Source organism: Typopeltis vanoorti, chromosome 4, assembly GCF_054136105.1.
Source record: "Typopeltis vanoorti isolate ZY-2024b chromosome 4, IOZ_Tvanoo_1.0, whole genome shotgun sequence".
Taxonomy (NCBI): Eukaryota; Metazoa; Arthropoda; class Arachnida; order Uropygi; family Thelyphonidae; genus Typopeltis; species Typopeltis vanoorti.
Window position 1 is genome coordinate 36,687,029 of NC_143552.1, and position 72,089 is coordinate 36,759,117.

The following is a 72,089-nucleotide window of genomic DNA, read 5'->3' on the forward strand; positions in this document are numbered from 1 at the left end:
AATGTAGCTGAGCTGGGTGTTTTTCTATTATTATTTCATTTTTATTATTATTTTTAATTATCTCAGATAAACACCTTTAATATTATTAGTTTCTGGTGTCACTGACAGAATAATTTCAGGAACAAATTTAAGTATGAATTTCGCTGAAGAAAATATATATTAAAACATCACTTTGCTCTGAATTTTTTAATCTTTAAATGCACTTATTTTTTTCTCTAAAATTAGTCTTCACATAAGTGGAATTGTTCATTCACTATTCCCAGCAGATCGGCTATTGGTTTCTCATTAAAAGAAACATAACCCGTCAAATCATTTGATCTCTTGATATTTTCAATCAGTGGGTTAACACCCATGGAGGGCGCGGCGATTTTTGTAATGTCTGACCTTGAAACAAATTGGCGGTTAGAAAATAAAACTTCAAATGAATTTTGTTGTCGCTTCTCCATATCTTTGATTATAATACTAAATTATTAATTAGTCATAATTTCATATGAAATTTTAAGAGTGGCTTTATTACCTTTTGTAGTTGAAAGTTCACATGTAACGTATTCGCAATTCGGTGTTATATTTAACGAAGTTAATAAGATGCAACTTTAATCGCAAATACAGAATAGTCATGTAAATTCATATGATTGAATTTACGGAATTCTGAATTATTCCAAATTATATCTCTGTATTTCATGACCCCATATAACTTGCTAGGGAATTGGACCGTTATTGAGGAGGAATGTGAATAGCATACGACCTTATCTTGAATGTATGAGGTCTATTTGCATCTTTATACACTTTCCAATGCATCCTTAGGTTGCAAGTTAACGTGCTAGGTATTATGTACTGCTTACGGTTATGCCAACGAATTGTGCTGTTTTTTTAACAGATGCAAACAAGTTTTCCACGAGTGAAAAACAATATTGAAGCAAAACGTTCACCTGAGATAATGGTTCTAAAAAAAATTCCGCAACATTAATATCACGAGACTTGCTCCTGGCTATTTACATTTTAAAAATGTAAGATGAATCCTTACATTGCAATGATATTACATAAAGTAAAGTTATGCGGGTTATATCCGCTTTGCTTTGTCTATTTGTTTGCTTATATTTTATGCCGGCCTGGTTGACGGAGTGGCTAGTTAGCGTATCCGTTCTCCAGCCAAAAGGCTGCGAGTTTGAATCCCGCCGTGGGCATGGGTGCCTTTGATTGTTTGTGAAAATACTAGTGGTGGTGGTGGTGGACAGTAGATGGCATTGGTGTAGATGATGCGGTTGTTGGATGAGGTTGAGTTGCGGAGACGAAGAGTTGTAGAGTAGGTGCCCTACCTCAATGATTCTTTGTACTCCTTAGAGGTGTCAAATAATATTTCTCTACCTTACCTTTAAACTTTGGATAGGCAACTAAGAGTGCGTATTCTTAGACCAGATGTTTATTTCTTCACCAAAGTATATGTTGATTATATTTAATTTTTTTTTACATATATCTCTGGGCTGTATCAGTGTTGTAAAATTTACAAGTCAATTCACACGAACCATGTTTTAAACACCATATCTTATTCCAAAAATAGAGGCTTTTATTCTGTTTTTGTTAGAATTATAATAACAGTATTAAAACGTTTAAATAAGATCAGTAATTACAAGTTGTTAATCCATGTTCATGTTTTAGATTTACGTACTTAACTGTATCGAAAGGAAACACATTTTGAATTGAATATTTGAATTTTATGAGAAAGTGACTTAGTTATTGTATCAGATATGCAGCACAGACTGCAGGGGAACTCTGTAGCACTTGGGTGAAAGGGCTCCACTGTGATCAGGATGGGTTAATTTTTCTTCCAGATTAATTTATGAATGTTCTCGTACATCATTAGCAGAATTAATGAGAAAAAAATCTTAGGAGATGGAATCCGGCCATATGTTACACGCTTCGCTTTGAGATAGTACTGACTCTTATTTTAATTACTTTGGTTTGTGACAATGACACAAGAAAAATGCACGATCACGTGAAGTAAGATCAGATCTTTCGGAATATCATTTTAAATATAATAATATAAGGCATGTTTCATTTAGATGTATCTTAAATACAGTGGAGACTGGTGGCTTGAAATCGTTTGGCTGCAACTTTCGAAATATAAATACACACTAAATACAGTGTATACGTGTTTGGATAAAATATCAAAATTATGTTAAAAATTTTAAAAAAATTAAACATGAAAAATATTGTTTATTATCGATAAAAGTATACAGTTTGGTACAATCCAAAATTACTTAAAAATAAAATCAATTATCATAACCCCAATAATGTTATAAAATAAAAACTATAATAAATGTTATGTCTTTAATTGTAATGTACAAATAGTTAAAGAGACGGAGTAAACACGATAAGCACTACGAACACTAATGGCGAAAACTGCATATAAACAACAGTGGAACTGCACGACGGACAGTGCCGCATTACGTTAATAGCTCGCATCTCACTATGACGTTCATATGCTTGCGCGATTAGCAATATGACACAAAATTAAATATTTAATATTTATTTATATTTGCTTGTAATATTTAAATATTAAATATTACAATCAAATAAATACATTAATAAATATATTTATATATATATATCGAGAAAAATTGGGGGTACTGCAGTTCCGCAGTGCCTATGTACGAGCTGCCCCTGCTTAAATATAAAGCGTTTCAAAAGTAAGTGGAGTCTCTTATTTCAGTAATTATAAAGGGTTTATTCAGATAAAAGTAACACTTCGTTTAGTCTGCCATGAAATCTTTAAAACCTTTCCCATAAAATAATCTCGCTAAATTTAAAGAAAATCACTTCAAATTAAATATTTCCTTAAGTAAAGAACATTTTAATTTTTCAATCAAAACTATATTGACAAAAAAAGAAAACAAGTAAATGGTCATTCGACTCTAGTGAACGTATATGTGCAGCAATGTTTTAAAGAGTACTGTTACCATCAGCACCATCATAAACGAACAAAGAATAATGAAACCATACCTGGCATTCATTTTCCTTATATATATAAAAGCGGTTTTCAAATTGACATAATAAACAGCAATGCATAATACACTAAGAATTAATCACATTAAGATCCATTAAATTTCCCATTATTTTTGGAATAGTTCTCTAAGTGGTTTTTATTGCCTTTAAATTAACAATAAATCTACATTGTATAACGCAGAATGTAAACTCTTCAGATAATGATATATTTTCCTATGTATTCTCCTACACAAAGTGACGTCAAGGCATAAAATGACGACGGAGACAGTAGCCAGGCTTTTTGGGAGGGAACAAAAATCGTAAATTAGACATTACGGCCATTGATTGATAATATGCAAGAAAAAAGTTTTCTATTATGAATTCGAACTAAAATACTTCTTGTGTACATAGATGCTTTTTAATAAAGTAAAGTCAGGTTTATTTCCCAGAAATAATTCTCCAATTAGGACTAGATATTAAAATTAGATCTAGAGAATTAAAACAATTTTAATATACACCTTTCGTAATCTGTCAATGTAAGTTGCATATGTTGTCAGTTGTATAATCAACTTGTAACAATATTAGTAAGAAAAGAATTGTTTAACCTTTTATTAGTCCCGAGCAACAGCATCTCTTATGAATTACCTCCCAAGAGCCTTTGGAAGGGATTGTTTTTTTTATTCTAATGGAATAATGAAATCAATACAGATAAGAGATACTTCCTTACAGTTTAACCGATTTCGATACCCTTTACTCAGCAGTTCTGCGTCATTCGGGATTCTTTTTAACTTCGAATGGTAATGAGTAAGCGTCAGAAAGATCCACGTCCTCGGTAAATATTTGTAAATCATTAATGAAAAGCAAATTGTGGGACCATAGTTACTAATCGAAATACTGGAGAGTTAACTACTTCACTAATTACAATATTCAACCTGATTTAATTTCGGATTTCATTTGAATATTATTAATTCACCATTCTTAATACTTAGACATTGGGAATGTACTTTTAAGATTTAAACCAAATCGCATACCTCGGTTGATTTTCTCAAGAATATAATCATTGCTAGCATATCTCAACGAAAAATTAGGCGACCGGATATCTCTACTTATCTTTCCATTTCAGTTTTGAAGAACGCTATAAGAAAAGGGAGGTTTTTTTTGAGTTAAAATAAAAAAATGTGCCGAGTTGTATTGTTCAAGTGATTTGGACAACTTATTAATTTTCTGAAAAAAATTTCTCCATTGGAAATGGACAAAAAAATCTTCAAAGTGGGATATGAGAAATCCGTATTTGATTACGAATTAGCACATGAAAAACAATCTTACTCAGTAAGACTGCATTTGTATGTTTTTCTTTTCTCTGAATTTCCAACATCGTGTAAATTATAGGAAAGATGTAAACAGAATACTCAAGTAGTTACACGATATTTGAAGTGTGTTGTTTATTATGAACACAAACTACCGTAAGCTACGAAGTTATTGATGAATAAATGGATGGTGTAAAACCGTGTGAAAACATGAGATCTAATGTAAATAGGAATTTGGCCTAGGTCGCCTCTCGGATTTTGTTGCTTTCTTAGATGCTGTTTGTGAAACAGGAAACTGCATTTATGCATAGAGGGGGATAAGATTAATGTAATAGGCCACATTGAGAATCTGTGGAATGTTAAGATTTTCTTAAGATTTTACTGCTCAACCTTATGCATAACTACATAAATTGAAATCTTGAAATTGTAGCATACCCCAGCTTTAACAGGAATGTACACTTCCTTAAATATAAATTTGCATTTAGTTTGTATCACAACAGTATTAGTAATCATTTTCATAAATTTCAATGAAATTATAATTATATAATAGAACTTTCATTCCGTTTTATTTTCTGCTACTAAACGCTCATTAAGTTCCTGTATAATTTCCCAAGTACTGTCACATGCACTCCTCCCCCTACTGAAGATTAATGTTATCGCGACATTTAACACGCAGCGAACGAGTGCCGCTGATTTCTGGCTTGGTATTTTCACTCTGATTAATATCTGCGTTGTTACTTCACAACCATAATACGTTTAACTGTGTCTTCTTGGAGAATTCTGAGATTCCTTCTGTTGGTTGATGCGACATCAGCAAAAACAGAAATGTATCCACAGGAAGGAAAAAACTTCTCGAATAGTGTTATGTATAATATAATATAAAGATTTTAACGAGAAAACATTTCTTTAAACACATGGATTACGGATATCGTATTAAATATAATAAAAAGCTTTTAATGTAGCGATACCGGTTGAGTAAACTCAATGAAAACATTAATAAAAGGGTTAAATAAACTGCCTCCGTAGCTCAGTCAGTATAGACGAAGCGCTTTGCTTTGTATGAACTGGGTTCGATTCCCGTCAATAACGTGAGGAACCTTTATCTGGTCTCTCTCGACTAAAAGTGAGTTAGCCGGTCTCATACGGAAGTAGGGGGTTTTATCAGTCCGATGTTTCGAGTGAAATGAATGCCTACAAAGTCACCTACGGTCGGAAACGACTGAAAAGGAAAAATGAGATCCGATAAACTGGAAAAAAAAGTAGTGCAATGCAAATTGCCCCATGCTTAGATGATCGGCACACTATTCATAATGCTATGAATCTTTATAACGTGGTATCTTAGCTAAACAAAATTCGAATTTCCCAAAAAGTTGCCAACTTATAGCATATTAATTCCGTTAGTGAATGAGAGTAAGGTAATTCAAGAAACCTGATCTAGGTACCAAACATGGAACTTTTTCAAGTAACGTTAGGTCTCTAGTAGGAATGCTATCACACTGAATAATGAAATTATTCTTTCAATTTATGAACCACTTATTTCCCCCCATGCAATCCTGGCCTTAATTAGCTCTTCCAGGATTTTTTCTACCTCTGGAGTCTTATGAAACTTCTTAGCTGCTTTTCCAACAATATAGTCAAATGGTTCCAACTCAAGAAGCGCCTTGAAGGGTCCTTTTCGAATATAGACCTCTTTTCATTTGTTTTTGATAATGTTCTTCATTTATTACTTCTCCATCCTCTCCTTGGGAAAGATATATTGAATTATTGATTTAATTCGATGTGATGGCTATAAACTGAAAGCAGGTAATACGACCAAAACCATTGCTTTGTGAAAAGGTTAAAATTATAACCTCGAAATGAATTAGGGATGGTGCGACTAAATTTTGTGTTAGAAAAAGTAATACATGATTAGTGATGGCAAAATTCTCAATAACAAATATATCACAGCTGAAAACGCATTCTGGAAGAAGGATAATTATTATGCGGATTATGAGGGAGAGAATTATATTGCACAATTGTATAGTGATGATGATAACACTTATAAGATCTCAAGCAGCAATCTAAAGGTATCCAAATACATTACGCTATGTATTGTATTGCAGTGTTTTTATGTATTACTGCTCCACTTTTAATGATTTTTGAGAATTTATATAAAATATGTGTTACATTCGAATTTGAATATTACCTACAAATAAGTAAAATATTTTGTATACATAATGAATTATTCAGTTTGCACACGTTTAATCTTTACTCTTAGTTTACAAATAATCGCTTTCATTGTGATAATTCAGTTATTTCTGATTGTAAATTCGTGATCAATGAATAAAAATAAATTAGACGGATCAAAGAGATGTGCTATTTCATAATCCGTAATATACAGCAAAATTTAGTGGTTGGCTAATGGGCTGAACTAAGGCATTACAATTACTTATTCGGAAGGAAGGCGGTCATAAATCAAAAATTCATGTTTCATCACAAATATTCCAGATGCTATTAAACTGGAAATGTAAAAACAGGAAGACACTATGGTAAAGTTACATCTGAATATAAAATTACTTGTCAGAGGCTTTTTAATTTAACTAATGGAAATAATTTTTAAATATTTTCCAGTTCTGTATGAGCTTCGTGTCTCGTCTGTTTACTGGGAAGACACGATGAGTAAGAAACAACCTCGGTTTGTGCTGTGTAGTAAAATACTCCACGTTAATCCTGCTGAACTGATGCTCTTCTCATAAGATGGCAGTGGTCTCAACGACTACTAGATTTAGTAGATTTTATTCCGTTGAGAACACAAACCATAAGGCTCTTAACAGAATCATTTTAGGTCTTCTTGGAATTCGATTGAATCCGCTTCTCTTGAGACATCAGATAATGAGCGTGCCTCATAATACTCGTCACTAATGTCCATTATGTGCGAACAGTATTGAAATGATGGGATGTGCTGATAAGTACATAAACCAAAGTTGGTAAATTCAGAACTTCAGTAATGTCTTCCTGCTTGGCTACAGTATCCGCTCTCTAATAGATTAGTTGGTTCAGGTGATAGTTCATGATAGACCAGACGTTGGCTTATTGAAGTCTTGAAGTGAAATGTAATTGTTTAATATTTTTTTTTACTAGAAAGCAATTTTTAGCTATATAGCCCATTGGTCCACTCAAGTATATACGAGAAGGTTGCAAACATTTTTAGAATGGGATTCTGCAAATCTTTTGTCATTGTCCTACTATTTTTTTTTTTATATATTCTAGAAGTTTTTGTAGATTTAGGTTTAACACTTTCTTTATAACACTATTGGTTACTTTAAGCTGATTGTATTTTTTCTTGATTCATATATCATCAGGTAGATTAACCGAAATTCTTGTTGCATGCCAAACACTTACTCAGGTGTATAAACATATCTATTGTTGTATAATCATTAAATGACAATTATCATAGGTTAGATGGAGCTGAACAGTTTTATTTGAAAAACACATGCATTTAAAATACCTGTATTCCTTTGCGCAAACTAATGTTTAATAATGAAATAGTTTGAGACAACAGACTGAAGGGACAATCCGTTTCCATGACAACTTGTTCTGCTTCAAGCAGCGAAGTGCACTTTAAGACATTTTTTTGTCTAAGTTCAATTTACACTGCAGATATTTTTGAACCGCAATAATAAACGAAATAGTTACATTTCTGCATGCCAGTATTTTGTGTAATTCTTATATTCATTGTCTGAATCTTTTGCTGGTAGTGAAATAGATTTATATTATTCGAGTTCTAAACAATTTGCTAATTACGAATCGCTAAGGTTAGTGAATTTTAACATTAATTACTAACATTTAAAGAACATGACGTTAGTCATATTCTTTAAATGTTCAGTACAATTTTATATAATGTTGTATAAAATTTATATAAAATTGTACTGACCTTTAAACGGTCAGTACAATTTTATATAATGAGCGACTTTATCTTAACGCATTTCAGTTTTATTAGAGTTAAGACATTTACTAAGTATTTTCGTGCATCTTACCATAAACCTTTACATTTGTTTGTGAGATTAAAGCAAAAATGAATACTTATTGGTATTGTGATTTGAGTGTTTCCCTACGATTTTGTTCCGGGACATAATAGCAGGAAGATTTAGACGAAAATAGATTAATAAAATTAATAAAGGAAAGTGAAGAAATATGGAATGACTTACTGTAATCTAATGAATATTGGAATTTGGCAGATAGTTTTAAATTTCTGCTGTGAACGATTGTTAATAATTAAAAATCGTTAACTATTCATGTTTTATTATGAACAATTCATTTCATAATAAAGTATATAAAGTGGGGGGGGGGGAGTGCGTGATGTAGGATTTTCAGCTAGCGAGTTATCCGGTCTGCGTGCAAAAGGGTAGTTTTTTATTTTATTTATTATTGTTATTATTTTGCCAAACAGATAAGCCCATGATATACTTAATTCTCTCGCTGGGATTCCAATAAAGCCATGTTTTAGGAAAAATAAAACGAGAATGTTAGCATACTTAAGCAATTTAGCATTGTGAGATATTAGTACATACCGGGCTTGTTTAAAGAGTGGACAGTGTACTCAGTCTCCTAATAACCTGCAGACATGGACGTTTTATAGATGCCTTCAGGTAGAGATGAATTTTAGTCCTGTATGAGACCACCTCCGAGCTTATTGAAGGCCTGAAGTGACTTCGGAAAAAATGCTGTTTGGGTCTCTACTGTAGAGTTCCTGGAATACGTAAAGAAATTTAAAGAAAAATAATAATCTTATTCTACCAGCGGTACTAATGATGTTTGAAGAGCAAAGAGAATGATCTGTTCTTTCTAAAAACTGGCGCACCTTAGGATTCATGCTATGAAATATAAAACCTATCAGTAACACAGGTAGTTAATAGATAAAATATCCTCAAATAGCCTTCATTCGACCGTAGTCCAAATAACAAGAATCCTCTCTTAAAAAGTTTATATTCAGTTTGTCCTCAGAAATATCTTTCGAATATGGTAATTATTTTTTCCTTGTAAAAAAAAAAAAAATTCTGCTAAAAAGTACTTTTTTTTAAGAGAAAAAGGGAAAAATTGCCTTTTCACTAATGCAACCGTGCACATATATATGAACACTCTCGCATACATATATTAAATCAGATTTGAACCGAATGGTACGATTCTCCGTGCATTGATTGCGATCGTACTGCAATAGACCTGAGAGAAAGCCGCTTTTCTGAGAAGATATAGAAAGATTTTTGTGCAAATTGTATAAGAGTGCGGTGAATTGATTTTCTAACTGTTGTTCTGAAGTGAGTGTTCTGTGAATATAGAAACTATTAGGTTATTGGCAACCGCCATCCTAAGACACCTGGCACTGAACGCACTTATTGATTTGTAATAGTCACAAGCCATCTGACATAGAGTACACACAGCAGCTGCGAGGATAAAATTACTCTAGCAGCTAGGAATAAGTTCATCCAATATACACACGTGGCAATGCTAGAAAACTGTAGATAAACCATTCTTAGATAAGTGCTGTTATATTGAAGACTATTGTGCAGCTCCAATTTGCCCTTGTGGTCTTATTGCATTTTTCTCCGACGTAATACCTGTTGTCAAGGTGAAAGACACAACCTTGTTTGATATTACCAGGAATTTAATATTTATATCTCATTAAGATTCTCCGAAATGGCGATGGTTGCCATTGCCTATGTTTGCATAACTAGATGACTGCGATACGTATTAAGATTTGTAAAGCTTAGAAGAATGTAATAATCTATTATCTTTATCCCCCTTTTAGGGTAATGAAAGTTGCACTGTGTTCTTTCAAATATTAAATTCGTCTAATGTTAATAAATATTAAGATAGGAAACAAAAAAATAAGTACATCTGTTGACTCTTTCACCACTGTCACGGCTCAACTATTAGTTCTGCAGCTTCTTGAGTGTTGGGTGGGATATTCAAATGAAATACAGTATTTGTTAAAAGATACTAGAGAAAAACAATATAACACTGAAAGGACTGACAGTGTGTGTAAATAAAAAATATTGTCATGTGAAGAAAGTAATAAAAATAGTGCAGGAAAGCGATTTCTATCGCGACTCTGAAAGAGTGGTAGAAACGAACTTAACAAGTGAATGTCTGAGAGAGGTAAAGGTTGCTTTGACTTTGTCTCATGGCAACCAGACGCTTTGCCTCGCCTCACAAGATTGCTCTTATGTATCCACATTGTCAGATTGAAATATGTACCTGGCGACACGTTAGGAGAATCATGGGAGTTTGTAGCAAGCCCAGGTATAGTCGTGACCCCACTACGCCAAAATAGTTTAATTCAGAAATTACGGCTGTATGGGAAAAGAATGATAAAATAAACCCGAATTATTAAAAAAGGCCTAAAAACATTTACATATTGCTTGAATAGAATTTATTTCAGTAAAATAAACTAGAAATGCTTCTGCTTCAACTAATTTTAATTGACAAAGAATTATCTTTACTTTGGAGTCTTCTATGAATCGGGATATTTGAATGTTTGTCCAGTATAGAAACTAATTAAGAAAAAATCTTCCTGAGATTTCTAGTTATTAAATATGGATGAAAATAAATTAAATATTTTCATCCATATTTTAAAAGCGTGTAGCCAAAGTTTACTTGTCAGTTAACTTTAAGACCAGCTATTATATCCATCCCTATTTTAAAATAAGTTCTAATACAGAATTCAACAGTAGAACTAGAATGTCTTAACTGTTGCAAGCTTATGCTGCAATATATACGAGAGAAAAAAAAAGCTGAAAAAAAAATCTCGTCATATTCGTTCAGTTACTTACTGGAATGTAAACGAAACTAACCAAGAAAATGGTGTTAAATAGGATAAAATAATACAAACTCTTATGAAGTTGAACGTACTTACATAAATATGTTAAAGGGAGAACAAAATAAAAGAAACTAAGGTAGTGTCTAAATTATGAGTTTTCATACTGAATAATTTGTCAAACTAACTCAACCAACGTTTCAGTCTTTGTTTCATGGAATGAAAAAGATTTAATGATATATTTTTAATACCCACCACAAAAATTTGTTCCATTCATTTGCAATCATTGCTCCCAAAGGGGAAGTAATCGCCCACCCAGGGGAGTTATGGATATTTGTGGGATGTTTCATTTGCCATAGCAATAAGAGCGCTACAGCCATCTGGTGGCCGTTTCGAACAATTTGAGTATTTTAACCGAGGCAGTTTGTTTTCTATATTGTGTGGAGGATTTTAAGTGGAAGAACGATGAGACTACTGAGTAACATGTTCGTTTGATAATTTTACGAGTATGAACAAAAACAAGTAATTCATGTTGGTTTTTTTCGTTTTATTAAATATAAATAACATTTTAGATATTCTATCTTGTATTATTTCGCAGTTCCTGTAGATTTAAAATGTACAAGATGTAATTTCTTTGCCTGTAAAACAATACGCACTTTTTTTTTGGTAAATATGTTTCTCCATTTATTTTTCCCATGTTCTATAAATAGATAAATTATGTTTTTATTATTGTATCTTTCAAGTTGAATGCCTATAGATGGCATCATGTATAAATTGCAACTTTCCGGTCAGGGGCTTGCGCAACAACTAAAAGCCGAATGATAACGAACCAACAAGAAAGATGATCGAAGACTCCATATATTCCTTATGTTATTTCATTGATAACAGACGGTTCCTTCCAACTATTTGTTCTCTTCAGTCTTGGGCAAGAAACTTAATAGTAGCCTTACAAGCCAAGGATTACAAGCCACTAATAGCAGAACAGGAACTGAGAGAAGCATTATTAGGACAAATCACGCAAGTGGAGTGAACAGCTGAATGCATTTTCTTAGTGATCGGAAGACCTTTTGTCAATCTTCCTAAATATCGTTAAAATGATTCGTAATTTATTTGGAGATGTGCATTAAGAAGAGTGAATTTTAAGACACCACAAAATACAAATTAAAAGTATAATTACTTGAATTAAATGTTAAGAGAAAACATTTGTTTCACTTGATTAGTTTGTAAACTGAAAACGTTGTGGTATTCAGTGAATGAAATGTGATAAAGCTATTTTATGAAAGAACAATCCCTATCTCAATGACTTCTCGAAAACCTGGACCCGTCTCTAAAACAAAATTTTTCAATGACAAATTATTAACTTTAAACTCGGTCCTTCAAAAAGCAGTCATTGGTTCAGTGATTCTTATTTTAGTGGCTCGCTTCACTCCATATCAAACAGATGTTCGGTTATTACTGCAAGCTTTCCGTATAAATTCATCCGTACCATTTTTCTTCTGAATTGGTATTTATAATTCCGACATTTTTCTTCTAAATCTGTTAGAACTCGAGTGGCAGTGAGCCAATATCCATTTTGCAATGAACTGAATAAACCCAGTCTACTTATCTACCTCTTCAGACCACAGCTAAACAAAACAGGGGGGAAAATTCTTGGAAAAAATCACTACCTCATACACTTTGAAAACTCTCGACTACTTTCCCATTATTTTTGATAACGAGAAATTATAGAGTTCATTGTATTTACCATAATTGTAATGTTCAAACTGAATTTTAGCGAAACATATTTAAATACATCAACTGGTTATAATCTAAATCTTTTCCATTCATCTGATAGAAGAAAATGTGTGGATTGGGTGTTATTTAGCTATAAGCTCTGGTCATGGCTGGGTAACGGTTTTAGCTGAGATTCATTTAAAACTTCATTGGCTACAGCAGAGGTCTTCAACCTTTCAGACAGTAAGTTGGCAGTATTAAAATTTCAATGAAGCCAGCGAGACGCTAAACATACTGCGGTATTTAGAATTGTAAGATGCTTTCCAGATTCACAAACAACGCTGTGCATTTGATACTTTCATAAAATCCTATAAAATAAACAAACTCAGCTTTAAAAGAAAGAGTCGGGTTTATGATAAGTAAATACAATCAATACCCGAAAAAAGATAATTTAATGAAGAAAACATTCATTTTTTACAATGTCGATGGGCAACTTAGCAATGTTTTTCCTTCACCAGCTTGTCGATGTTGGTATCAATGTCGGAAGTTGCTATGCGCAGAATATTCTCGAGATGTTGGTCCGTAATCTGATTTCTTCTCTTGGACTTCACATGCTTTATTCTGGAGAAGAATTGCTCACATAAGTATGTGCTTCCTAACAAAGCGCACATCTTCAAAGCATGCCGTCGAAGATTAGGGAATGCTTCCTCAGAAATGTAGTCTTTGTATAATGTAAGCAAAGGCACATTGAATAATTTTTCTCTCAAAGAAATAAATTTTCTCTCAAGTTTTGGAGTTCAAGCAGCTCCATTTGTACTGAGCCCCTGGCATTTCGGCAGCATTGACACTGAATGGCATTGATAATAAATCTAAAGAAGAGACTGTTGATTACGAAAAATCACTAAATCCCTCTTCGAACTCACTTCGCAACACGGCTAATTTTGTAGTGTATTCATCAAGAGATGAACAGTTGGACTCAGCGAGAAGATGAAAATGAGTTAAGTATTTTTTTGCGAGTTGTGCCTCCCAAAGTTTGATCTTGGCCACAAAAACTTTCATGTGATCAAACAGAGTGTGCACCAGTTGATCTTTGGATTGTAGCCGCGTATTTGGGTCATTCATATGCAACGAGATATCAGTTACAAAGGCAAAGTCTGTCATCTACTTCGGATCGTTAAATTCTGCAATCAGATTCTCCTTGGTTTGCATGAACTGCTGTATTTCGCTCCTTAAGTCAAAGACTCTTTTAAGAATTTTCCCTCTGCTCAACCAGCGCACATCACTATAATACACCACATCGCCGTGATCCGCTTTGCACTCTTGGGTCAAAAACTGTTGGAATTGACGATGATTCAATCCTCTTTTCCTAATAATGTTGACGACAGTAACTTTCGTGACATTCTCAAATCCAATAGTTTTCGTGCACAAATTATCCTGGTGGATTAAACAGTAAAGTCGTAATGGGCGAAATCTTTTCCTTCTAGTTCCGGTACATTCCGTAGTAGTGCAACAAACCCTTCGTTCTTTCCCACCATAGCAGGGGCAGTATCGAGGGCAGGCGCTCGTACCTATGAAGGGAACAAGCGCTAGTCTGTCACATTGAATTGTTGATCAATGACACGGACAAAGATAGCCAGTCGTGCTGTATCCTTTACATCTGTGCCCGCATCTAAAGCAAGTGAATATGACTTAAATTCGGAAGACCGTTTTTTTAAAGTTCCTTCAATGTTATTGGCAAGTTCTTCGACATTTCTTGCTACAGTTACCCCAGACAAACTCGGTTTTTTAAACATTTCATTATTATTTGGGTACAGAATTTCTTCAGCAGCGATGGGACGCTCTTTCACAAACTCGCCGTCCAAGACGGCTTTTGATTTTTTAGCAATTTTTTCAGCTATTACATAACTTACTTTGACGCACGCTTCGCTCTCTTCCCTCTGTTACCGTTTCCATTTTTATATCAATTTGGAAACGGGTCGTTTTGTCCACACGAAGCAGCCCTTGAAGGTGATCGAAATTGGACGCAGTCTCATAGCGTCGTTTTATATTGTATTCGTTTGACAATGACACTTAATCGCGACAAATTAAACACAATAGTTTTCGTTTATCGTCGATCGGCACAAAAAAGTACAAATTGGTCCACTTTTCATTAAAAATCCGAAAAGAATCACTTGATTTACTCTTTTTACTCATAGCCGCCATAGTGATGGAAGCTGAACCCAAAAAATGATCCAAAATGGCCGTGTACCGGTTATTATCCATTGAATATGTCTCACACTAATGAAAAAAGTCTGGCAATATAAAACCACAATAGGCTATGGCTAACACGACGAACTTTTGTGCGCTTATACATGAATATCACACTGTTTACGACTGACTGTGGATGAGATCCTCTTGTATTTGTATGAAAATAACGAAGTATCGAGAACCTTCGAGATGCATCTTGAAGGCACTAGACAGCGCACTCGAACGAACTATTGCTTCAGCCATCTACCTGCGACGTTAGTACTTAAGCACCGCTTGGCGCTGGTAGATGGCTGAAGAAGCATGTCTATTTAATATTTATTTTTATAGGATTTTATGTAAAAAAAAATTATTTAATCGCGTTTTAATGTTAAGTAGTTATATTTTCAAAATGCCAGGCGGGCCATGCGTTGAAGACCCCTGGGCTACAGTATTGTTCCCAAATCATGTATTTATAGTGTAATCAAATGCCTTATTTATTTATCACTTTTTGGCTAGATGGGTGAAGCAAAAATACTTTTCGTATTCACCGTTATCTGTAGAAGAAAATGTATGGATGGGGTAATATACGGCTATAAGCTCTGATCGTGGCAGGAGGGTAACAGCAATAGCCTCAGTTAAAACTTCATCGGATACAGCATTGTCATTCATTACCCTCCCTGAGTGCCCATTTTAGTCGCCTCGTACCACATGGAGGGGGGTACAGTGGGGCTATTCTTATCCCTGCAACCACACAAATAAGGGTATCTAATAGTTCTAATAAGAACTGGGCGATGGACTGAGTCCTTGACTCTTTATCCCGTCATCTGAATGAAGTAAATCTGTGTGGATGGAGTGTTATTGAGCTAAAAAGCTCTAGTCATGGCTGGGTAACGGCAATAGCCGAGCCTCAGTTAAAACTTCATTGGCTACAGCATTGCCATTTGTTACCCTGGAAGTCCTGATTAGTAGGTAAAGGGTAAAATCTCAAAAAAATCGGACGATCTCTAGGCCACTCCATAGTGGGCGAAAGACCGTCCATGTCTCAGCGTTGGTTCCACTCATTGACGGCCGCCCCGTCCTAGCACCCCGACGGGCTCCCCGTTTAAGCAGAACCGCTCAGCGTTGGTTCCACTCAGTGTCGGCCGCCCCATCCTAGCACCCCGATGGGCTCCCCGACTCCTGAGCAGAACCCCTCAAATTCCGAGGAAAATAATTCACCGACAAGAACCCCTCAGCGGGCCCTGCCGGAGAACACCTTCCCCGGAGACTCAAAGTGCTCCCTTAAGGCAAAAACCCCAAGGGAGCGAACTCAAAAACTCACACCCAGGATAACAGCAACAGCCGAACCTCAGTTAACTTCCTCGGTTCAGCATTGCTAATTGTTACCCTGGAAGTCCTAAAAAGGACTTTCTGTTCTTCTTTGATCAAATAAGGGTATGCCTTACTTGACTCTTATAGTACTGAAATGCTTTATTTCACAAAAAGGTGTGTATTGAATTTCAGTTAAATCTATAAAATATCCACTCTTAGATATTTATAATTAAGAGTACATACTATATTTAAAACATAACTTATTTATTTTTGATATATAAGAAAGAAACTATTAATATAATGCATGGTACTGGTAATATTAATACATGTTGTTACTTCTGCTACAATTGCCTCTTCAAACTGCGCATTATTAAATCATTCAATTGATTTTATTTTCGCTTCTCTCAAATTTTTGAGAGGAATTTGAGAGAAATGAAATCCCCAAAGACAGAAAAGGGATTGCGTTTCTCTCACATCTCCTTGCTTTCTCTTGTATTAGTTTCTCTTCTATTTAAACAGAAATCCAAATAAAAAAAAAATTAAATAATTTTAGATTTAATTCCTTTTTCCTCCCGCATCATTGTTAGTATGCCAATCCGTATAGATTAATGTCTTGCCATTTAACCTTAAAGAAAATTTCTCTATTTCTTCGTACAATCGAAATGCCCTTAATGGAGGAAGAAAACACCAAGAATGGAAAAACAATATAAGTGTATTAGATTGAAAAAAGGACTGTCTACGTTGCATTGATAATTATATTAGAATGCAAAAAGAAATTTAAAGAGCTTAACTTGCGACTTTGTTCAAATATTTTGTGTGGTTCTTTTGATATTATTACTGTTTAAGTGATTTTGGCTTTCCCTATTCGTAAATGGAAGTTTTAATACTCTTCTTTTCTTTTGCGTTTCTCTATAATTTATTAGACATTAAACACTAAACCGTATTATCCTTTTTTGTCATTATTTGTGACTTCTATTTTTTTTTCCAGGTTCTGCTATTTAAATTGTCCCCGTCTTAAATTAAAGGTCAACGGTGGCTTATAATGAGCAATAGAATATGAAATTTTTTTTATCCCTGCATTTGTTTTAAAAGAAGTACTTTCTACGGTTGTCAACAAGCAAATTGTTACTGACATTGTCTTTGCACTTCTTTTATGATAATAATCCAACTCTTGATAAGTTCGTTCAAGTTTTAACCACGCCTAAAGCCAGTATTTACAATCTGGGTGAGTCAGAATGGCTGTCATCTAGTGGCGTGTCCATTTGGCGGTTATAATTACTATACGTGCTGATAAGCGCAACTATACTTTATTGTCCTCGAGGGTAAACATGATGCGTATTCATGTCCTCGAGAAAATATAATGTTGACTTTGATCATAATCTGCGCGACGGTAACAATGCAAATGCTGTTTCCGTTTGCCTAAACAGCTTAAGATACACACACGAGGAAAGGACACAAAAATCACAACTAGATTAATATTTATAATGGGAATTCATTTTATAATTCTGTATGTCTTAGCCTTCATAATAGTACTAAGTTGAATGGTGTACTGGCGAACCGCTATTAAGTTAGGGATCACTACATTTAAAATTCAATTCTAACAGGTTCTTTTATTTTCCTTCCCCATTGTTTGTTAAGCAGCGGTGCTTAAGACTTATCGATGCATCTTCGTTCCTAAATTTTCTAATCCAAATGACTTTATATATTTTAATTAGTAGTTTAGTTCTGACAGTTTTTAGAGCTATCCATGTGCTGTCTTATTTATGCAAAAGCCTACTTCCATTAGGTTTCTCGTGTGATTGCAGATATTTAAATAGAAGATCCGGGCAAACACATCGTCTTTGTTATCTAAGATTGGTGTCTAATAGGGTGTTCCAATGGTTATATTTGGAAGAAATCTGAATAATATTTTTACATATTTAACAACTGGTGTCTCAGTCCTTTACTAGCGATCATCTTAGTACATTCTTATGATTTCTGCAGTCATAAATAATTGCTTGCTCTTATTTCAAGGCAATGACTGCTTCCTTCGCTCTTTCTTATACCTCTTTTTATCTTCCGTTTTCCTATGGTATTATTACAGTATACTATTCAACAGGGAGAAGTATTATGAAGACAATAACAATTCATCATTGCTTTTAAAAGGAAAAAATTGTAATAAATATTTTTTTAAACTATATTTATATATTTACTTTATCAGCAATTTATTATTTATATGCCATAAAACATATCAAGTAGTTTCTCTAAATACAAAAAAATCAACATATGTATTTAGCGAGATTTCAAACCTACACTGCGCCATGTTTAGTCTGCATTTTCTGACTTTTATTCTTAAAGATAATTCGAGATTTTCGAGGTAGATATGTATATTCCATTAGTAAGTTTCTGATGCTACAGAAATATCAATAAGAGAGAATTCTGTGCATAAATTAACACTGGGAAGAATACAAATCAAAATATCACACTAAAAATAAACTGTTCTAGTCAATAATCTACCAGAAAATTTCGTAATAGTATGATAACACTGAACACATCATTTTTAATGAGATTCCAGCCACGAAATAACTCATAGCATAGGAGTGTTGTGAATGGACAAACATTTTTATTTTATAGTTTTGCTTATTTTTTACATAATCTGGAAACCCTAGTACAAAACGTAGTACTTTTTCAAGTTACTGCAAGATTCTGTATTTATGACTGTTGAAATAAAAATATTCCGAAGTAAGAAAAGAACGTATATATGATAAAAAAAACTTATCTTCATATGGCAGGGATGTACTGTCTTTTTTTTTTTTAAACCAAATTTTGAATTTCATATTAAAGCGTACATCATTATTAGGAAGTAAAGCATGTAATGTGTCCTTGCTATTTACTGTTACCTGATCACTGAAATAACGAAAAAATTTCGTTTTAAGGTTAATGAAATTTAGCTGCAACGCGCTATGTTCTAATTGTGTTCTGCAAGGAGCAGAACACAATTAGCTCATGGAAACACGAGTAACGAAACAAATTAACGATGACCTAGCGCAAATGATTCCTTTTTTATACAAACAGAAATCGTTCCAGATCATGCTACGTTTTAACTAGCATTTTCCGGAACCACATCACAGCGCGCCCTATAAAAAAATTCGAGGAAAGGTGTCAGGAAGCGATCAACACAGGCCAGAATTCCAAGAAATGTTTCCTGCATGCGGACCCATCATCAGTCTAACATTGCAAAGTCATTAAATATGTGTATATCGCTATGATCAAAATTTATCGTGAAACATGCATAGTGAGTTATACAAATGATACTTTATTTAATAAAACAAGACTGAAAATTAAACTCGACCTCCGTGTATAAATTTTTTCAGTTCAAAAAATTAAGGGTGGTCAGGGTTAGACATTCTTCTCGAGCAGATTTTTTTTTCTCCCAACAGTTCTTGTGACTGGTGATTGGGAAACACTTTGCTAGATCCAGTTATGGTTTGCATATTTTAGAATTTACAGTCTTATTTTTGTTAAATTCTTAAATTCTGATCTTTTTAATGCCTTTATCAAATAACTACCGAAATAGCCGAAGTGCAACAGAATTGAAATTAAGAAATTCTGCTAGACATCGAAGTTTGTCTTATTGCAAAACTGAACGTTTCATTTCATGTTTGCAATTAACATAAATCTATGACGTCATTCGGCCTGGACTTCAGATAAGTTGGCGCTTTTATTTTCGTCAACCAAATGTGGATTCCAAAGTTCATTCGCAACAAATGAAACTTTATATATACGCACAGAGAAAACAAAACGTAATTAACTCTAATCTAATTACTATTATTGATATCGTTTGTCATATTGCATCACTAAAATGAGCCAATTAAAAAAATTCTACTGATTTGATATTATCATTGTTTTGAATACTAAAATTTAATTCTGTTTGGTCAGAGCGAAGTCACCATGTGCATGTGGTAAAGAAAAAATAAACTAAATGTAATAGGTACATAGGCTCGTGATACGTAAAAGCCAAAAAAAAAAAAAAAAACTCTTTTCATATTTCTATTTTATGGAGTGTCATCCAGAGTGTTGGTTGCTGTGACCATGCATCGATCCTTTTAGGAAGATGTTTTCCTTGATCGAAATAGGAAAAAAAAGAAAGAAACAACGTATTCATCAATTCCACACTGTCAGAGTGTGTGTGTGGGGAGGGGGGGTCGTGCCGAATACGGTGTCAGGTGGGAAGTTCGAACATTTAAAAGAGATAGCTGGATTATTGACCAGTGAACATTGCTTTTGGATATCGGAGAAAGTTTTAGATTAAAGTAATGACTGATTGTAATAGTTCATTATTATGAATGATTTTGTGAGAATATAATTCTAAAACTGGATTATAGAGTAGAAAATGATTTGTAAAAATAAGACAAATTGAGAGAGGAATGATGACAATGAATAAAATTCATTGTCCAATCCTCATACTGAAATATGTGCGCATCTTGTAATTACTAAAAGTGTATTTTCATTAACAACTCCATATTTTGCAGATAAATTGATTTCAGGAAATTAAATCACTCTTATAGGATTCTAATGTTTTATTAAGTGTTTCTAATTAAATAAAATTAAGTTTGAATTCCTCGTATCATAATAATTCAAACCAATAACCATCTTCACCTTAGCAAAGAACAATATCCATACACTAAGAATGTTTAAAAAAAAAAGTGGTTTTTAAAAATGAGGAAGAACAGTGATTTATATTGCACCATCTTCTCTTTCCAGGAATGACGTTTTAGAAGATCGGCTCTGGGATTTTTTTTTATAATACTCCATAAAGTTCTTAATAACACCTCCAGCCTTCTGTAACTAAGGCTATTAATTAACTTCTTGGAGTAGTTCACTTTCTTCTCTTACGAAGCATTAATTTAGTTGCAAAAAACACCTCTTGTTCTTAATTAAAGGTCATTACTTTTGACAAAACGGAAAGAACATTATGAAGTAGAGGAGGTGCATTTATACGTTTAAACACAATGTGAAATATAAGATAGAAAATTTAAAAATGGAAAACACGATATCATGATTTTTTCTCCTTATGTGTTGTACCCAAATTCATCTGTGTGAAGAAAAAAAATATATTTTTAAATTCTGCAAACATCAACCAGTCCGAGACAAAGCGTTTAGAGACAATACTCTTCATATCGCTTCGTTTTTCTTGAAATAAACTATGCAACAACCCCATTTCAAGCATTGCTTGTAAACATGATTTATTATAGATTTTACAACTGTAGAACTTTAAGAGCTAGTTTTGGCTTGGCGAGTTTTTAAAAAATCCTCACTGTTGTTAAGCTCAGAGGCGAACTCAGATGTACACTCAGTTGCCCAAAAATGAAATGTGGATATAATCGGTAAGCAAAGATGATGATGAATGAACTGGATATATATTTCGAATTATACTTATGAAAACTAAAAATTAAAGAATACAATGAAACAAAACTAGTGATGGAAATACAGGACCAGCAAGAGAAAATTACTAGCCGTTTCGTGGGAAAACGTCCTCAGATGAACATTAGAAAACTGACTGAGCTTAAGATTATGTGTTAAGAGGAGTTTGGTTAGTTCGATTTTTAATATGGAAAAATATATTTAACTGCCAAGAGGATTATATGAAATAATCTTTTTCCATTTTATATAATCCTGATTAATTCGATAGAGCCTGAGCAATTTAATTTAGCTTTGTTTTCTTGGAAATCAATAATGGTAATTTTCTTTTCAATTTCACGCTATACAGGGTGGTTCAAAATTCCACGTACAAACTTCGAGGAGAGGTAGAGAACTTAAAATCAACCATATTCAAATAGGAAAGCATGATCGGAAACTCCACCGGAAGGCACTATCAGGGACACAAAGATACAGAAATACCACAAGGCAGTAGGTAGTGTAAAAAACTTTATTAGGCGTAACTGAACTGTTCAATAGTAGTTGGATACATAATATGGTAAACGAGGTGCATGTCTGCCATCTCAGCGTTCGTAAAACGACGCCAGATTGAATGAGGAAGCCTAATCTCACCTGGAGCGTTGGCGAACAGCGCCACCTATCACTTTCTGGTGGCGTTTCCGGTCATGCTTTTCTATGTGAACATGATTGACTTTGATGTTCTCTACCTGTCCTCAAAGTTTGTACGTGGAATTTTGAACCACCCTGTATAATCAAAGCCTTCAGTGTTGGAAGCTAAAGAACTCGATTTATTTATAATAACTCGAACTATTGCTTTTTATAAATCATGTTAAGCCTAACATGATTTTAAAAAGTAATAGCATATTAAAATAGAAATTTCTTAAAAACCTTTATTGCTCCTATATTAAAAACTATTGAGTGTCGAGTTATTTAGCTTCCAACACCTAAAGTATTCAATCCCTCTATAGTATAGTTATCCTCCCCTTAGGCTTTGATTATACAGGATGGTTCAAAATTCCACGTACAAACTTTGAGGACTTTTTAAAAACCATTTGAAGTTTTAAATAAGCAGGATATTAATCTCACAACGTGTAGTGCAAATCTAATACTCTGATCGATAGCGATCTTAATCGATATAAACGATTATGAATTGAATCATAGGCAACTTTGCAGTGAACCGACTTAATCTTGTTGAAAATAAGAGCAATGGAAAACGTAAAATCACTCAAATATTGTCCATTAAAGTGCATATGAGGGGAAAACCCTGATACTAATAGTACTATGAAGTTAACCGAGGCTTATAAATGAAGAGAATGCATTACTATGATTAAAACAGTAATAGATGAAGAGCAAAAAGTACAGTCAAAGGTACGGAATGGAAGATGAATCCATAGCACGTAATGAAAGTACCTTGCAAGGAGTTACAAACACCATTTCGCTGGGACCGATTATTAAAACGACATGCTGCAGCAATTTGCACGATAACCCATTTTACAGACTCCGAGATGTAGTAATTACCATCTTGGGTAGCTCCATAGTATCATGCGTCTTCTGCCACGTAAGGAGCCGAATTATAGGCAAAGTATACAACACACTTGCGTATTAGTTTAGTTGGTTTGTTTGACGCTTTATAAAGGTCAACAATTTTAATTTAAAAAACAAGGTGGGTGATTTGTTGGCGTCATTATTAGTGAGGGAGTCGGTTATTGGTTTAGAAAGCGTGGATAAGTAGGGGCGTTTTTATAAGAGTGTAAACAGCAGCTCGCAAAAGTATTCAGTCCCTCTATAGTATAGTTATCCTCCCCTTAGAAGTGAGGGAGTGAGCGGATAAAGTATTTAAATATTTCGGAAGCTCAATTATTTAACAAACTAATGAGCTCATACACGACTACGAATTATAGAGCAAAATTCCTAGGCGGAAGATGGTCGAGCGCCAGAATGGCCGCCCGTCAGAAGGTAATCACGCGCTTTAGTACAAGGGAAACCACTGATCGATTTCAGCTCATTACTTGGTGCTTTTTTTCACCCCGTGTGCGTGTGAATCCAGCAAGGCAGTCTCAACTCTGCGACACTTTTTTATGGGACTTCATTTAAATAGGGTGGGAAGCTAGAAAAAAAAAATTAAGTAGGGGGCGTTGGTGAGTCGAATAAGGTCTCTGATTTCGTAATTTCGCTTTCTACTGGAGTTCATTCTGTGAAGTATCTCAGCCTTAAACAAAGAAAAGTAATTAAAGCGCTCTTTTAAAAAATATATGTATAAACAATGTTTGTACGCATGCGCTCATTGCCTGATGTGCCGTGTAATCATTTCGATGTTCAATTGAAATCTAGTGAAGAATGTGAGGAAGCCATTGTTATTCATATTACTTATGGCAAGAATTACAAGAAATGTTACTTTTTTACGACTTTAACTCGTACAAAGCCGAATATTATCGAAGTCCACCAAAGTAAATCAGTGAACAATATTTCGCCAAATTATCAGAGTTCCGTTTTTTTTTTTTTTTGCGAATATTTCCGTTCCAGTTACGGAAATATTTAGTTGCTTAGTATCAGAAGGCGACCGCCTCCTTTAACTTAAAATAACCCTATAAGCAGTTCGAGAATACTGTTCTGATTCATTCGTTATCAGTGGTTGACAGATGAAGAATTATTATTACGACGACTCTTTTAATTAGGATAAGACTTGTATTTTTATACCATTATGTCAGATATCTGCTGGTCTGGTTGACCGAGTGTAACCAACCACACTCCAAGTTACGGGTTTGAATCCCACTTTCAGTATGGATGTTGGTGATTTTCATTACGTGGGAGATGAATTTCATCGTCCTGTATTAGACCACCCCTTACTTGAAGGCAAGAAATGGCTTGAAAGAGTTTTCTGTTTGGTTTCTGGAGTCGATTTCCAGCATATAAAAAATTCAATAAATATAAAATTAATAAAAATAGAAAATATAAATCTTAACCCATCCAAGGTGAAGAATATCTAGTTTAGCTTTACTAAACTGTGAATGTTAGGAAAAAAAGGAACTAGAGGAGAATATCTTCGTTAGTGAAACAGGTGAGCCTCCTTAGCTCCTCAGTCTGTTTAGACGAAGCCCTTTGGTCGGAAAGACCTGAGTTCGATTTCCTTTATGACTTGAAGAAACCTTTATCTGGTCTCAAGGTATGAGACCAGATAAAGGTTTTCCTCTGCATGAAAGCAGGACCCGGTCTAATATAGAGGTAGAGGGTTTTTTTCAAACTCAGGTTTTTCGTCCCTCAGAACAGGCAAACCGGCCTATGAACACACGGATTTATAGTCATAAAATGCATTCCTATTCCCTTATTAGAAGGGCTCAACCAGTTCTAAGGGACGGTTGAAGAAAGGAGTAAACCCCACTCACGAATAAATTAAAAAAAAAAAGTGAAACAGTAGTTCCTGTTTTCTTTCTTTCAGAACTGCATGCTTATTAAGCTATGTTGTTATGTTTTCACAATGTTTAATGCCATTAATATCCTTATTAATAGATGAGCATAGAAAGCTTCAATGCCTTCATTCACGTGATTACATTGTCTGGAGCAGCTCATGCTGAAGATATTGGAAATCGTCAATATGGATAACATCGGATCCTCAATAACGGAATAAAATCCCGCATTGCCAACATTTTATTGCAGTTCTTGTACTTACTAGTGTGAAGTCTACGTTTTTCTACTCGTAATATGTAACATGATTTTATTTAAGAATTTTTATTCGAACTGGTAACTATCATACCTCGAAGCTTTGTAGAGCTCAAATGACTTCAACAGTCCTCTAGTGGCCAATTAAATTTTTCAACCACCTAAAGTTGAAAGTTTGTTGTTAGTGTGGGATCCTATTTACACCAGGGTTTTTTCATTTTTTTCTACTGTTTCGTCAACTTACTGTTCTGAAGCGTTTAATAACTTGAAAGTAAGTAACGAAGCAGCTCTAATATTTCTATGATTATTTTATTAAATGAAATACAATGGTGGGTAAAGGAATAGCATATAATTTTCATATAATATTTATTGAACGTTATTTGTCACTGACCTTTAGCCTTCTGTAGGACGGAAATTGAAATTCATTTGCTTCAACCTCATCATATCTTCAATTACAGAATGCATTTGTTTTTATGAAAGAATTATTTTGCAATATGTACACACCAGATGGAGCCATACGAGATTACAAACTTCCTGAACTCTTTCCTACATCACAACAAATGCTTTCGTTCCTCTTGCATTTCTAAACGCTTTTCTCAAGGCACTATTTCTAGAAATTTCTTTTCATTCTGGCTGACTAATTTCAATATATTATAGTCTGGCATGATTACACTTAACCTCGTCTTCTTCGCTTATAGACAGTGCAATAACATCCTACGTTGGCAATACACACAGTTTTCCCCCCAGTTATTTAATCGAACTTATCAAATTCAAAACGTATGGGAAAAATAGTTCAAAATACAATACATAACATTCAGTAGCTTTAAAATAAAAACGAAAATCAGATGTGCAGTATGTACTTTAATATGTATTGGATTAACTGCAAGTACATTGAAGATTTCTATAATATTTGATAAATCTCTGATTCTAAGATGATGTAGAAAATGAATGACAACTTTGTAATTGGTCAGAACTTTTCCTGGAAAAGCACCGAAGTAATAAGAGCTTATCAGTTAGCTGAATAGAATCGTTATTATCCTACAATTGACATTTTCATTAGCATGACCATCCTAAACTGTTTTGCCATTGGTATTTCCGAAGCATTATGCAAACTGAAGTTTGTTGTTCTTTCCTTTATTATCTGAGAACATAAGTACAAACTCCATCTGCGTTTTTGCAAATAGATACAACTGGCAATATTCAACCTGATATCAACAGTTAATCATCGCCGTTATTCATCGAAACTGGTTTATTACATTACGTTAAATATAATATTTAATTTATTCCTTCATTTCTGAAAATGATTGTATTTACGTTGAGTTTTGAATTAAAGACTATTTATCAAGTCTCAGCAAACAATAAAAATGTCGGTTCAGTTGCTCATCAATACTTGAAAAAACGCAAATAGCTTACGACAAATGCATGCTCTCCAAAGGAGAGCAATTTCAATGATCCTCTCAGATCGCTACCGTTTCTATAGATACTTCCATGGATACTGGAAGTTTCAACTGAAATGGCATGCAACCATCATTCCTTTGCTTTCGTTTGGGCCTGTCAGGGAAAAAAAAAGGATAGCAACTATCCAACCCCAAACACGCTGAACATGCTTCTCCTTTATTTCATCTACTTTCAACATCTGAAACTGCCTTCCTAATGAGTGTTCCCCAACAATTACGTCCTAAAGAGATTTCTTCTTTCCCAATCCTCACCTGCAATTCATACGCTGCGCTGATGTGCTTCAGATCCTTCTACATCTCGTGTACGTTTTTCCCCCATCCAATATGGTACAGCCACACTTAAAAATACAAAGTGCTCTGTGTTGATCAAGGTTAACAATCTAACTCTTGATCCACCCACGTACTAATTTACGATCGTTATCAATTTTAGCCTGAACCAGGAAAAAAAACTATGCTTCCTTCAGAAATTCAAATATGCAAGAATTTCTTTTATCCGAACAAGACACTAAGAAAGTACATTAACTTTTTTGTGTTTACTATTACCATAAAACAGTCATTAATTTCTTCTTACCCGAGCAGTAGTTAGCTCTGAGCGTCATCTTATAATTAATTTCAAAAGTAGAAATTGTGGATATAACCTCCTAACAACACTCCCAATATTTTTTTTTATTGTTTAACAGTTATTCATATTTATTTTCTTCTTTCAACCTAATTTCACTCATAAAATCAATAACTTCTAATTATATATAAAAGAAATTTTGCTGCGAATATTGCCATTACGTAGACTTTTTACCTCAGTTTTTTAAATATCGCTAAATGGCTTAAAGCACATCATTATATAACAACACCTGACAAAAAAACAACGTAGTTATTTAGTCTTTAAACAATTCCCCCCCCCCATAATATTTAATGTTTGAATGCCGTTTTAAGTACATTCATGCTATGGTGCTACGGTCACCTTGCTTCCTCTTCACGTAGCCTTAAATAACTTTTCATCGGCCTTTTTTTTTCCCTTTCTTTTCCCATAAGTGCCTTGAAACGGATGAACACGAAAGATCTCACATAGCAACTATGTCGAGACGCTTTCAAGGGTAATCGATGGAGAAAAATTTCACAAATATTTTCGCTATCATGTTATCGACAGTGGTAATAAAAAGTTAATTACCAAGGGTTGGTGGAAGTTGTCGAAGTACTAATTAGGAAATTATTGCGGACCTCCCGCAAATGAACACATTTAGTGGTCAGCTAATGAAAAAATGTCGGCGCATGACGTGTGAGAGATTAGAGATGTTTATTAAACTCTAACCAGGTAGTTGGGAAAGTGCTTTGAATTTCTGCGCCAATGCTTCTACTTTGATTCTTTCTGACATTGATTTCTCAGAGCAAGTACGGAGAAATCTTCATGTATCAAGAGGTGCTTGATTCTTTCTTGTCGGTCACTCTTTGAAGATGTATCGATCAAGTAATACAAGTTTCATTATTCAATTTACGTGTTTATCAATTCTGCATCACTCATCATTATTTTCCGGTTTGGTGTGTTGATAGCTAAAAATAATACATTTATTTTAAATATCCAATAGGCGACTGTTGTTTGGTTAAGCATGCATAACTTCTTCACTATGACCTTGGTTACCATCCAAATACTCATTTACTAATATTTATTATTACGTAACACTTCCAGGGAGTACAAAGACTCATCGCGGGAGGTCACCTACTCTACATCTCCACCAATCTGCCACCCGCAACTACCTTCATCTACACCAACGCCATCTACCGCCGTCCACCACCCCTAGTATTTTCGCAGACAATCGCAAACATCCATGCCCACGGCGAGATTCGAACCCGCAACCTGCTGGCTCGAGAGCCGATACGCCAACCAGCCCGGTATAAATGGTGTATTTTATATTAAACGGTATTTTGCATATTATACTTCTCTGACATTATGGATATATATACCAGGAGGGCTGGAAAGTTCTGATAAACACCCTAGAACAAAAATGATATTAAAGCCACTGACATAACCACAAGAAAGAACATACTAGCAGAAGAGTTATGAAGGTAACTTATGTGCTTATATTCTCGTATGTTCTTTCTTGTGATTATATCAGTTGCTTTAATATCATTTTTTGTTCTAGGGTGTTTATCAGAACTTTACAGATCCCCTCCAGTCGTATATGTTGGTTTTAATGTTTTTAAAAATTTATGGTCCAAAATTAATAGTGTTATTATTAATATTTATAGTGTTTAATGAAAACAATCATTTTTAAAATTTTTTTGTTAAAGATTTAAAAACAAGTACCGACAAAGGGGACAAAAGACTAAAAAGTACGTAGCAGGCAGCAGAAAAACGCCACATTGACATACTTTCAAAGATAAAAATGAATTTATGTACCTAATGAAAAAACATTCGATGACAATAGACGAATGTGACGTAAGATAAAGTTGATAAATGGATTACTCTTTTAGTGGCTCATATGGGTCTATTAATTCCACGTGTGTGTTAAGAGATTAAAAACTAACACGCATTCTTTATGAACACCTAAAAACAGCGAAATAAGGCAGATATTTTTGCAAAATTGGTTTCTAAAATTTTTCGTAATATTACGGTGTTATTATACAGAGTGCGTTTTCCAGTGTTTAAACTGAGAATATAAGCCAGTCTGATGATACATCTAATCAAATTGTATAGAATATGGACTGACAGATATTCCGCATAATTTTCTCAATCACTAGTCAATTATGCGTAATTAAGAAAGTAAAATAACGATTTATATTCCAGGAAGAAGCAAAAAATATAAATTAGTTCCGAATATGAGCGTAACCATAAATGGAAAATGCTTTATAATCTACTTCGTGATGTTTTGTTTTTATATTTTTATTATTATTATTTATAAATAAAATAATTTGTGACCGACCTACACCAGTTTTCATGACCCTGCAATGAAACGCTTTTTTTTGGTTATTTGTAACTTCATAACAGATGCAAAAAAAAAAAAAAAATATATATATATATATATATAAATCTTAAATTTTAATTCCATTGAATGCTGCATAATTTAATGCAGTATATTATATGATCTTTGAATGTTTCACTTATTTAACATAAAATAGAAAACAGGAATTTAGAACTGAAATTTAAATAGGAATTGTTTCAACGAAAATATGAAAATTACTATCCAAAAATGCAATACATGGCGTTATTTTTATTTTTTTTTTTTTGCCTTTAATAAAATTACTTGAATGATTATTCGAAAAGCAGAGAATTCTGTATTTTTTCTTTATAAAGATAGAGAACTATAATTTAATTGTTTCAAAAGTTTGTTGGAGTAGTTTGTCCAATCAAAGTAATTTGATTGGACAAACTACTCCAACAATCGTTAGTACCAACACAAGCAATTATAACAATGGAGAAACATAGACTTATTTTGAGAATAATTGAAGTAGTGCAATGCTAATCAGTTCATAGCAAAGATGAAAGCAAGGTGTAAATAAAAACAAGACTTCTTTCCACAAATGTTATTTTTCTATTTGATGACAAAAAAGAAGATAATATGCCATTTCATGCAGATTATTTGCCTACCCATGCGACGGTTTTGTTCAAAATATTCAATAATTTGAATATTTTTGTTCAAAACTTCGATTTTACAATCGAAGTTTTGAACAATTCGATTTTAGAATCCGAACTTCGTTTTGCAATTTTTATTTGTTCATTTCATTGTTACAGAACATGTCGAATACCGTAGATCGAAGTCAGTCAGTCTTGCGATGTGCATGGTTCGTTCATATTTGTAGCTGTTTTTATCTCGTGTATTATGCTGGAACAAATAAGTGATCAACGTCAACACAAATAGCCAGCTTCACTTTCTATCAGCTAACTGTCTTGACGTTGATTCCCTCGTGTGCTACCGAGACGCAGTTAAATCGGGCGAAACAACCAGTTTTGGCTTTGGCCTGCTCAATTATTCTACATTTTATTTGACACGTTTCGGAATAAGATTTTGGGAACAATATGATAGTAGGTTATACAAATGTATTCTTACTTGATCAATATTTTAACTATTTTTACATTAATAATATTGTTAAGCCCTTCATTTTGCCTAATTTTGCATTGTGCGCTTCCTAGCTACTACGTGTGCGTGGGGCCACTTTTTATCAGGGCCACTGAACTCTAGCGTTGAGTAGACGTCAGTACTTGTTTCGCCAATCGTTGTAAAAGCATCTGTGTATTTACTGAAATTTAATTATTCGTTCAGATTTTCATACTTTAAATTTTGAGATACGTCAACATTGAATGCATACTCATATTCTTCTTCCTTGCACAATCAACTACAGAGCTGAAGACGCCTTTCTTTTAAATCAAACGACGTAAACACTTTAAAATAAAAAAAATTATTTTTATTTAAAAACATTTTTTTTAAAGGCTGGTTTAATTTTTTTTTTTTAAGGCTGGCCAAGGTTGGTCGATGGGTAGAGCCGCTGCTACTAATGACTCAGTTAAGTAAGTTTGAGCGCGGTTAGTAGTTGGAAGGGAAACAATCGTTCGATGCTGTTGACACATTCTCCCTCGATGAGTCTTTGGACTCCCTGGAGGAGTCTAATAAAAATAATAATATTTAGCTAATGACTAAACAGTTGTTGCCTGGATTATTCGATTATGTGTATTTTCTGAAAAATACACATTGCACGAGCGAGATGACCTTGAGAAATTCATGCGCTTTTATTTGTCCTCTACGCGGAGTTGCTATGCCAACATAAATGTAGCACGTACATGAAGTTTAATTAAAATTCGTGATTTTTTTTATCTTAAAATATGAGTGTGTAATGAAAAAACAGAGATAAGGATAATACTAGAATATTATGTCTACACACACACAGACGTGAATTGTAATCATTGTGGAACATCCCATAATGTCCTACGGTGCGAAGGTTGCTTCAGTTGTTGTGCAAATAAGCGACGAGACTTCAAAACACGCACACATCATAACCCGAATCTAGTGAAAGCGACCATTCCACATTTTCCAAATCCTTTTCTTATTTCATTTGTTGGATATCGCTTTTAGTTATTGTAAAATAACTTTTATGTCCTCGGTTTTGATCAAAATTTCATTACTTTAGATAAACCTTTTTATTCTACATATAAAGGCGAGTGGATATTTCATTTTCCTTTACAACATCTACATTATTCTAAAATTGGATTCAAGCGGATGAAAGATCTCTATTGGCGTTATAAATGATTCAAAAATGCACTTTCTCTTCTCGGCTTTCTTTTTCATTCCTCTGTACAGTTTTCGCAAAGATTAATGAGGTACTCAAGAAGTTCATATTATCGAAATTCCATCGGAAATAAATATGACTGCTGGCAGCTGCTACTCAACTTTACTTCCTCTTCGGGTCGATATTTACCTTATTTAATTTACCGGACGGCCAGTGTTTATTTTTCAAATAGTTTCGGCTAGGACGTTCAGCAGGATTGCAGTCATAATTGTTCTCAAGGAAACAAAAATTGAAAAAATTCACTGAATATGATTTGAAGTTTACTTAAAATAAGCAATTGATTTTAATGACGTTTTAAGGATTTTAGAATGGACACACATACATTCAACTGTAAATCGTTTTATACAATTTAAAAAAGTCACTGGGCAGTGCCTTTAACTAATGCACTGGTGCTTGACAATACATATCAGACTGAATAATTTGAGTAATCAACAATTAGAATGAATGGAAGGTCAATGTCTATCGATTTCTGAGTATCGGTGTTGCATCCTGAACCAGAATGGCAGGACTTTGTCTAGACTTTTTGTCACCTGAATTCTTAACAATATTTCCATTGTGAATGAGAAAATCGTCCGACACATGCATCTCTTTTGTGTTCTTCATATTTTGACTGAGAAAGAAAAGGTAATCTATATTTCTTGGACAGCAGCCCAAATGTCTTGCCTGTAGGCAGGCAATTTGACGGCTATGCTTGTATTCCTTTGTCAGTAGGTTTGCTCCAAAGTTAACTACAGATGAAAGAATTGAATCAATTTTAGAATTGTGGAATGGCGAAGATAACTCAAATCTACTACCGTATAAAATTAATGCACGTTGGTAGATCGAATATAATTGGAAAAATGAAAGCAAGTTCTTGGGCCTAAGTAATAGTCAAAACTTCAGCTAACTGGTTTAAGTAATTCAAATAGTTTAACACTACATTTAGGATTTCACCCATCGAAATTCTAAAAAATTACAGCATGTTGATGTCCTTTTAACTAGTGAAGGAAGCAAAGAAAACAGTATTGGACTACTGATGTAGCATCGTAAAATCTACACTAAACGCTTTCTTGTGGGATATGCGTACAAAAGATAAATCACTGAAAAATCTTAGAGTATATTGCTAACATTATATATCCTTTTTTTAGGAGTGCAAAATTTGTGGATGAGCGATCCTTTGTTGACTGTGATGCATACTTTTTAAAATGTGACACACTCAATAGAGTATGAAAAAAGTTATTAATAAAATATGCTTACCACAATAGCAATGTTTGTATCGGAAACCATCTATTTATATACAACATGGAAGCTGAAAGCAAAGTTGATAATTAAAAAATGACTCGAACATACACTTCTCAAAATAGTCCCGTTTGCATGGATATAAAACATGCATGCAGTCTAAGAAAGTATTTCAATTTAATTAATGAATGCATCTTAAATAGTAAATACTTTAAATTATTATATTTTAAGGATATAAGCAAATATTGGTTTAATTTTTCCTGCTTAATATGAAGTCTTACTATGTTTCTTTACAATAACTGGCAAGAGAAGTGCAGTATATGTAAAGTCTGTTGCCATCCAAGAATGCATCAAACTTGGATATTTCTCTTAAAGAACACAGTATATGGTAACTGAATTATCATGAATGTCCTTGGAAGCATCTGTAGATGCGGAAGCGAGAGAAGTGCTCGTGACGTATCAAGGCAGTGTTGGTAAAAGGCATTTCTTTGAACTTTCACTAGTTTGCATTGTACGAGAGAATGCAAAATACTTGACTACAAGAGATTGGGGGGTTAGGGAAGAACGATTCTGAATATTCATAGTGAGATGAAAAATATCTGCAGCTGTTTCAAGATGGATTTCATTCTCTAATATATTATTTTTGTACGCAATTCATAAGAGTTCGTGTGAAGGTTCTTTAGCATGTGATGAAATTCTTCTCGGTATATTCCGATTTGGGAAAAAAATCAAAATATATAAATGTTTCCATGCTTCTTTTATTCGATATATAAATGATGTTCGTGCTACCCACTAAGATATTTTGCTGACTTAGCTAGGAATCTTTTTGATAGATCGGACTCTGTTTCCTGACATTTATTCAACATAAAAATAGCAGACAAATAGACAACGCCAATTTTTTTTACCTGGCTTTACTCGACATTGTAATCCATAAAAATGCAAAACAGAATAACGCTACGTTCTATGTATTTGCACAGTTGTCTGTTTTCAATTTATATCACTAAGTGGTTCGCTGCATGAAACACTCATTTACTCATGTGGATATAACTCATTATACTATATGAACTTTTTAGACTAATGCATAAGTTTACTTCATTTGTTTCGTGCTAAAGAAGTAATGTGTTGCTACTCAGGGATAAATTCTATAAAGTAATAACTGACCTGCAATATTGAAGATCAACAAAGAAATCCTTTCTTTAATGTTTCATGAAGTTTGATAGGATTAAAATAACCGTAATGAATAGAAAAATCACTAATTCAGATGAATAGGCTTATTTCATAGCCTATCCGATATTCTCTTAGCCTCATATTTCTGCTTTTTCCCTCTATGGATTTATGCTTACTATTTCCTAAATAATATCACTGAAAGGTGATTTTTTTATCCTGTTCCCTTACTTTATGCCTCAAATATGTAGTCATTATGCCTTAGACGTAGAAAACGTTACGAGCGGGATTTGCTGCTGGGTGACTGTCAAATCTGTCATTGAAAAGTGACACATAGGGAACAAAAGAAATGAAAGCGAGACAAGCTCTCTTTCTCTCTCACTCCTGAGTTTTGTCTGCTACTTCTCTCATACTAAAAGAAAATAACAAGACGACCGTAGAAACTTGCCGTAGAAAAGAGAAATGTGGTATTTTTTATATAAAAAAATAAATTATACTATTGTAACGGAAAACCTGGCATTTGATCGTATAGCTGTCTGCGATGTAATCAGGTCGTTGACATGGAGTGGTATTACTTCTATAAGATTTTCCACAAACACATTTGCTTTTGCTGAGAAAAGTCTCGCAGATCTTCAAAATTCATTTTGTAATCGCTGTTCATAATGCAATCCAAAAGTTTTCTTTCAACATAATAAAAGTGCTTCAAAGAAATTGTTAACGCAAGTCAAATCGTTTAACTAATATGGTGATAGTATATTTAGGAGACACTTTAACAAACAAAAATACTTTGTTAAAGTATTTTTGTTTGTTAAAGAAAAAAAAAGAATAATAGATTGAATACAAAACTCATTAGATCAGTAGCTGTTTAAAGATAAACCAACTTTATATTGTACAGCGAAAAATGGCTGAATTTCAAGGTTTGTTGAACTACAAAGTTGTCTGAGATACGATATAATTGAATAAAATACGTTCTTCACAGCGATGAGTTAGTATGGGTACAGAGCATATTTTTATTATTGACACTCGCAAAATTATGGTGGTTTTTAGAAATGACCTTGCCGTATGAGCTAAAAAAAGTTATTCAAGGTCATTCATTAACTGAACTTTGTTCAGTTAATGAATGACCTTGAATAAGGTCATTCATGTTTGCATGACCTTGAATAAGGTCATTCAAACATTAATTTTTGAATTAATGATTCAAAAATTATTTGAATTTTTGTTCAAATTCAAATTGAACAAATTCAAATTTGACCAGTTGCTTATTAATGTCAGCAGTTCAATTTGGCAATTTAATTGCAACTGTTATCACTTTGAGTTCTTTTCCAATTTCTTGTTGTAAAATTGTACAGTATGCAAGAGTTGGTTTATGTGATGGTTATAATTTATACATCGCAGAAAAGCATAATAAATCAATTTAATAATTAATTCATAGCCTCTGATGTTTTGATAATAACACTGTTAGCATTATTGAAGGTAGTTGTGACATACTTGGGCATAAATAGACAAACATCTCACGGTGCACACCTCTGATAACGGTGGAGTGATACTGTATCTTAAGAGTGGCTTCAAAATACAAATTAATTGATTATCCTGATACCTTTTACTCCACGAGACATTTTATCAGGCAACCAGACATATTTATGCACTTAGTTAAAAATATTTTCATTAGTTACGTCTACACGAAACTAAGAAAATTACAATGATCCACACACAAATAGGATATTGATTACTTTCTTCAAAATATAACGAATATGCTGAGAGAAATCAACATGAAATCTTATTTATGACATCCCTGCTTCATAAAAAATAACTCTGGCAGAATGTATGTAATATTAACATTTGCTTTGGAATGCATGTAGATATGTAATGCAAACACTCGTTTGCTGCTTAATGTAGTTACAGGGAAAAGCTCTAGTGGAGAATGACAACAGACACAATACATGCACTTTTCCATAACCTTGTGCGATCATCTGGAGCAAGTCGCTATCCCCAAGCAGAAGTAACTGAGGCAGAACATGATAGTAGCGGCTTGTCGAGTTGAGGCTTCTAAAAGACAGTATTAGCAGGGAAATCTAATCTGACTGGCGCAGCTACTCTAGTTTTTCATATATTTATTCTCAACAGAGAACTTAGAGAACAAGTATACACATTGTAGCCACTTAGGCACAATTTGTAGTGAATAGAATAAATTAAATATAGAAATAGGTAGAAATAAAATCCAGTTGAACACTTGTTTAAAACTGGATCTTCGTTGCTCGCCTACCACATCGTTGTCTATTTCATCCTCGAGTCGCTGCATGCTTGCGGACCTAACAGCATAAGCTAAATTTAACAGAATATGTTTTGAAGTTGTGTGCGTGAAGCAGAAGTTACTGAGACTAAAGAAATGATGCATGGTAAGAGTTATGAGAAGTAGAGCAGATCTTGTAGCCTTGCAAGAGGACTTGAATAGACAGCCTGAATGGGTGGGGATGTCGGTTAATACAGCTACATGCGAAAAAAAATTATTGTAAGATACCACAAGTAAATCAGTGAGAATAGAGAACTGTCCACAAATACTGAAGTCAATTTTAGCATGTGAAGCTATTCAGCCAGTGCTGAGACATCACAGCTTTTCCTTTTACCTGCCCTCTTGTATTCTGTACATCAACTTCATCCTGTTGAACAACATCTCATACATGGAGATTCGTTTTCATCGAATGCAAAATTCATTCCTGGATGGAAATCGTATCAAACTCTGATTACTGATCAATTAATATAGTTCTAACCCTGACTTCATATATTTTTCAGCTTACACAACATAAATTATACTTGATGCTTTTATAAAAAAATGTATCAGATTTAATTCTACAGCAGAAGGCGTCTCACGCTCGTATTTAAAGTATATTCCTTCAGCATTATTTATATTTTATTTTTAAGCAGAGAATTTAAGTGCTGCTTTAGGCATTCGGGGTTAACAAGGTCAATAATTCTGTGGTGCAGTTAATATTGCGCTCTGTGGTACAGATTTATGACAGCAGAATGGCTTCATAATATATTCTCGGCCATTCAGGTCTAATAGAAACCATGGATAGTATAATGCAGCACGCGCAACCTTTTATGACATCAGGCCAGATGTTTATCTCAAACTGCCCACAGGCCACATCTAATATTCATGGACATAAGTTAGTGCCATACTATTTACAGTTGCGATAGTGCTCGCTACATGGCTGCACCCAACTCCGGGTAGACATGGCAGGATATAATAATTGGTACTCTTATCACAGAGAGTCCAAATGCATACGTAGAATATCTGCTAGAATTTTAATAAAAAATACCAGAAGCATTTCCTAAATAGTCTAAAGTTTTGCCATACTATTTCTTTTACATATTTAAAATATTAAATGCAAGTATGGTGGACATTATTTATCATATGATAAAGAAAGAGATTAATAAGTAATCTTTAGAAAAACAGGTTCAGAGTATCATTCATTGATTTCCCTGTAGCTTTTTACAATATACGCGCGCACACACACTCCGTACAGTCCATAAGGTATACACTCATCGTTGCAGTCTCTAACACAGTTGAATGATAATACCTTTCTATGTTATGGAGAAATCAATTCAGATATGTTAATTTTTTAAATCCTAATTTTCATGTTGTATATGGAATGCGATTGTATTTGTTTAAAAACGTTATCCTGTGATTAGATCCCGACTTTAAAGTTTATCGAAAAGTAATTTGAATATTTTAATCAGTAATTAACATCTGTATTTCAAGATATCGTATTTGGATATAATCACGAAATGTTTTACCAGTTACAGGATAATTTGTCGATGTCTAGTTCAATATCTGTATTCAAATTTGGTACAGAAGCGCGCACAGTCTGTAAAACAGCATCATCGCTGTTGATATCTGGCGTATTCATATTCCACTTGCCTCTTTGTTTAGGATACCTTGGCGCAGACCTCAATTGTTTAAAACAACAAAGTTGTTTTGTTTACAATTTTAACAATTGTTAAAAGTGTAACAATTGTTAAAATTGTTACAATTAAAGCTGAAAACCATAATTTCAGTATAAGCTCTCTGTATAAAACAAATAACTTATTTTTTTTGTACTGTGACTGTGCTTACGAATCACCTTTTATTCGTTAGAACCATTGAGCGAATCTCTTTTCTTACCAAAACCATGTACACATTATTAACAGAATAATTTAGACATATTTTAATGCATTACTTTGCGTGCACGTAGTGATGGTGGACGTTTTTATTTATAACTCCTGAATATATTGCACAGGCTTTGCTTTTTATTTCGTTTTTTTTTCTTGTGCGTTGTTCTCTAGGCGTGTATTGATCGCCTCTTCCCGTGCTAGCAACTGGTTCATGCCTTTATTTAATACAAGTATTAGCTTCTGAACTTGTATTTATATAATCCTAAAGGTTTTATTATATTACTGTTCTGTTAATTAGGCACGCTCAGATTTGCCATTAAATTATTTTCTTTGGAATGAATACTAATGATAATGTACTAATTTGTTAGTCCTGTACTCTAATGTTAGCTTTCATGATTACAAAAAGGTTTTTGCTATTTTTAGAGACTTGTTATTGGTATTTCGAAAAACATTCCTAAAATCTGTATTAGAAAAATGTTAATATTACTGAATATTTTCTTTTTAACAAATATGTTTTTCATTCATTCATTCACTTAATATATTACTAATATTTTCTTGATATTTTAGAAACACCCTGTTCGGTGTTTTGTAATGTTTTTGAGAAAAAAAGCACCGGTCTCCTGCAATTAGGAAATGTAGGATTCCTTACAATCTATGACTTCATACGCAACGTCGACACTCATTGGTGGAACAAATCACATGACAATAAAAAGGGTAGATCAACAAGATATAACACAATTCAATGAATAGCAAATAAAAATGTTAGTCAAGATTTTATTTATAAACAGAAATAATAACTTATTTTTATTTATTTAAATATAAAGAGCCAATGGCTTCATTTCGGCGATATAAACATTAATTAAATTAAGGGGATATTAGATCCCACATCGTTTTAAAACTGAATAAGAAACTCAAAGATTGGAATCAGAGTTTCATGAATATAGTATCTTCTTATTGTGCTATCTTCCATCGAAGGTCAGCGACCATCTTGGCGAACAAACTGCGCTCTTGTGCTAATCTGAGAAGTTGTGCACTGCTCTTTCCTGTCCACGTCTTGATGTTGTCAAACCATGATATTCTTTTTCTTCCTCTAGTTCCTTTGCCACCAATTCTTCCTATCAAAATAGTTTGTAGAAGTTGGTATTTGCTGTTTCTCATGATGTGGCCAAGATATGTTTTTCGTTTCTTGATTATTTGTACAAGATATTTAGCTTTGCCAATGGATTTTAAGACATCTTCATTGGTAATTTTTTCTGTCCATGATATCTTTAGCATTCTTCTGTATAGCCACATCTCAAAGGCTTCGATTTTCTTGATGGTTGTCGCCTTCAATGTCCATGTTTCAACTCCATAGAGCAGAATAGACCACACGTAGCATTTCAGCATTCGGCATCTGACTTCCATATTTAGGTCTTTATTGGAGAATAGTGTTCTCATTTTCATGAAGGACTGCCGTGCAACTTCAAACTTTGTCTTTATATCTATTTCTGGATCCCACCGTTCATTAAGCCAGCAACCAAGATATTTATATCTTGACACTTGTTCAATATTTTTCCCATTGAGTGTCAGTTTCATTGATGAGGCTGGATGTTTGTTGATGATCATGTATTTTGTCTTGTTGATGTTTATATTTATTCCCATTCTTTGGCGTTCTATGTATACTCTATCAATGAGTTTTTGGAGATCCATAATATTATCTGAAATTAGCACAGTGTCATCTGCATATCGAAGGTTGTTAACAATCTTCCCATTTATTGTGATTCCCTCTGTACATTCTTCCAATGCTTTTTTAAAGATTACCTCTGCATATATGTTGAACGGGAGTGGTGAGAGCACACATCCTTGTCTCGCTCCTCTTTTGATGTTAATATCACTGGTGGTAATGTTGTCTAATTGAGCGGTAGCTGACTGATTCCAATACAGATTTGTTATTAGTATTATGTATTGTTCGTCTAGCCTTATTTGTTGAAGGACTTCTATTAAGTTAGTGTGTCTGACTTTGTCGAATGCTTTTTCAAAATCTATGAAACACATAGACAGATTTCTGTTTTTCTATGCATTTTTGTATCAATATTTGGGTACAGAAAAGGGCCTCTCTAGTACCAAAACCATTCCGAAAGCCGAATTGTGTTTCACTTAGAGTTTCTTCCCTTTTTCTATAAATACGATTCTGAATTACTTTCAGAAATATTTTTAATGTTTGGCTCATTAGACTAATAAGTCGGAAGTTACCACAGGAATTCGCTTTAGGTTTCTTTGGGACAGTGATAAATGTAGATTTGAGCCAATCTGATGGAAATTCATCACTTTGATATATTTTATTAAATAGTTTTTCAAGAAGTTTGATGTTATAGGGTTCTATTAATTTTAAAAATTCTGTTTGCACACCATCTGGTCCACTGGCTTTTCCTGTTTTACTTGCTCGTATAGCATTCTCTATTTCGCATTTCATGATTGCTGGTCCTTGAATGTTATCTGTTATATTTATAGGCTTTTGTCTAGTATCATTGAAAAGTTCTGTTACATATTTTATCCAAATCTGTGCTGTATTCTCTTCTTCTAGAACTATTTTTCCATTTTCGTCTCTTAGAGACACTATTTGCTTTTTCCTCTGTTTTCCAGAAATTTCGTTGATTTTCTTATACAGATTGAAATTATCATGTTTCTTCTGAAGCAGTTCAATTTCAGTACATAAATTTTTCATCCAATTTTCCTTGGCTTCTTTTATTTTTTTCTTGATATGTGTTTTTGTATACCTGGCAAGGTCTTTGTTTTTGTACATTCTGCTTGTATCAATAAAAGAAAGAATCTCATCTGTCATCCATTCCTGTTGTTTTATATTATTCACATAACCTACTTCTTCAATAATTGTTGTTACGATGGCATTCTTTAAGCTATTCCAAAGAGATTCCACACTTTTATTTTCTTCTATGTTAATCTGTTGTAATCGCAGGTTAAGTGTGTCTTGGCACTTTTATTTATGTTCGGTCTTTCAGTTTTTCTACATCAATTTTCTTTTTCTTCTTTTGTGATTTTTTAGCTGATTTTAATCTAAGACGTACTTCTGCAACTATGGGATTGTGGTCTGATAAGATATCTGCTCCAGGATAAGTCTTCGCACTCTTTATACTACTATACGAATATAGTATAAAAAACTATAAAAGTGTCGGTGAATACCAGCGTGAGCTAATGCAAGTAGTCCTAGTACGTAGTACAATACCGGGCAACTCGCAGCAAAGGTGGTAAAGTTCTAATCGCTATTCTTGGTATTTTCCATAATGTAAAACACATTTCCTAGGAAATGTATGCTGTTATTACATTATGGCAGGAGGTCACTACCAAGACCGGTTTCAGCCTTTATTGAGGCTTCATCAGTGATTAGCTAGACCAAATAGATACCAAAGGGTATAGCGAAAAGAACTTACATACTCTGCTATACGAGTTGTCCAAAAGGTGCACCCATTAAAGTACTTAAATATAAAGAGCCAATAGAAGTAACTTAATGGGTGCACCTTTTGGACAACTCGTATAGCAGAGTATATAAGTTCTTTTCGCTATACCCTTTGGTATCTATTTGGTCTAGCTAATCACTGATGAAGCCTCAAAAAAGGCTGAAACCGGTCTGGGTAGTGACCTCTTGCCATAATGTAATAACAGCATACATTTACTAGGAAATGTGTTTTTAAATTATGGAAAATACCAAGCAGAACTTTGCCACCTTTGCTGCGAGTTGCCCGAGTTTGTACTACGTACGAGGACGACTTGCATTAGCTCACGCTAGTAATCGCCGATATTTTTATAGTTTACTATATATTCGGCATGAAACTCTGATTCCAATCTCTGAGTTTCTTATTCGGTTTTAAAACAATGTGGGATTTAATAACCCCTTAATTTAAATAATGCTTATTTTTATATTTTGATCTATAACGAGTTACGGTATCATTCTATGACACTATGATTAATAGTTTGTTTTTTTTTTTCTCGTGGTATTTAAAAATGAAAGACCCAAGAAGTACTTTAAATGCGATATTGTGTACAGGAGTTATTTCAGCAAATATAAATCTAAAAATAAACATTAAATCTAAACTTCTTAAAGTACATATCACTGTAATCGAGACTGTTAGTTAGCATTAAGCATATTAAATCATAATTAAAAAAAAGCCCAAATCTGCCACATAACGGTTGCAATTAATGATAAAATCTGTGTTGATAACAACAGGTTTTATAATGTGAACATTAAAAATGATAATCTGGAGATAGAGAGAAAAGGAGATATGAATTAAATTTGAAGATTTTAATGGGCGGTTTATCCGTAATATTCGAATAGGCAAATATTTATCAATAGTAGGAGATACTTTAATTTTCTGTTCCCAGCTAGCCAAATGAATTCGCTTTTATTTCGTACAACTTTACAATTTTTTGTATAGTTATATACTTGCTTGTTTAGCAATTAAACAGTTACTGTTTAAAATGACTATAGTGATATAACAACATCATTTGGGATATAGATAGAGGAAACGAAAAAGTGCTAACGGTAAAATAATGGTAGTTCTTTGTTGATCTTTTAAAGAGTACGCGGTATTTTTCCATCTCTTTCATGTTTCGTGTTTGTCCAGAGACACCAGATAAGCCTTGCATTCTCCTTTCTGTGTTTAATGAAGCTTGCTGTCTCGTTAAGAGCATTCAGAAACACCAAGAGTACCTAGAGAGGCCTTGGGGAACTCTTCTATCAAGAAATGACTTCTCTTATAACCTTAACTGTTACTTTCTCTAGTATTTGTTGCAGGCATAACAGCCTTGCCCTAACAAAGAACGTCACAATTCTTAGTCTGCTCGATTCGCTTCTGTACTCGAGAAACGATTTAAAAAAACATCCGACTATTTGTACAGATCTTTGCATGAACACGGAAAGCTCTATTTGTAGAAATACAAACAAGCTGTAGCCGAGTGAGAATGGTTTGACTCGACATATGTTTAGAATATTTTAATCATTAACATTTAAAATCTTAAATCCGTATTACTTGGTTCCCACTATATTTAGTGAGGTTCCTATCACCCTACTGATCAAGATATAATAGCATTCTGATAGCTGAATTCAAATATACAATAGATTCAGCTTTAGACATACTTCAAAGTTCTAGTTATTTTTGGAATAGTTTTTTTTATCACTTCCACTCTCATTTTATCCGTTAAAAGCATATCTGTTCTTATATAATTACAGTCAAATATCAAATTGTCACTTTTAGATTCATCTCTAAAATATTGCTTAAATCCTTTTGTATTTTTATTAAAGTAAAAGAAAATATTTGCGTTAATTTCGTGTATGATAAAAAGGATGTCCTTGTAAATACCCTACAGTAATTATATTTCAGATTGTTTCATAAAAGTTGTAATAAAATTAACAACGAAACGTGCATGAATAACTAAACAAATGATAGTTTGTCTAGATAATTAATGGCATAACTCATTCTGAAGATAGGTCGAACTGCGTGTCTAAAATGAAATTTTTAATGTAATGACCCACAGACGTGTGTAATTAGTAATTAAAAACAAAAATTATAGTCATGACTTATAATGCGTATTGTTTTTGTTTAACTTATAATTAGATTAATCTTTAAGTAGTGAAAAATGTTTTGCTCTAATTAACGTAAAAATTAGTTTTCTGTGTTTAAACACTGATGGAAATGAATAAATTTTGGCTAATTACTTATCTGTGGCACTAAGAAATTTTCATGAATATAAGTGATGTCGTCACTTTCAAAGCAGCTACTCTAGTAAAATATACCGGTAAATTTAATTTCAAATGTATTTAAATCAGTTTTAATATTTACTGAATATGTATGTGAAAGTATAGGATACAAAATACTGTATCTATGACATCATTCCTTTATTGAAAACGAAATTATATTTACCAGATTAACATTTGCCTCAGCAGTTGCTCTAAATAAGTGAATAATTGAATCTATAGTGTTGAAATTTATTTGCATGGATTGCGACGAAGATTATTGGTGTTCTGCGGAAAAATAATAGTTCGTACGAACATTTCGGAATTTATCACGTCATTTTTTATATAAATTACAGCTTTCAGATAATTTAAATGTAGCATGTAATGTATGAAATATATCGCGATAAGAGAAAAATATTACTGCATCATGGGCATACTAATATTTATAATAAATTCACCAGTCTTCTAAGAATTCAAGAAGAATTGTAGCCTCTCTCAGTATTCGGACATCACGTGTCTTTGATTAATCAAACTTGGTGCGTACCAACTAGAGAAAACGTGAGTCAACCACTAGCTTTTAAGCAAAAATGACCTCAGGAAGCTGTCAATAGTAGCACGAAAGGCGTCACACAGCTGGCAGTAGCATGCAAGGTAACAGACGAGGAGTTCTTGTTACCGAGAGAAGGTCTGAAGTTTCTCGAATACTCTGACACTTTCAGGCAAAAAAGAGGAAGCTCTATTAGGAGATTACTACTTTCTGTTATCAGTATCGCAGACAAAAGGGACTGATTAATATTTATTTTCACTTTATCACATTCTGGGTAAGGACAAACTTTGTCCATCTGGTACTTATATTACCAAAACGAATTAGCATTTTTATATCCAAGTATTCCACGCTATAGATTATAATAGGATTATATATTTGGTCGAAATGTAAAGAAAATAAACCACGTAAGGTGTCAGTAAGAAAAATCTTGCCGCTGTTTTTATTCCATTTCCCCTGCCAACTTTTTTCATAATCTCTAAGAATATTTTGATGCAAGGATATTAGACATTTGATGTGCGGAGGTTTATTTTAGTTGTTCCTATCGATTTTACTGTTTTCTTAAAGTTCGTTTTATAGTTTCCATCCTACCAAGAAGCTTTCGTTATTCTCATAGAAGTCGCTAATAATCTTGCATCACATCCCATTCCTTCTCTTTTCTTATAAATAGGAGAAAGATATTTTTCTTGCTCAATGAAGTCTTTCAGGCAATCGCTGTTGGGATGCAGAAGAATAAAATGGAAACTGGAAAATTAAAGATGCTTCAGTGAACAAACAGGGAAGGACAAAAATCATCAGAAAGTACTCCTTAGGTAATGTAAAACCTTATTGAGCACGTGGAGTCCTGTAGGTGGAATAATAAGACAGTAGGAAATTCTTAAGTAAATATTAATGCTAAGATGAAAAGTGGGCCTGAAGATTAAGAGTGGACTTTAAATTATACAAATACCAGGATACTTTAGCTGTAAAATCAACAATGCCATTAGTGAAAAATCAAAAGAAGCTCATCAATTTTGCTTACTTAAATGCTTATGAATCATCTTACAATTTTTGGTTTCGATTATGAAAAAAATTGAAAATGGTTATTTTTAGGAGTAGTTTTTCCTACTAAAACGCAACGTTTAAAACTGAAAAAAATTATAACTGAGCATACATATTTTCAGAAAAAAAAATAGTTAATTATGGAAGTCTAGTGCAATTAAGATGAGGGGAAGAAAGAGAAAATAGCCCTTAAACATCTGATGATCTGATCATTTCTCGTAAACACCACCTACTAACGTAAACTTTCAAAATTCTCTTGGAACTTGAAATTTCTAATCAAATCCTGTTTGTTGAGATGATGCTTAACCATGACGAAAAAATAACATACTCAGGTTGGATTATCTAAATGCTTTGATTGAATGAAGATAAAATTTGTTTTTCGAGTTTAGTTTATATTCATCTAGCTTGTCTTCTGCCACACGATATTTTTAAATGAATGCGTATTTAAATATTTGTTTTTAAATAAATATGTGCATTGTATCATCAGATTTTCAGATTCTGAAAATCATGTCATTTCGGACTTGCGTTTTGGATTTACCTCCCCAAAGAAGTTCATAATTCAAAATTGAAGTTCTGTTTTTGAAGAAATTTTATAATCTGAAATCGTATTACACTAGTATTGTTTTTCTTTTTCATTCCTATTAGCAAATACTGATTATGGAAATTTGTTTGATTCCACATTCCATCCCAGAAGCATAGGCTAGTCTGAAACGTTCTCGACCTAACAATGATAAAAAATATTTATAATTTTAAAATTATTTTTATTTTTTAACATAATCTCCCTTAAGACTAATACTGTACATTTATTCCAGCGATGCTCCAGCGCCATTATCCCGTCCCTGTAGTGGTTCTCGGTAAGATCTGCAAAATACCCCTCTACAGCTGAAATCACCTCTTGATTCGAAGAAAAACGCTGACCAGCGAGGAAGAGTTTTAGTTCAGGGAAGAGATAAGTCAGAGGGAGCCAAATCTGGGGAATAGGGTGGATGTTCCAACAATTCATAGTGCAGATCCCTTAATTTCCCCAGAGCCAAAACACCTTTGTGGGCAGGTGCATTGTCCTGATGAAAGATGATTTTTTCTTCTGCAAACCCAGTCTTTTCTCACTAATTTTTTCGTCTAGTCTGGTTAAGAAATCGGAATAATATTCCCCGGTTATTGTTTTACCATTTTCAAGATGATTAATACACAAAATGCCTTTAGCATCCCAAAACACCGATGCCATGTCCTTTTCCTTCTGGTGGAACCGACTTTGTCTTCTTTGGCGCTGAACAACCGGCTTTTGTCCACTGTTTTGACTGCTGTTTGGATTAGGGTGTGTAATGGTGAATCAAAGTTTCATCCATAGTAATAAATCGACGCACAAAATTAGTTTTATTCTTGTTAAAACGCTCCAAGCACTATTCAGAGATTTTCATGCGAGTGCGATTTTGATCTGATGTGAGCAAGCGCGGCACCCATCTTGTGCAAAGCCTTTTCATTTGCAATTCTTCATGCAAAATATATCCTACACGTTCTTTTGAAATGCCTATAGTCTCAGAAATTTCGCGCACTTTGATTCGCCGATCATCCAATACCATGTCGTGCACTTGATCACTGATTTCTGGTGTTGTTACTTTTTGGACGTCCTTCATGTTGATCATCTTCAAGGCTGGTACGGCATCGTTTTAAACTCAGCATCCCATTTCTTAATTGTCGAAAACGAAGGAGAAGAGTGCCCATAAACTTTTATGAACTTTGAATGAATTTCCTTCGGCGTTAAATCTTCTTTTACAAAGAATTTTATAACTGCACGATACTGAAGTTTATCCATTTCAAGGGATACAGACAACACTCTTGCTTCAGAAAGCTGTATAAAACAAACTACTTGATAGAATAACTTTAACTTTCATATGCATGCTTATGACGATATACCAACTTGGAAAAAAAATCTTGCCGATAGTGTTGCCATCTATGGACGATGCCGAGACGTTTCAGACCACCCTCGTATAAGAAAAGAAAGACTAAATTACTATCATTTCAAACTCTCCTCAGAACTTGATATACTTTAGTTATCGTCTGTTATCTTAAAAATTAGAATAAATATCTATTTAGCAAATAAGTCCGATAAAAAATGGCGCACGATTAATAAAAATGTTTGATCGTGCTGGAAAAGTTTCCTCATTCTAGTCTCATACAGAAGTGAGAAGCACTTACCCACACACACACCTTCGGACAGTGAAGCTTTTCATCCTGTAAACAGGATAACCATCATACGAACACACGCAAATAAGTTATAATGCCCTAGCTTCCAGATTTAGTTTCTCTGCTTTAAAACGAAATAATAGGCCCATGTCCCTGGTACTAATTTATGTTAGACTTTTAATGACCACACAGTTTTGCTCTGAAATTAGCAATGAATGTTATCTAATGAACGAAATCGTTTTCCTTTTAGCTGATAACTTAATTTGGCGGATCGGATTATGTTATTTGGTTACTTTAATCAGTATATAATATTACTTATTGTATTTATATAAAATACTCAAATTGAACATTTATTGATATTAAAGTATTGCTTTAAATACCGTTTGTTAAAATATATTTTTTCTTTTTAACATATGCAAGTTGCATTCAGATCTCTACACGCTTTGTACTAGTGTTACAAATTCACTTATATTTAGAATGAATTGCAGGTAAATAATGACTGCTATTTTGGTTATTTCTGCATTGCAAGGACGAGGTTTATGTTATCATAACCTATTCACTTCCATTCTCTGTGCTTTGATCAAGCAGATAGCTCTTTTTCAAGAGTTGCTATCTTCCCGCAAGAATAACACTCCATTTGCTCTGAATGCTTTTGTGATGAACCCAAAGATTTCTTCCTGAGGCTGCTGTGTATCCTTTTAATGCCAGAAGGCAAGAATACATGAAATAATCACCAGGAATCGATTCTTTGTAATACAATTTTTCACTTAAAAAAGGGAAGAGAATCCTTTGTAGTGATACATCATATTTTTCTATCGATATCATTAAGGTCACATGATAGGACTTCACTAAAGTTATTTTAGATAACATTCATTGAGCAAAGGCTTCAAACCATTGCTAATTTCAGAGCAAAACTGTGTGGTCATTAAAAGTCTACGCCTTTTAACTCTTCATAATCGCAAACAGAGAATAGAGTAAAACCATTAAAAATTTCTAGAACTTACCGAAAGATGATTATCGCATTGAGTTGAACTTTTATCATTAATTTCTTTCCAAGAAAGATAATTTCTGGAAATCTTTAAATGGAAAAAGTTGACCTTTTTTCGTTCGAGTTTCTGCCATAAATAAAAAACTTTTAATCTTCACAAACGTATCAATCTTTTTTAACTTGTGTAAATTAGGTGATTCAAAAATAATTTATTTTTATTTCATCATCATACGTGAAATGGAAAGATTTATTTTTTCATTGTATTGTATACTAGAAATAGTATTTAATACAACAGTAGACCAGACATAAGAGTAGAATATTAGTAAGATTATGACGTAATTTCAAAATATAACTGGCCAACAGCAATTGTACCCCTGTATACACGTGTACTGTAGGGATCTCACCGTAATGCACACGAGAAGGTGTGGGATTTCAGATGGAGTATTGGGAAAACATTCAAGTTTTGAAAAGTGAAGTAGGAAGTTTGAGTGGCTTCCATGAAACGTAGCGATGACCGTCGGCAGTGTGTTGTGTATAAGTGATCGATACCAAGTGCATGAGTAAATCGAGATGGAAGTCGACGTATCATTGCTGCTTTTTTGGCATGATGCATACAGTGAACACCACCAGTACTTCATATGCAAGGGGTATAACTTTAATGGCTGCATTCAAGATTTGTGAAGCGAACTCGAAAGAAATATTAGTTCAATACGCTACATAAAACATGTTTATAGAATTGTTATATTTTCTCAAGCCTACAGACTGAGCAAATGTGATGCTTGAACAATGCTGTGTGGCTATCTTAGTGGAGTAACGACACCATTTTGGAATGGAATCCAGGAAATCCATACATTTATGATTATTGTCTCTACTATGAGCGAGTGGAAGATTTGAGTCGGGGGTTCCACTCTTTAATCTAGCGGATAATTCTAACCATCTAAGGCCTACATGTGCGATGTACTCAAATTAACCGGCATCAACTAATACCTTGATTTAGTATTCCTAACTAATAATGTCAAGTTTAGATTATTTTGCATTCGCAAATCATTATAACGAAAAACAATGTTAATAAGTGAACATGGAATAATAGTTGCTTCGAGTTATGTCGGGTCTGTAATTTATTGAGGAAATCATTGTTAAAAAATGAATCGCGAGAATTTTATTGCAAGTTTCTTTCATTACACTCAAGTTAACTCACCAAAGAAAAGAGGATTAACTGCCTTCTCGCAAGAATACCGTTTCTGTAAACTTTCTAGCAATACTGAACTCATCAGAATTCCCCAATGTTTCGTTTCTTATGTGTAAAGTTTTTGTTTTTGCTAATATTGGGGCAAAGTGGCAATCGTTGTACCCTGGGGTCATAATTTAATTAAATATGAACTAATATTCGATATTTACAATAACTCTAATTATGAAATTAGGCATATTTTATTTATTGTGTTAACCGTATTTTTTTCTGTGCATGATTTAAGTACATCGCACATGTAGGCCTTAGATGGTTAGAATTATTCGCTAGAATTATACAATGTTGTGGAATTGCATATATAGCAATGAAACAAGCGAATGTTTCACTAATTGCATTGATAGTATATCAATAGCAAGAATTTACCGATGCAAATTCAAGAACCATATTTCATATAGTAAAAAAAAAGTTTCATTTGAATAAATTAAAGTGCTTTTAAAGTCTCACTTTTTATACACCTACTAAACGTGTCTAAAGGTCGGATTTCAGACTTTCATGAAAAATTATAGGTTTCTTGCAACAGTTAACTGAAATGTTCGAAATCTTTTTCCATATTAAAAGAAACACTCTTTTGCAGCACAAATCATGATTTAAAGGCTTCATTATGGAAGCTTTTAAGCCGTCATTATGTTAAGTTTGAAACCGAGTTGATTAAATTCCGAATAAGTTTATCTGATTAAGTAATAACCCACATATACATATCGCAACTAAACACCATTAACATTACCGAACATTTAGGTTCATTAACTGTAAGCAAGTAAAATAATTTTGGCACGCTATATATATTAAGATAATAAATATTAGAGATCAAAAACATACAACCCCTGCTTTTTATTCTCTTCATCATTTTGGACACATTATAATTAACCACTGGCAGTTGAACCCATACTAAAGGTCAATTAAGAGTTGTAATGTGGAAAACTCTTGTTCTGTAATACAGAAACATGCTATTTTCTTTGTCAAACTCTTTTGTGTGTCCCCCCCTACTTCCAAAGATGTGTTCGATATTTATTTTGACTGCTGTTAAAAGTGGACAAAATTCATTTTTTAGAACTGATGGCGCTACTGCTAAAATGGAAGTCTCTCTTTTCGTGCGCGAAAGTTTTGGATTCATTAATTCACAAATTCATTGGATTCTTAGGTTACTGTCACATATTATCGATGGAATTGTAGTTTAGCGACATTCTGGAGGTAATTAAAGAGGATATTTATTATTATTTGTGACATAAAACTTAGCAATTAAAATAGATATGCCACTGAAATGGTAATAGTAAACTAATACTTGGATAGCTCAACTAATTTTAACCGATATCTTAAATATCAACGTGCTAGAGGGCATCAGAATTGTGCGATTTGTAATGATTTTGAAAATTGTATGGCTCTTTAATTTCTTTTTCTATTTAAGTGATCGTACTGTCCTAAATTAGCTCTACTTAAGCTTTCCATTTGCTTTTTCACGATGCAGAAAAAGTTTGCTTCAGTTATATAAATCTACTCTTGTTGTATCATTGCTGTTTTTAACAATGTCACAACATTTAAGAACTCTTAAAAATAATTACTACAGACATAAATTATTATTCTTATTTTCAGTTTTTATTTCACCACTACGGTCTTTGATTTTGTAGTACTTATCTTTCCTCTATTTATGGTATTCTTTCAGATGGATATTAATTCTCTTCATCTTGTTATTCCTTCCAATATTTTCCCAAAACGTTTTGTTTAGATACTTCTACACCTGCATTTTCTGTGTTGTTTTCCGAGAGTATGCCTGCTAACAAGGAAGAAGCTTATTATATTATTTTTTTCTTTTTCTGAGTGCTCAGATTTCCATGAAGGTCTCTGTAATCCTTGCAGATATTTTACTACATGCCTCCGGAAAGAGCCAGTCAACCTTTTCAAAGATTTGCTACTCAAGTCGTTAGGATTTAGTTGTTTTCAGACATAAGATACAAGCTTGTAATCATTTTTATTAATATGGTCGTTATGAAAAATGATCGCATAAGAAGTTAGTAATGACATAAGCTATGGCATAAGCCTTGTTTTGCTTGAATAATTCATCATTGCTGTTAATATATCATATGTTATGTATTTTTCTCGAATCTAACGACCTTTTTTTTTTTTGAATTTTATTAAAATGTTTGAGCTCTTTAAAACCTGTGGTAGTATAATGTTATCTTTAGTTGGTTTCATGACGAAATTTTCGTTTTATGTTTCCAAATGTATTTACAAAAAAAAAAAAAAAATCCACTCAACAAACAGCCATTGTTGCTGCAGATTTACAATAAGCGGATCATACATTCAACAAATTATAAGGTGAGGCTCATAAATTCTACTTAATATGAAATTCTTATTTATTTGCATACATGCGTTCAACTATATATATATATATATATATATATTAGTTTATATCTGCATTATCCTAAATAATCTGCATCGCATAACCTAAAACAAAACTGCATCCAAACCGACGACTGTTCCTTTTAATGCCATTGAACTTTGACTTCCTTGTGCTACAGTTTTGTGAAGGTTAATATTTCCCAGAGAAAGTGAACTCCGTTGACCGCTCGAGATTTGTTTACAATCTCAGCCAGTTGGATCGTTGCCAAACTTCGTAGCCACTGAAATGTGTGTGTTGATTGGTATCCATTTTTATTCGCCGCTGCCATTCATTCTATAGTCCGAAAGTTTCGTGCGAATGGATCACGTACCTTGCAGCATTATGAGTTTGGAGGGAAGGGATGTCTAAGCTGCGTTGACCATAAATCTAGCATGCCGATGGAAATCTGTCAGAACGACCACGCGTATTGCGTCATTTACTTGATGATACTTGAAGCTATATATGACCTTTTCTTGTACCTGGCCACCTTATGATGTAAGTTATATATCGGCGTGTTAAGTGAAGCTCTTCTATGTATGTTGCCAATAGCAATATTCGAAGAACGTATGTCTAGTTCTGTCCTAAAGAAAATACTGACAAAACATGGAGTGGATAATATTTCTGCCAAGACCAACTGTAGCCTCGTTCTTAGGGATTCCTATATTATATTCTTTTATCCAGGGGATATAATAAGAGAATTTATGGTCATGACTTTCAACTAATACTTATAAGTAGGAAATGGCGATAGGAAATATCACCTTATCTTGTTTTCCAAAGACGTTTTTAGTGTATCGACGTCTAATGTTTAAAGCAGCCATGTCAAACATGCGGGCCGCATGAGGTCTGCCAACAAGTAACATTTGGCCCGCCAAACTTTGTAACCAATATGGTTATTTAACTCTTGACAACACCAAATTAAATGCCATTCAATTAAGTTATTAGAAAATAAATTCGAAAGGAAATTTTTAGATTTTAAGAAATATGAAAATCAGTTTCACCTATTTACTTCTCCTCTATCGATTGATGTTGAAAAGGGTTAATGACAATTTAATTGGAATTAATCGAAATTCAGTGTGATTCCTTATTGAAACGTTGGAATTCCAAAGTTCTATAATTATTTATCAGTCGATCGATACCCCAATGTGTTATGTGTAGTTAGGCGTATTTTATCTATGTTCGGTAGCACATATTTATGCGAACAACTATTTTCAACTTCAAAGAATAATAAAACTGCGGAAAGATCAAGATTAACAGACCATCATGTGCAAGCAATATTGAAAATAACTACAGCTCAACAAATTCAACCACATTTTGAAGATTTCTTTAACGAAGAACGTTGTCAAGTTTCTTCGAAAAAATAATATGCATAATTTTATTTAAATATGTAAACTTTATATTTTATATGTATTTTTGAAACGTGGTTGTATTTTGTACTTATATACTCTAATGTTAATATTAAAAAATCTGTTCCTCTTTATTTCGAAATTTTTTTTCTATTGCGCCGCTTGATGTATAATTCTTAATTTGGCCTTGGAGGTAAACGAGTTTGACATGCCTGGTTTAGATGATCCTTTTTGAAACTAGGCAACAAGAAAAATAAGATAGAAACGATATATACTGCTATTAATCGAAGTGAAATATCCAGGTTAGCGCTTATACTTATAATAAACAATAATCAGTTTTCGTTTGATCGCTTTACCGAGATAATATTTTCACAGCAATGTACCTTAGGTCCGTGCATATTAGCATATCTTCATAGGCTTTATTTTTATTACTCAATTAGTTTGTTTATTAGCTTTCGAAGATGTGATCATCTGTAACTAACTCAGTACAGTACTGGAAACGTTTCTGCGTAACTGCACAGGGGAATATTTTCCACACTTGGTGTAACGAATCCTGTTGTTATGGCTTTCTTCTTTCATCTTATAAATCATAATGTTCACTCTCTTTATAACATAAGCCATAACAACAGGGATTGAATACGAATTTTCCGAGATACGAAATCCTATTAAAGCAGGAAATGGCTGAACTCTATTGTGGACATCGTTAATTAGTTGATCGATAGGGCTCCAACTAGGAATAATAAGTGCTTCTCTGGTTAAATCCCTTAACTCAATTAATTGGAGAACAAGTGGCTCAAGAGGTCGGCATAAAGACAACCCTGGAATATACATTGAAAGTTAAAACTGAATACTAATTATATCTTGATGGACACTTCCGTAGATGCACACGCAAAGGAGCATTAGTTCTTGAACTAAGGTACATTAAGAGGGTAAAAGGTGAATCGCGTCTCACACTCTTGAATACCTGGTTCGCGAAATCAGGTCCTCGTGTTAGAAACCGGTTGCGTGGTGTTGCTGAATCCACATTTGTGCTAGTGCTGTTCAGAATTAATTGCTGCCATAGGACTCTTGGTTACCACCACATTAAATTGCCGGATAGTAGTCACACTTCTACGAGTATGTGCAGGAGATGAATTAGCAATGACATCGAACTGAAATCATTATTTCACTTCAAATTGTAAGTCATTAGTAACACGTATTAAATGAGTGATTTAAAGGACCTGTTCTCTTCCATAAAATTATTTTACATTTAAGATATAGTTGTAAGACAAACTATGAAAGTTTATGGTCTTAAAGAAAAATTCTTAATTGGAAAATCTTAATTTATTTTATCCATTTCAAAATGCTAATTGACTGAAACTATGCATATGATGAGAATGGAACTATAATTTCTTTTTAGTGTGTTAAAAAAAAAAAAAAAAAAAAAAAAAAACGCGAGTTAAACTATTCGCATACTAGTTTGATAACAGTTTTCTAGGAGGAAAAATGTGAAAAATTTTGTATATAGCAAAATCCAGAAATTTATTCGTGCATGAGTTTTTTAATAATGAAACTGAAGAATTCGCAGGTGACGATGTATTCTCCCCCATTCCAAATATTGGTATACAAACATTTTACCTTCAGTTTACTTCAATATATGTTATTAGTCACACCACTGATGCGAAGAGTTTGTTTGGAAGCTAAAAGAGCGGGAAATTTTTGAACCGAATTTATTTGACTTTCTTCCCCTTGCCTACAGCATATGAATTTCTTCAAGCCGGACCTCTCTAGTCATTCGAAGACGGTCTCGACGATCTTGATCTCGCCGGTCGCCAGTTCCCCACCAATCTTCAAAAAGTTATTTAGGCACAAAATATATGCCTACTGTCTTGGAAAAAAAAAAAAAAAAGGTTTTAGATTTATCTTACTTTGTTATGAAAACGGATTAATAAAAGTTGTAATCAATAAAATTTTAGTATATTTTATTGATATTATTTTTAATATCAATAAAAATATACTAAAAAAATTTTTTTATTAATATTTTTATTGATTTTATTTCTTGAATTTTATTTCTTAGTTAAAGAAATAACTGCTGCATTTGAAACAAAATCTTTCTAATATTGCTTTTTTTTTTTTGAAATACAAACTTCAATCCTTGCAACATTTCAAATTATTAATGTAACCATAGAAGCGCTTTAAACAAGCCGTTATTGAAGTGATCAGCAATATGAATAACGATACCATAAAATTGTTCAGAATGACTTAATGTTATAAAGTGAAACTGTTTTGTGAACACAACGAAGTCCTCTCTTCCTGTATGTACCACTAATTCGAAGTTAGTAAAAAATTATTTGTAGACTATTTATTTTTAAGTCAAGGTCATATTTTTTTTTACAGAATACACCAATATGTTTAAATATCTAATTTTATTTTAAAAAAAAATTCACTATTTTAAGATCAGCTGAAATGAAAATCACTAACACGACCATTAACAACAATAAAAAAATAAAAAAAAAATACGAAACTAGATTTGTGAACAAACAGCATGTTCTCGTAAAGATGTGGTTTAGACTTGTGGTCAGAGAAACGAGAGACAGTTGCTTCAAGAGAAACAGTTTTATTAGTCTACTGAACTAGGTATTAAAATTTGCGTATTTCGCTGGCAAAAAAAAAGTTGTTCAGAAAAACATTTTTTTTTTTTTAATAGAGGAACTTTACATGCTGCGGATTCCTACATACACACATTTCGATTCCTTGATGGTCGAGTATTGGTGCGTGCACAGCTACAACCAAACATCTCCTAGTGGTAAATAAAAATTTGTATAGCGTTGTAACTCTGACTTAATATTAATCGCAGATTCGAGCGGTTTTATTAAAATCACTCTCTCTCTGCAAAGGTAGGCACTTTTTTTTTAAAATACGTTTGCCAAAGGAATATTCTGGGACCAGTACATCACCGCAATTCCCCCCTCCACTTGAAAAATGATTGCTTGCTAAATTAATGTTCCTGTGAACATAAAGTTATACAAATCAAATAAAGAATTTTATTTGTATAACTCTACTGTCCCCTGTAAGCATTTCAGTACTCACTTGAAATGCTTACAGAAGATATCCAAGTTCAAACAACTTGGATATCTTCCAGTTGGTCAGTTATTTTTTTTAACTAGTGTTCAAACCACTCTAAGTGTCCGATATCTGAAAACATTTATAATGCACCTATTTTTCTATCTTTTAAACATCCAACATTTGCCTTACACACTTTCTTTAGACACCTCGAAATTCTAAGTCTTCAGAATTTCCTTGATAAAGGAATGGAATCAATAAAAGCCAATTTTTGAAAGCTTGCATCACGTAATTGAATATCTGATGCAACACAAAAATATGGACGATCGACAAAGCGTTTCCCACCCTCAAATATTGATCTCATGTCTGTCGAATTTGAGACTTTTCCGATCCTGTCATGTTTCTCGGTTCCCAACATATTGAAGCAATAAAAAATAGCCCACTCTCTATCATTTTTTACAGCACTTTTTTCCGATTTACAAAATAAAAGGTGCTTTTTCTAGCCACAAGCAGAAGTTGCTCTGTCAATATCTCAATGGTTTCGATATCTAGTAAGAAATCTACCAGTTCCTGAGAGTGCGGAGTTATTATTCGTATGAAGAACCGATATTTGGCACAACATAGATAACAAAAGATTTTATACAGTGGCGAGAGTGTTGTATTTAATATCGAAAATGATCGACTGGAAGGCAAGATAAGGATGTTAAGAGTCTCATAGATTAACATTCATTATATGCATTTAGCAGATGAGTAGCGGTTTGGGTGCTGTTAGTTTAATAACAGCACCCATCTAAGATATAATTCATTTGCTTAATTAATATTGTTTAAAATATTAAAATAAAATATTAATTTAAAAAATGAAATAGGCGATACTGTTGTATGCTTCTCACGCTAAAGACCAAATATCGCATTATACAGAGGAAAAAAATTGGAACAATGTACAGCCATAACAGTGGAGAAACTGCTGAGTTGCCATGACTACTCGCAAATAATAGGATGACGCACATAACTTTGATCCTCGGTGTTCTGATTACACAGCGTCAACACCATTGAAAGAATACCATTAATTATAGTGTTTGTTCTTTGGACGAACCTACCCTTACATATGCCGGTAGGTTCACCATCATCCACAGATCATGGAGAACTTATCTACCTTCATGCATGCAGGTAAGTCCTCCATGTTCTGTGGACGATGGTGAACTTAACTGCATGTAAGCTACAAAACAGTACACCATCTATTGCTTTTCGTATTTGTATAGATTTAGAAGAGAAATGGAAAGAGCTAAACAAACAGAATTCTCGTCTTGAGACGTTCCAATGGTCCCATTCATCAGTCCTTTGGAAATGGTTAACTCTTTGTTGGAAATTTGACATGCTTAGACATTTGTATGTGTAAATATATACTTACTACTATTAATGTGATAATTCAATGATCAAAATTAATAATTATAAAGCCATATATTCCATAAGGCATGGACTATTTTTCATAAGCATATGTAAACGGCGCTGAAATGGAGAATTTAACTGCAAATTTCAAAACTATAATTAATACTCGAATTATGATTAGTGTGATAATATCGAACACCTCAATCAGCTGAAGTGTGTTAAGAAGTACCAGTGAAATGCAACCTGCATGTCTGCTCACTTGAGAACAATTCCTTCATAATTTCCGCCCAACAAATCACGGAAAATGATTCTGTAGGCAAGCACTGATTCACATTTATACAATTTGTGTGTTTCCGTGTTTCCATGTGTAAGTATGGTCAGGAGATTGCACAATGATCTGGCCGCCAGTCGCTCTAGCTCTTTAGCATGACCAAGGGTGCACCACTAGGAGGCGAGCTAGAATTAACTGAAATTGATAATAAAATTGGTATATAACCCAGATTTGGCATTCGTCTCCACTGATAGTGAAAATCGGCCTCTACAGACTTTCAGACATATTCTTGAGGTTTTTCCAAATAGCCAGCACCGTCCCATCTTTATGGAATTAGGAGCCCAAATTCGAGTGATAACATAATTTCCTAGGCCAAGATGGAATTTCCAAAAAGCCGACTGGGAAAACTTCACTGCGGATCTAGACACGCCTTAGAAGGATTCCCCCAACTTACAAAAATTATACACGGTTCACTGGAGTAGTTATAGCTGTGGCAAAAATACACATTCCTCGAGGCTATCGAAAAGAATACGTGCTTGGATCGACCAATGAAAGCGAATCCCGGTATCGGGAATTACTTGAAAGTAAGGATCCTGAGATAGAAGAACTGCTCCATAGTCTCAACGCTGCTCGTAGGGAAAAGTGGATTCAAATAACTGAAAACATAGATTTCAAACACTCTAGTAGAAAAGCCTGGTCGCTACTTAAAAAGCTTGGTTCAATCCCCTCTGTACCAAAGAAATCTCCTCTTGTCGATCCGAATCAGATAGCTGCTCATATTGTTTCGCTTTTTAGAGCTCCGATAGATAAAGAACATACTAAAGAGGTAAAACGCAAACTAAAGGCTGAAGTCTGTAACTCAAAAGAATCAACAATTCTCTTTGCCTTTTTCCTGTGAGGAAATATCCTCAGCGCTTCAAAATATTAAAATGGGGAAGGCTCCTGGATTTGACAATGTTCATAATGAATTCCTGACCCACTGTGGATCTTATGCAAAATCGTGGCTGATTTCTAAGTTCTTTAACGATATACTTGAAAGTGGCTGGGTTCCTAAAGAATGTAAAAGGACAAAAATCATTGCTGTGTTAAAACCAGGTAAGCCAGCAGACAGAACTGAAAGCTATCGCCATATAGCCCTTTTAAGTGCAACCTACAAATTGCTGGAGAGACTAATATTGAACAGGATCAGTGATAAAATTTTGGAACGTGTGCCAATAGAGCAAGCAGGGTTCAGAAGAGGTCACAGCTGTACAGATCAAGTTCTCAGCTTAACCTACATTGAAGCAGGATTTCAAAGATGCCTGAAGACGACTGCAGTCTTTATTGACTTAACAGCGGCTTACAATACTGTTTGGAGGGAGGGACTCGTATAAATTTCTTAAGGTCATCCCATGTAAAATATTGGGTCATCCCCTAAACAACTTACTGTGTGATCGATATTTCAGGGTAGTCACAAGAGGAAGCATCAGTAAACAAAGAGTGCTTAAGAATGGATTACCTCAGTGCTCGCACCGCTGCTTTTTAGCCTTTACATCGCAGACATTCCTGAAACAGTCAGCAGGAAGTTTGCGTGTGCAGATAATCTAGCTTTGGCGATCAGCGACAAGTCTATCAAAAGAACTGAAGAAATATTGACAAATGATCTTGTCGGCTTTATGGCAGTTCTATATAAAATGGAGATTAACACTAAATTCTGGTAAAACCGAATGTTCTTGCTTTCACCTGAACAATAGTCTTGTAAATCATAAACCAGAGATATATGCTGAAAGAACATTAATTTCATTTAATCCGACACCTCAATATCTCGGAATAACTCCGGATAGAACTCTGACATAAACAGCATAAGATTAATATCGCTGCTAAAGTTCGCACCAGAAATAACATAGTTCAGAAGCTTTGTGGTACTCTATGGGGCTCAACTGCCACAACTCTGTGGTGCACTGCAATGGGTCTAGTTTACAGTGCAGCAGAGTATGGTGATCCTGTCTGGCTCAATAGTTACCATGTCAGTAAACTAGATACTCAACTTAACTCTACTCTGCTTTTAATAACAGGTTGCATTAGGAGTACACCCTTACAATGGCTCCCCACTTTGAGCCATATTGCTGCTCTGGAACTGCGACGACAGAAAGCTTTGCTTCGTGAATATAAAAGAATTTTAAATAACCAAAATCTCCCAATACATGAATTTATCCCAGATGTTTTATCCAATAGACTAAAATCCAGAAGACCTGCCATAAAAGACTCCCGTAATCTTCTTAGCCAGAATGACAGTATGGCGAGTAGGTGGGATGTACTGTGGTCCTAAGCAGTATCACTTGAAGTTCGCAATCACATAAGCATCTTCCAAAAGCCATCTGGATTTGACCTGCCCAGGAATATATGGACGACGGCTAACAGGATTCGTACAGACCATGGCGTATGTGGAGACTTACTTTCAAAGTGAGGTAAGATACCAAATCCCCACTGTCCCTGCCGAGCCGAGACCCAAACCATTTACCATATAGTACAGGAATGTGAGCTGACAGCATATCCAGGTGACTTGAAGGATATCTTTGACCTATCCCCAGAGGAGATCAAATGGATCAAAACCCTAAATGTTAAAATATGACTAATCGTCTGTCTGATGCTTGTCATAAATTCATATTTGTATTTGCCTGAATGTAGACTTCTTTTCTTTTTTTTTTTAAATCATATATGTGTATCTTATCTATACTCAATCTTATTGCCTTTTAACTATGTGTACAAGCCATACGATAAATAAATATAAAATTCGTTCTCACCAATAGTTGCATATTCGAATGAGAAGACGTCTTTCATTTGGTTGAAAGAGCTAAGTTAAATTTTTGTCTAAGGAAGAGATTGCGAAACCTCATAAGGACTTTTTAATTGAATTTGCTAAGTCTCGTAAGTAAGCTTGAGTAAAAAAAAAAGTAAATGCTTAAATCCTTCATTTAAAAATAAAAGCTCATGTTGATGTTAGGCATTTTCGGCAACTGTTTTGCATTCATGTTGTTCAGTATGAAGGCAATATCACCGACGCTGTTCAATTGACATCTGAGCTCGTGCCTGTGGACACGCCTGAACACCATCAAGCTGAATCTCTTAGTATTCATAATATTTTTCAGTATTACCATTAGTGGTATAAGAAAGAAGAAATGCTTACTGTACAATTCTGAACATAATTAGCTGTACTCGGGGACATTTTATATTCAACAGATTCCAATTTATACAATATCATAATATAGGCTTCAATAAAAGTCCTTCAAAGGGGTTGAATGCAAGGGAAAAAATGCTGATTAATTTCTGATCGCTGTATTCGGAACCACCTTTAGAAAGTAATTCGATTTAGTTTAGAAATAAAAAAAATTAAATAAATGAATTTTTAAAGTTTAAAAGAATAAAACATTGTTTGAGTACAAACATAATACAGCTGCATTGTAAACAAATAATCATCATAACGAATTAGAATGAGCACGGTGGTTATAGTTTATTATTCGTTTGAAAATAATGCATACAAAGTTCATTTGTACATAATAGAAACACCCAAAAGAGAATTTCGAAATCCTCTGAACAAAACATTATACTGCAGTTTACCGAAATATCTTTGCAAAAATGGATCTTACAATGAAGATGGCCTTTATTGAACAATCGGAATGGGATTTTAATGTGTTTTAGATGGTATTATTTAATATCGTCTGCGTGTATTACAATTGATTTGAAAATGAGAATTTATTCTTACCAAAAGAATAAAAGTCTCAACCACATGATTCGCATTTGTTTAGTAGCACTATTCCATTTAAATACGTGAACAATTTGCTCATAATCATTGTTAGTGAATTCTGAATATCCGGGTGCTCCAAAGTGTTTTTCTTCTTAATCTTCTGTATGCTTAGAGTCCCAAGATATCATTGCTGCTACCGATCTTCTGTTTTCTGAAATTCATTCGGGATCGCTTTGCAAAAAGACCGCCCCATCAACTGAGATAAAACGAAAAGCGTTGTATTAGCAAAACAAATGGCCTCCATCCCTTCTTAATGGAGCACTAAAGCTCTGTGTGTCATCTCCCTTATCGTTACCATATCACTTGGTATATTTTCACTTTTATCCCCCCCCCCCGTTTTCGTAGATACATTTAAATTTCGCTTATGCAGAAGTCGTTTTATGTTCGCTTGATTCGGTTGCGAAAAATGCTCAGAACAACGAAAATAGCAAACCAAACTTGTTACCAATGGTTTGATACCCGGCTGGAGGAATGACGTCAACAGCAGGCAATCTTCAACAGAAATTTTGAATTAAATTCTTACGCATTTTTAGAGAGACAGCATTCGTTCCCCGTTTTCTATTGTGACTTAAGCTGATGTGGCACCGAATCACTATTATTAGATTTGTTCTTTGAGATAGATTTTTTCTTTAAACCCAACGGCTTTCCTGTTACAATAGAGTTCGTTTCCACCTCTGCAATCTGAAGCTTTTGTTTACATTTTAAGAATTCTCGGCTGGGTTGAAGATTCTGCTCGCCTGGCAGTTTTTTTTATTGGCATTTTCAACTTTAAACCTTTCTTTAGACTATTTACAGAGTTTTCTGAAGCTCTCCATTGAATTTTTCCTGGCTGAGTTGTCAGGTATTATAATATTATACCGCAGTAACTATTGAAGTTCCATACTCTTGAACCATAACAAAAGTAACAAAGCCTGCTTCAGGCATTTGGATAATACATTTTTTTTTCCCCGTCTGGCTCGCGGTGAGCATTTTTTTTTTTTTTTTTTTTTTTTTTTTTTATAAAGTAGACAAGTAGATATCTCCTTGATTTTAAAATTTCATAATATAATTATGTATTTATATTTGTCTTTCATATATATTTATCCGTTTCGTTACAATTACAAAACCTGAACATAGTGATGTCAGTTGAGATTTTGCCATCTCCGAGAAACGAACGTATTTCAAGATTGTTTTTACTCATTTAAAATTTCGGAATCCTCTGTCAGAGGGAGTATTCCCACAACTTCAAGCATTGGTATAATTTTCGTTGTAGAAGGAGCCATAAAGCAGCCATTCCTTAAAGAATTACTTGTCAACATTTCAGTTTGCTCTTTAATATCAAGTGTCTTTGAATTGCTCGTTCCTATTTTAATTATTCAGTCTAATTATTCGTTCCGTACTAGTATACTAAAAGCGAATTCCCATGAAAAATGACAGGGCATGGACATTCAGGTTCTAAATATTTTAATAGTGGGTTTCTGGTGGCATACATCGCTTCGTTCTGTAACCATTATCCGTTATATTACGATGATAGTGGAAGCTTACATCGAAAACCTTAATATTCTTGATTTTTTCCTCTTCTTGATAGCCTTTTACATTTATATTAGCATAATTAACTGATTTTAATTATTCTTTCGTTAGGAGGAACGACGCCTATCGGCACTTAACGCAAACATCGCGATTTCATTAATGTGTGTGTTAACGACGCTATCATCTTTTATTTTCTCTTTATCATCTTTTTATCATCATTTTTATTATATTATCATCTTTTAACTCTAATCTTGACGTAATAACTTTAATCACCCCATTACTCTAATCATTTCCCCTTCAGATTTTTCGTGACACCTTCAGTTTCAGTATCGAAATAATCGTGATCTCTGGACCATGATAGTGGCGATCATTTACAAAGATTCCTTCCTCTTTGATATTTTCTGATATTTAACAATAAAGAATGTGTCAAAATCCTTATATTAGTTAATGATATTGCTTAATAATGCAAAATAGTACGATTGTTAGGAGCTAGCATCAACGTCTGGATCATTTCGATTGTTGCATCAACGTCAGTCAAGAATGAAATTTTACTCGCCATTTAATATGTTGTATGAAAAGCAATTTAAATAACGATTTGCTTCATTGTCACGGTTTATGTATACTGTGAGAATAGACGGTAATATTGACTTCAGATAATCGGTCAAAGGATATCAAATTATTATTGTGCACGTGTGTAATTTCTAATGTTTTAAAAAAATCTCGAACAATACCATATTCCAAGGGGGGGGGGGGTTCTAATGTGTTGAATTAATTGAACAGAATTCCACAGTTAAGAATTATGCTTCCAATGTTGGAAAATCTTTTTCTTAGTAATAATACAAACGAAGATAACTCATCTAAGAACTCATGTTCAAAATGACAGTACAGGACTGGGACAGCAGATGAATGTGTGTACCATTTGCGTCTGCCATACATCAGGGTTTTCATTTTCTGAATAGGACTAGTGAACTGTTAAGTAATCGAAATAAATATTATGGTCTTGCGCATAACACTACTAGGGTTGGGACTTAACCGACGTAAGTATTCTGCACACTCCAAATCATATTTTAGAAAGAATTCTTGTTGAATAGAATCTCTGAATGAATAATTGCTGATGTTGACTTTTTGACAGCAGCAGCACAACATTAAATATTATTTTTCATTCAGGCTTCAGCGATCCTCATTTCAACAACTTTAAAAGTATGCAGTGGAGCACCAAATTTATTATATTTGCGAGCTCATATCTTACTCTAATATCGAAGTATTTTTGTAAAGGCAATAATGTGCCAATCTGTTATTTTAAAATTATCGCTCAAACATATCATTAAGTCGGTAGTTGCCAAATGCATAATATATACATGGAAATATATTAAATATTCAAGATGCATTCTTCATAAAATTTTACTACCGAAAACAGTCGATATTTTGTTGATTTTATTTTCCTTTGTGGACATATTTTTCAATACCAGCAACAAAGAGTTCTCGAAATGAGAAAAAATTTCAGTGAACTGGAAATATCGCACCTGTATGGTTCTTGAAGGAAGCAGATGAACAAAATATATTGAACTTTCTATACGTTGCTTCTTTTGTATATTCAAGCAAAAATATTGCCTTTAATAGAAAAAAAACCGCTTTCGTATGAAGGTAAAAATCAATAACCGAGTGTGACGAACTCTTTCAACAGAGAACTTTGGAAGAAAGGATGAGCTGGAAGAAATGCAAAAAATGGTTTTAAAACCACAAGGTGTGTCGTGTTAGAGCGGAATCGCGGATACCGCTTTCAATAGGAAATAGGAACCTATAGGACTGTAATTCAAACCCTATGTGTATTGTGTTTACTAGTTTTATAATTCGATCTTAAATTGGAAATACATTGTTGGATTGCTTCATAGGAAGGTTTTATAATTGAGATTTTTATTTTGTATTCCATAAACTGCATTTCGCTACTCGGTTTAAAAATTTCTTTTTCCAATCAACTACCACAAGATGCATTTCAATTACGTCCATATTAAAAATTCAATCAAAAATGGCATGAATACTATATATAGCGTTAGCTTCACCTTTCTTCATCGGTATCATTTTATCGGAATTTAAATTGAATTTGCTCGTACAAATTTCATGCATTACACGTCTTTTTAAGGAATTGGTTAGTGTTATATTTCTGGTTGTAAGTTGAAACGACCTGCAGATTGCCGACCGTCGGCGTTATCATTACCACACAGGAAAATTCAGAAATGAAACTGAAGAAATATTTTTAATTTCTTACAAAAAATAACTATATAAACAATACTTTTGAGTTATACTGCAATTCTAAACAGTGCTGCGATAACTCTAGAAATTAATTATTTTTAATCGGTCTTTTTTTACTAGACGGCGTTAGTGTTCTGCCTACCACGTGTTTCTTGTAGAACTGTGATTGCTTATCAGGACTTGAAGAAACGTTAGATTTCTCATCTTATCCGTTTCTCGTGTAACATTTTTAACATAGAAGGATTCAACCTGTATGAGAAGGGCTGAGTCCCCTAATTAGAATATAAAAACTTGATGAAAATAAAGTTCTTCTCTCCCTAAATTAGGATTCCAACACAGGTACAGGTCTTCACAACCAAATGGCTGCGGTTATACCCATTGAGTTTAAGTAGGTTCTATAGGCGTCTCATTAAATTATAATTATTCACGAGGAAAGAATAGGCATTAATAAAAATATTTTTCTCCTTAATTCGCAAATGCTAGATCTCAAGGCAATTTTAAATAATGGATTAACATCTGGGAAAATATCACTCCTGGAGAGGATCAGCGAAGTCATTGATTTTATGTTGATCTGTTTTATTTCTAGGTAGCTTCTAAAGCATAATCACCGTAATAATTATGACAATGTATTATGATTTAACAATATAGTCAGTCATACTATATACTTGTTAGAGAATGAACGACGTATAAAATATTAGATTACAAACTGATTTAGAAATTCTGGCATGAATATTTACTAGTATAAATATTTTTATTCCGTTCTGAGTTTGCTGCATAAATAATCTAAAATTTAACTTCATTATGTAAGTCATTACTTTAATTTTATTTGTCGATATTTTAATGAATGGTTAACGACCTATTTTTAGTGAATTTGGGGGATTTTCCTGTTCTCGTGTCTTCAATAAGTAGCTTCTTCGTATCACACGAAGTTACAGAAATATTCTAAATATGTGCATGCTGTTTTGCGATAACGGTAAAAAATATTGATCATATATAAACTTTCTTAGTTTTATTTCTCTGCAATTATTTTCCTGACTGTTGAGAAATGTATTTAAAATAGCCTTTAATAGTTTACTTTTGAGTCTTAAACACTTGTACACAGAGTATGAAAATCATTTATGAATATAAATCCTTAAAACTAGTTCGAAAAAAAAATAGTCTAGATGAATACGAAAAGTGAGAAGATGCTAAAATTGATAGGCCTAGAAATGACACTTTGCAAACAAACACGACAGAATACACGATACGAGAATGCAAAGAGTTATGAGCTAAACGCTGTAAGGCACACAATACCCGACAAAGTAGTACCATTGTAATAAAGTTATATCAGGAAAAAGATACTTTCGTTTCTTCGTTATTTAAATGTTGTCTGCCAGTGGGCATGGATTCTTTTGTCATTCTCACTCATTTGTAGAGTAACTCTAAGCTGAAGATAAAAAATGTACGAAGTCTTTTTTGGCAAATGATACGTAACATAACAAAGTTAAACAAATGAAGTAAAATGCTTAACTTTCTTACAATTTTTTAACAAGTATTATTCTAACTATTCCAAAGCAATATACGTTCTCGCCTCCCACAATTTCGTTAGGTTCCGATGGCCAGTAACGGTGCAATACTTGATCGCCACCATTTGTAGTTAACTTTTCATTTCCAGTTTGAGTTTTCATCGCTTTTTGTTGACCGAAGTCCTTTGCTATTGAAGTATTTTTATAACAGCTAGTATTATAATTATTATTAAGAGAGACAGCCAGGTAGTCATGGACTCATATCTGACTAGTATATACTTGTTTTTCATTTAACAATGCATTATCAAAACATTTCCTGAAGAATATAAAGAATGTTTTTATGTTTCCTAAAGAATTTCCCATTTTTCTTCAAGCTATAGAAAATTACCAGAGATTTTTTTTAACTTGTGAGCCGAATAATGAACATACAGAATAAGTGCTGTGCGATAAACGATAGAAATGAAATAAAGCTTAATCTTTTTTATGTAAACGAATATATGGCAAATCTTTCAAAGATTTAGCATCGGCATGCTAAAGATCACATAATTCCGACGCCACCTGTGGATTGATGTCTAGACAATTCCTGTGTCAGTATGGTGATCACTGAGAGTCTATCGCCCCGTAGCATGCCTACTCTTTAAATTCTTTTGTTTTTTTTACCGGCATTCATGATAGACTTCAGTGTAATTGCAGTTAACAAAAATCTCTCACAAATTCCACTAAAATATCTCTAAAATATCAAAAGTGCACCAAAAATTACAACCCCTTCAAAGCAAAACATGACCATCAGCAGTCAACTGCTTCACTACTTTGAGATTCACCAGCTACTTAGTGATCACCAATATGGATTCCGCTAATCTCGCTCCACTGCACATCTCATAGCCAGCCTCGTCCTCCTTTGAACGCAGGCCATGGAAACGTTTGGGGAAACCGATGCCTTAAATACTTGATCCCCTTACCATTCTCAAGTAGGATAACCTGGTAAACTTTAATTTCACCGAAACACAGCCTTATTTTATTTCCAAGAAAGGCCATGCCTCACTTTTTCTCGCTTTCTACAATATTCAGTTTCACAATCATGATCAGTTTTATGTTCTTGGGTTGACTCACATTTAACCTATCCTGGCATAAGCATAGAATATCAGATCCGTAGACTCCAAAAACCTTGGTCAGTCCAAATAATTCTCACCTGCTCATCTCTCTACTTTACCAAACTCAAATTCGCCTGACTTTAGACCTCACATTTGGGATGGCACACCTAAGACTTCCCACAGAATACTCTATTACATTCAGAAGCCAGAAATTCGCTTAATTGGTGAATCTTTACCGACTCTGTCCAGTCTCTTTCCAATCTGTTGCTGCATCAGATTGGAAAGAGAATGAAAATGTTGTTATAAATATTTTCATGGGCGCTCCCCACTGAACTGATTGCTATCATTCCCCTACTTTATTCTAATCACGAACACAAGCTATTGCCGATTAATATTCTCACACAGTGCAACTACTTACTCACCGAACAAACGTTTAATCTTACGCTTTCATTCTCTGTAGCTCTGCACTATGGAACAAAATAGCCCATACTGTTTCCCACAATGATGATAATCCTGAGTTCTTCAAGAAACACATAAGCGAATTGCTTATTTCTAGCTTCTTGCCAACACACACACCACTCTCGTGTTGTGTGTAGAAAAAATGAAATAAAATTATAATAAAGATTGTGTAGCTTTGCATGGTTAATTAATATAATGAATTTAATTATACCATAAGTTTATATATTTTTACACATTTCAAAAATTAAGAATATATATGAAAGTAAACTAATAAATATAACTCGCGAACTTTAAAATTCCGCTTAATATAAGACATAGAAAAAATGGTTTTTCAGAAAAACGTCATCTTTTGTATGTACTGAAATTGGGGATGTTAATTCGCATGCGAAATTTATAAACAGCTGTGCGGGTTTCTAAAGATATTCTCTCAAAAGATCGATTTTGGATCTTGTCCAGTATGTTTCCTGTATACGCCTGCAATATAATATTAACGAGACGTGTGTGATACAGAAAGAAGTTACTTCAGTAATCTATTTTTTTCCTTGGAAGAAAAAAAAAATATTGTGTTAGCATGAAAAATATAATTGCCTTTTCCTTCGCTGGTCTTTTACATGGGTTACTTTGTGAGAAGACTGTTAAGACTTACACTACCTTCTTCAGTTGATGTTTTTGTGGCATGTTATTGCTCTAAGTTCAGCAGTAATTGACATACGAAGTCTTGTCATAAAGGTTAAGAATGAATTTTTCACAGTAAACTTTAATAAGTTTTTTTTGGTGTCCAGTATTTGGCAATAATTAAGAAAGATGCAGTGATGATCCCTACTTTTCCTAGATCTTTCCTTATGCACCATCGTTCAATGTTGAGAAAGAGACACATTAAACTGAGCGCGAATATAACATTGTGGTAACCCATCAGCAGAAAAGAATTGGACTTTTTTTAAAAAAAACGCGGCGGGTGTTATCTCCTACTCGTTTCCTTAAGCAATTCGCGCATTTTTGCCTCCGAAATTAGAATGTTGTGGATTAATATTATATATGATTATATAATATTAGAATTATAATGAGAAATCTGTTTTTGATAATGATGCTATTTATTTCGAGTTCCTTCAAGTGCATATTCAAAGTTTCAAGAAAGTTGGAAGAAATGGCATTTTTTGTACGATGACTAGCTCGTGCAGCAAACTTATGGTTCAGCATTACGGTCTTTATCACTGGCCATTATCATAGGGTTAGGATCTTTCTGAAATTGAAGAGATAAAGGCGATAGAAATAGTGTTAAAGTGCCAGAGTGGACTACAGAGCAGATTCAGTTATAAAATGTTTACTTGAATTCGAAGTGTGTGTGTGTGTGGGGGGGTATTATAAAGTACGTTGCGGATGGTAATATTTTCCTATCGGAGACTAGTATTGGTAAATGAAAGAAATCCAGGATGTTTTCAGCTATTTGTTGAATCATTTGCTCCAAAAATGAAAAAGTAGAGATAGTGCGAATTTCGTTTTAATTCTAATTAGCACTGAAACGACTTCTCAGAGAGAGAGAGTGGGATCAAGGTTTATTTCTCCCTGAAATTACTTTATTCCACAGAAATTTCAGAATTTTTGCTTACTCCTACTTGGAGTAATTATGCAAAATTTTTTCTCCTATTTTTCTAACTTGGCTTGCCCGATTTTTGTCCGCATTTATTTTCCAGTACAATAAATATATTAAAATTGCCAAAGTTATAATGTCTGGTTTTGATATTTATTAAGGTTTCCATGTAGAAATTATTTAACTCGCAGTATGCACACGTTTTTATTCGTATATATAATCAGATCTGATTCACTTGGAACGTCAACAAAATATCTTCCTTGCTGCTAATATCTAAAAGCGTGTCATTTCGAATATCCCAAATTATAATACTGGCACCACTCTTCACACGCTATACCATAATGCATGCTTTCTGAAGCGAAATTTCATCCCTTTTATTCTGTTCGAAGTAGTTCGGTTAGATGAAGTTGGCTACGTAACAGGCGAAACGTCAATGCCCCTTTGATAGACGCTATCCAGTGAGTCTCCAGTAAAAGCGGACAATGGTTACACTCGATACCAGGGAACCGAATTCTCTAAAATAGCCTGTGGGTTAAAAGTTTTTCATCATCTGAAAAGGGAAGTCTCTTCCCTAACAATATTTTCAAATGATAACGTGAAGAAATAGTAATAAAGAATGAAATATCAAATACACAAAAGGGATATGGAAATACTTTCATATTATACATTAAAAACATTTTGACACTAATCTCATAAAAGGAGAGAAGTCTGAAAATTATTGCTTTCGAAGTCCGATTCTCCCTCACATTTGATCAGTGTTTAATTTAAATTGAGGTCAATTACACAAAGATTAATTTTAGAAAGTCTGAGTGATTTAATTAATATTTATTGAATTTTTTTCTACTAAGTTAATGACAATCAAAAAAAAATCTTATAATCTGCTCCGAACTTTGCCGTTAATGTTAAGAATTGATCAATGCATGTTAAATAAACGATTTCTCATCTGAAAAATAAATTTCGGGGCTTATTACTTTTATATAATTTTTATTAAGTTAAAAAATGCAGTTTGTTTCCCATCAGGAAACTGTCAGTATTGTTATATTGAAAGAAAAATCAGTGCCAGCACTACATGATCGTTGTTCTGTTT